The following is a 72,089-nucleotide window of genomic DNA, read 5'->3' as shown; positions in this document are numbered from 1 at the left end:
CATATATAAACACTTCAAATATTTGCACCTACCTTTATTCCAGTAAAGTTTTTTAACACATGTACGGTAGGTAAAATACAGCAGGAAATGTCATGTAAAACAATGCACAACCATGGAAGTCTGTTCTGTTCTGGTCTGGCGAGCCGTAAAATTATTTTCCCAGATCTTGCTCATGATTAATCGCTTAATCTAGGGAGTCTTGGCCTTTTTTTTTTTTTTTTTTTTAAACACAAAACCTGAACATTAAAGAAACTTCTTTTCTTCTTCTGCTTTCCTGCTGTCAGTTATATTTCCTTGATTAATTTCCTCAATTTGTCTTTTAATTTCCTACCCTGACTTCAAGCTTAAATGCATGACCCTGTTTCTTTGTTCTTATACCTTTATTGGGTCAAAAAAAGTAAATGAAAAAGTAGATTTCTTTGCCAGTGCAGCGTGTACCACATGGATCCTTCTGCACTTTAATGTTATGAGATGTGCAATGGAAACGGGCTCATTGATCCACTGATATTGTTAAAATGTTCATCTTTGTTACCAAAATTTGTTCGTTCAGTGCCAAAATCTAAATCTTACCAAGTGTACGGTATTTTTCTCATTTCTAGTCAAAATATCTCATCACACTTAAAATAAGACATAATCACCTAAAGGGTAACTTTTCAGTTAGATATAAGAACTTATTTTTAGACAATAGATCTTGAAAATCTTATTTCAAGAAATTTTCCCAAGATAATTTTCACTGGTTCCATTTACAGATTTTTTTATTTATTTATTTTTTGCATGAATTAAGCAAATAAATAAATAAAAAAAATCTTAAAACAAGCAAAAAAAATTTGCCAATGGAACAAGTGAAAATTATCTTGGGAAGATTTCTTGCAATAAAATTTTCAAGATCTATTGTCTAAAAATAAGTTCTTATATCTCACTGAAAAGTTACTCTTATGTCTTATTTTAAGTGTGATGAGATATTTATTTTTATTTATTTATTTATTTATTTATTTGCACATAATAAAAACAGCAATGGAAAAAAGCAACATTCAAACAAGTAACAAAAATTGTGCAGGAGAGGTTAGAAGCCAAAAAAAAAAAAAAAAAAAGGCTTATACCTCCCTCGAAATGAACAACACACAAAAAAAAGAATTAAAAACTACAGTATAACGGAAATAATAAACTAAAATAAAAACAATAAAAATGTAATCCACATTACAAATCATCAAATACAAATCAAGTGATATACAGCCTTACATTTTTTCATGAATTAAAGTCCTTTTCAGATGCTTTTTAAACAATGATAAAGTAGATGTTGATTGAAGTTCAAGTCATAGATTATTCCACAGATTTGGTCCACAATATTTCAGAGAATACTGACAGACTGAAGCTCGGCAGTAGGGAAGAGAAAATTTGCTTGAATATCGTGTTGAAAAGTTGTGAATAACAGAAGATAATATAAAGAAATCCTGAAAAACTTTAGGAAGAATATGAGTTAAGTGACCATATTTGTACATGAAGACACAGGTCTGGTAAACATTCACATCAAAAACTGAGAGAAGATTGAATTTTTTGAAAAGAGGAGCAGATGAGTTGAGTCTGTTAGAAAAGCTGATCATTCTTAAAAATTTCTCTTGAATTAGGAGAATCTTATTGAGATAAGTGGGACAGGTTGCCGCCCAAACAGCATTGTGATAAATAATGTAAGGATAAATTAAGCAATAATAAAAAGTTGAGAAACAGGAATGATTTATCAATGAACGAACTCTGTTCAAAATGCCAATTGACTTCATGATTTTTTTACAGACAAGATCAATATGAGATTTCCGATTCAATTTTTCATCTACAATAACACCCAAAAATTTAATGTAAGAAACCTGGGTTATTTCAAAGTTATCTATGAATATTTTGTTGTTTTCCTTGTTGTACTTCTTATTTTTGTTACAAAATATGATAAAATTAGATTTTTCGGTATTGAGAGACGGTTTATTCATCTGAAACCATCTAGAAACAGACGATAGTTCTTCATTTGCTTCTCTAATCAGTGTATTGAAATTTTTATGTGATATAACCAAACATGTGTCATAAGCAAACAAAAGAGGCAAGGCATTTTTACATACCATAGGGAGATCATTGATGTAAATCAAAAAAATTAAAATAAATAAATAAATAAATAAAATATTTTGACTAGAAATCAGAAAAATACACTTGAAAAGATTTTGATTTTTGCAATGTTGTTCTAAAAGAAAAGTAACTTTATTGTCATAGTTGTAAGATAATTGCACATTTCTAATTTTTATTTAGAAAAATATTGTCTCAGGGACAGTCTGGTTGAGTTTATTTATATTATTCAAGCAAAAATCTAAGTTATTTTTAATTTGAACAAAAAATTTTTCAAGGAACAGCAAAAAATATTGTTACAGTATTCATGTTTCTTTCAATAAAACTTATAATCGCACCACTGTTTATGTATTTAATCGGTATAACACTACAGAACTGAGCAGACCGGTTCATCCTCGTAACATTAATGCCGTATTACGTAACATCTTTCCAAAATCCATACACTGTAACAAACACAGGGTCTGCAAAGAAGCGGAGAATGAGCTGGATTGTTTATGTTGGAGTCCATATATAGACGTTATTGAAGCTGTCATTTCAACTTAAGTAAGAGCCCACAGAGTTGAACAAGCGTCTCTTTGTGGCAGTGTGTTTACCTGAATGGGTAAACAGAGACAGCGCTCTTGGACGGTGCGATTGTCTTTTCTAATAAACACACAGGCTGCAAATGTAGCCACGAAGCAGAGACTGGAATAACAGCCTTCTGTGCAGACATTAAGAGACAATAAGTGAGATTTAGATCATTCCCAGGCACCGGAGAAAATGTTCCTATATTGATCCACAGCGCAATAAAACGTAACTAAGGGAGAATTTATACAGTGTCATCTTCATTTCTGCATACACCAGTGTGAATTAATCCTGGTTATAAGAGGAATGTTAGTGTGAGTATATCAGTGTAATTACGATGATAATGCTGGGCTGTCAGGGCAGATTTTTCTCGCGTCGCTGCAGCTCTATTTGCGATGTAATTGAAAAGAGAAAAAAAATGTAGCGATTTAAAGATTTAAGATAACATTATATTCATAGAAGACAGTATTAAAAGCCCTATGTTTGGATTAAACCAGTGATATTTTGGTTTTTTAAATAGAATTATGCGCTTTAAAACATTTCCCTGTGGTCTACATAAACTGTAAATGTTCTAATTAATTCAACTCCACAGGTCCATCTTCAACCCTATTTCTGAGTAATGACACCAGAAAGGTCGTTTTGAATGCTGGCCCTTTAAATGCAAATGAGCCACTTCAGGCCCCGCCCCTTCCAGGTCATTGGCTGTGCTGCTCTGTCCTGTTCAACCACTTGTGTTTATTAATTCAACCAACAACTGAACATTTTAGGTAATCGGCTCAAAGTTTGGACATATTTTCAGTTTTTACTCCAACCGCTGCTGCTGATAAACAATTATGTTGTACTCCCGAGAAATATTTGTCAAAAGTCTTGACCTTATATGTGCAAATGTCATGATGTAACTAGTTATAAAACGTAACTAATTAAGCAGGAATTAAAACAGGTTGTAGAAATCCACTTGATTTTTGCCAGAATGAATATAAAGGTAGTCTTGCAGCACCTGGAGGGTTCAAATTCAAACTTTATGAACTGTTAGGGTCCAAATACACAAATAAATGAACCAAAGACTAATAAAAGTGGGTTTAGCAAAATATGACCCCTTTAAACTGTTGAGATTCCAAAGAAGTCTGAACGTATAAAACTATAAATTCTAGCTATTTGTGTTCACTTGTTAAAATATGGCTGGTTCAGCAAAAATGCTATATGTTCTTATGTTAGAGTGATTCATAGTTTCTTTGAGCCGATTTTTAGCTTACCGGCTGACAGACTGTAAGCTATTGTCGTCATGCGGCGTCCGTCGTCGTCGTCTGTCATTGTGCTGTCTCTAAGTTAAATTCATAATGTAACTGAGTTAAAAGTTAAAAAAGGGTTAAAAATGAATGTTTTAAAAATGTAAAGTACAGTCTACTCTCGTTATACCGCCAACTTCCATTCATGGCCAAATTGGCGGTATAGCGAAAATGGCGTTACAACGGGTTGCGTCCATAATGTGCATGTCTTTACTATATGATGTCTATGCTGCCCCCGTTAACCCATTCTAATTGCGTTTCTAAATAAATCTTGATTCTGTTATGTTGTAAGGGATCATTTAAAGTGGGGAAACATTTTAAGCATTATTATACCGTGTCGGGAAATGACACCCCATCATCTTGAGGCTTTGGCTTAATCCCACGTCCTCTTCCCGACGTCCTGACCTACTGAGTGTTCTGCGATAAATGAAGGGTGGCTGTTCCATAGACCTACTCGTAGCTTGTCGCGATCAGCATCTGACGCATTTGTTTCAGTGCATTGTTAAAATTTATGTGTACTCGATGGCAATCACGCTGGCGGTATAACGGTCGGGAAATCAATGGTATAAGTGTTGTTTGTGCATGGAACTGGGCTGGCGGATGGCGATAGGCGGAAATGGCGGTAGCTAATGGAATAATGCATTGGGGATTTTTGTGCAATGGTTTTGGTCGGCGTTGAGCGAAAATGGCGGTATAACGGCGGGTGGTTTAACGAGAGTAGACTGTAGTAGTTGCTTTGAGATAATTGATGTTCTGCTGCCACCTACTGGCCACAGTAATTATCCACGTAATTCCACAGTTTAGTCAAGCGCAGATGCACAGTATGAGACAGAGACTTCCTGATAGCGGTTGTTGCTGAATGCCATCTGATAGGCTTTGGCTTTGGAGAATATGTGTCTGTGAGTAATATGCAACGATAATCATTAAGGGTTCATACTTTATGTTTAGAGAAATGTCATGTTGTAGACCGCGGTGTGGTTTATCGATATGTGTTTCTGTTTAATGTTTCTGCTAGCTAACAATCGCTAACCGTTTTAGCTTGTAGCCGTTTTGAATAAGCTAGCACATGTGGCGTACAGTGTTACTCATGACCGCCAATTTTTGTGTTTGACAATTTCTACATCTGTACACTGATGTATGTTTGTATTTTTGTGTTACAGTTTTACAGTTAAGTGAAGTGAAGTGAAATGAAATGAAAAGCGAAATGAAACGAAATGGAGTGTAATGCAACACAAGAACCTTCAGTAAAAGACAAGAAAAGACAAGCCTTGTGTGCTTATTGGAGGACTTTTAACTGTTAACTAGCTGTCGAGCTTTGCACAAGTGAACGCATTGCAGGGGCAGCATAATCGTCGTCTGTTGTCGTCTGTCGTCGTCTGTTACAAAAATTTCAATCGCCTTCTTTTTTCGAAACTACAATTCCGATTGACTTCAAACTTGGTTTACAGCTTCTTTATGATGATGTCAACAAAAGTTAAGGAAATTATTTGGATCCGGATCTGATTCTGGATTTGGTGCCACTTTGAAAACTTTCCGCATTATAAGAGATAGGAAGTGGATCGATGCAATAACTCAGTAAATATAAATGATATCCAGTGTAAATTTCTACAGTCCAGCCCTGATGGGGAGATGACCAAAACATAATGTCATATGCTGATCAGGATCTTCTTCTGGATCCAGGAACTTACGGAAAATTTAACATGGGCTCTTATGGGGAAAAAATTTCAATCGTCTTCTTCTCCGAAACTCCAGTTCTGATTGACTTCAAACTTGGTATACAGCTTCTGTATGATGATGTCAACAAACGATAGTGAAATTATTTTGATCTGGATCTGATTCTGGATTTGGTGTGACTTTGAAAAGTTTTCCCATTATAACAGATAGGAAGTGGATTGATCCAATAAATCAGTATCAAGTTGGAATTTTAATTTTTTACAGATCTGATTGGAATATGACCAAAACATGGGCTATTTCCGTAATATAATAAATACACAGAACTGGGTGATAATAAATGGCATCTGGATACATTTCCCTAAGCTTTTAATTTGGCCGGTAAGCTACAGGGCCATTGGTCCTATTTTTAGTTTTTCTATTAAAATACTGGACAAACACTTTACTTGTGTAATATATATAATAGCATTGAACATAACCCTTAAAGTCATCTACGGATCTAAAATGTTTAAAGGTGGGGTATGAGATCTTAGAAAAATGGTTCGAGCACGCTACATTTTGAAAATACTCAATTCCAAAGTCCAAACCCCTTTCTTCAGACACCCCCCTGAAGCCATGACTCTAGAGTACTGACACGTGCAATGCTTGTTTCAGAGGGTTCATGAGCGCTGCACAGCAAGAATTCGCCCTGCTCTGGCGACTCTGGTGGCTGCAGCTCAGGCGCTGCAGTTTCAATCCATGCATACCTCATTCAGTCTCTCCCAACACGCCCACTCTTACAGAACAGCCCCAGTTCAGATCTATCTGGCTAATGTTACATTTCCTACTGATTTATGTTAGTGACAAAACAGTTTGCTGGTGAACTTTCCATCCTAATATAACTAATGTAACCAAGCTCTGGCTCTGGCTTCACTTCCTGTACAAGTGCTCCAAGCTTATGAGAATGCACGATTCATGCACAAAGAGGGGGGAGGGACAAATGGCAGTTGAGTTTGATAGAAATATCACCGTTCAATCATTTCGATCGGGTGCTCAAAATGATTGGATGGTGTTTTTTCAGTCTTGTCCGTTCCACAGGTGACAAAATTTTTATTTGTTGTGTTAGAGGATTTAATTACTTGGTTGTAATTGGGATGTGAAGGGGATTTTAAGCAATATAGTAAAAGATGCTCCAGAAAAACATCTCGCACCCCACCTTTAATGCCTGTTGATCCACTAATCCACAGGTATCAAACATGTGGCCCGGGGGCCAAATCCGGCCCGCCAAAGGGTCCAATCCAGTCCGTAGGATGAATTTGTGACATGCACAAAATGCACTGAAGATATTAACAATCAAGGATGTCAACATGATTTTAATTCAGATTCCAACCAGTAAAATATTATCATATTAAACCTATAAATAATGAAAACAGCAAATTTTCTCTTTGTTTTAGCATAAAAAAGTAAAATTACATGAAAATGTCTATATTAACAAACTGTTCCTTTACAAAAAATGTGAATAACCCGAAATGTCTTAAGACACGTAATTGCAATTTTACCAATACTCTGTCTGTTATTAAATGTTTTGTACATTTGTAATTGTAATGTAAGTTGTAAAGCACATGTGTAAAGGATAAGCTAATAATTACCTCCGCCAAGGAGGTTATGTTTTTGCCAGGGTTTGTTTGTTTGTCTGTTTGTTTGTTTGTTTGTTTGTTACCTCCGCCAAGGAGGTTATGTTTTTGCCAGGGTTTGTTTGTTTGTTTGTTTGTTTGTCTGTCCGTTAGTGTGCAACATAACTCAAAAAGTTATGGACAGATTTGGATGAAATTTTCTGGGTTTGTTGGAAATGGGATAAGGAAGAAATTATTAAATTTTGGTGGTGATCGGGGGTGGGGGGGCCCACGGGGGGGGGCACTGATCAGCCTTGGCGGAGGTCTGCGCTCTCCGAGTGCTTCTAGTTTGAGGTATAATATTGTTAAAATTGCACTTGTTTTTCTTAAGATGTTTCCAGTTGTTCATGTTATTTGGGTTTTTGTAGATGTAAACATTATCATCATTTATTTTATTTTTTTAACTGTTACTATTTTACTGGTCCGGCCCACCTCAGACCATACTGAGCTGAATGTGGCCCCTGAACTAAAATGACTTTGACAGCCCTGCACTAATTCTGTCAATCCATGTAAATAATTGGTGTAAAATGCAGTTTGTCATCTTTTCATGGTGATCAGATATGACCCATTTGGATGTTCAGAGGCTCTGTAGTTACCATGGAAACGCCATCATCTTCTACAACATTGATTCACCAGCAAAACCCATGGAGTTGGATCAGTGACAGTGGATGGATACTCTTGTTTTTATGTTCAGTTAATGATATATTTGCTGAAAACATCACTTTTTCTTTAGTTTTCTCTGTTTCCGATATAATAACCCTCAACTTTAATCTGAGCTTTTATCTACATCTATATGATCAGTGAATTGAATACAGGAAAATTCATGTTTCATGCCGAAAAAACACAAAAAAAGCAAAACAATATTACAATCAATAACTTAAGAAAGGTTAAATACAGAGAAAAATTCCTTTGGGAACTGCCACTAAAGTTTTTCTGGGTCTTTATGGGTTAATTTGACCATTAGTATAGTACTGTATGTAACTACATAAACATGCTTCAGAGGCATCTGTGCTTCTCCCCAACAAGGCTCTGTCTTTGTTAAGATTCTGCAGCATAAGCAGCTTAGGAGACCACATTGCTGAAATTTTAATTTATCCACCAGTAATATGATTAAAGATGGATGTGTGGATCTTAGCATCAAACAAGAGAAAATTGGGGTCCAGCTTTTTAAATATGTGGCAGTGGAGGTGAAATTAGAAAACATTTTCAGAAGAAATTAGATGCAGAAAGTGTTTTATGAAGATACTTCTCCTATATAAATGTTAATATTGATACTTGAGTAGAAAGAAAATGCACAATCCATCAAAAAATCCAGTGTAGAATTGATAGAAATGCATATTTAACTAATGTAATAGTGCAGGAGGATCCGGGCAGGGGAGGTTAATCCAGCTTGGATTCTGAGACACGATTTAGGAGAAAGGTTTAAAACTATGAGCGTCTGTTCTCGTCCCTCTATAAAATCAATTTATTTTTATTATAAGAGACTCTGCCTTTGTTGTGACTCTGCAAAATAAGTAGCTTAGGAGGCCACCTTGCTAAAATTTGAAATTATCTGCCGGTAAAATGATTAAAGAGAGGTGATGTGTGCAGGCCTGCCAAATGCACTCACTCACTGTAAGTGCTCTCGATTCAGTCCTCATTTCCTGACTGCTGCCAATCATCCCAGGAGAGAACAAGAGCTTTTGGCCCATCTTCACAGAGTCACCGCTTTGACAAAGACGGTCCGCGTGCAAGGACATTATTTATGGCGTACGCTGTAGTAATAACAGGCCTGCTTCGCTGGAAATGGGAAACAGAACACTTCAAAAGCACATTTGCATTCAGCAGTAATGTTATAAAACAGGAAATGCAGCTTTTTTCTGCACCAGAGGGAGTCAGATAATGACAGAAATGAGCAGAACTGTTGACTAAAATCAAAAAAAGTTTGTCAATCACTGTGCAAACTGTAGTTGTGGGAAGCATTTTCAGTTTGTTCATGGCACTTTTTATGCATTATTGTTATGGAACAGATAGTTACTTAACTCTAACCTAATGTGATCACTTTGCTTTGTGTGTTTGCCTGTTTGTTTGTTTTTGTTTGTTTGTTTGTTAGCCAGATAACTCAAAAAGTTATGGACAGATTTTCATGAAATTTTCAGGAAATGTTGATACTGACACAAGGAAGAAATGATTAAATGTTGGTGGTGATGGGGGGGGCAGAGGTCTGCGCTCTCCAAGTGCTTTTCTTGTTTACTTTTGTTTTTGATACGTGTATTATTGTTATGAAATGGACAGAGTTTATTTTTGTTTTTGATATGTGCACTATTACTACTACGAAAAGGACAGGTTTACTTTAATGTTTATAAATTAAACTTTGTCCCGCTCCTTTTTGAATGTTGGACTTTCTTTTTTATAATCCTTTTGTTGTTTGGTTTTAATGCTAATTCGAAATAAACAAACAAACAAACACCGGCTGACTGTAATAATCCCTTGTAAGTGAAAATGTGGAAAATTCACCTCAATATTCCACTGTTTTTGTAAAATCAGGTGCCAGGCACAACAAACCCCACCCCTCACACGAATCGCAGCTTATTTTGGTATGGATTCAGCTGATGTCATCATGTCGATGCGTGTACTGATGTCAGCATATCAGATGCCTCTATATATGTGCCAAGTTTGAAGGAAATTGAAACAAAATTGATGTTTTTATAGACATTTGAAATTTCACCCATTATAAGTAAATGGGAGAAGAAAAAAGATTTTAAAAATTCATAAAATCTTTGAACTTTGACCTACTTTTCCCAAAATGCAATTAGATTTATTCTGGGTCACTGGCAATCTATAAACCCAATTTGGTATGAATTCAACCAATAATTTTGCCGCTAGAGTGATAACAAACAAACAAACAAACAAACTGAACCAAATACAATACCCCTCACCTCCACTTCAGGGGGCGGGGCAATAAAGTGCTGCTCAACACTATTCACAAATGTATATAATACATGGTTACCCATGATCACTGATGCTCATGGATTAATTTCAACAACCTGTTTCGACCTTTGTTTTTTTTTTTTTTGATTTTTCACTGGAGCAACTGATTAATAGTAGCATCAATAAAACTAGAAAACCACTCGGAGAGTGCAGTCCTCCGCCAAAGCAGATCAGTCAACCCCCCACCCTCCCCACCCCACCCCAACACCATCAAAATGTAATCATTTGTTCCTTGTGCCAGTATCAACATTTCCTGAAAATTTCATCCAAATCCGTCCATAACTTTTTGAGTTATCTTGCTAAAAGACAAACAGACAAACCCCAATGAAAACATAACCTCCGCCGTTACACTTGGTGGAGGTAATAATCTACATATCTAAGGTTGGAAAATTTGTTATATTGCTATTATGACAATTATGCCTAATGTCACTAATTTGCATCATAACTATAGTGTATGCTAAAGTCAAATTAACAATTTCCACTTCGTGTTGCATCTGCTGGACAGCATTTTAAAAATAAATAAATAAATAAATAAATAAATATATATGAAACTAAATCAGAACAGAACTTTTTTTCTTTATATATAATTGTACATAAATTTAGGCAGTTTCTTTCTTTCTTTCTTTCTTTCTTTCTTTCGTTCGGGTAAACAGTGCCCCCTTAATTGAAAAGGTGGATAATGTTTTTTTCTTACAGTGGATAATTTTTTTGGGCTGTTCTCTTTTTTTCCTATAGTAGATAATTTTTTGGGCGAGTGGATAATTTTTTGGTCTATTGCACCTCTGGGCCACCGTTTCTTTCTTTCTTTCTTTCTTTCTTTCTTTCTTTCCTTTATTTAAGGATCCCCATTAGTCTCTACTCTCTACTAAAATAGACACTGTTCTTCTTGGGGTCCATTCCCAGTATAAAAGTATTCCAATTTATACATTTACAAAACACATAAACAGAAAAATACAACAACAAAAAGTTTAAGTAAAAGTAAAAAGCAGTAAGGGGTTAAATCAGTTTAACAAAAATGTCCACAGTATCATCACTCCCACCTGTTTTTACTTGTAGTTAGGTTAAAATATGATAATTGACCTAAAACCAACCCTCCTTCCATTTCCCTGCAGCTGTACATAAACACCATCAGCATGTGTTCTTTCTGCATGAGGATGTTCCCCTGAAAACCCCTGAGCCATCACTTTTGGCTTAACCAATGTCCTGTTCCATCTTGCTGTGATCTATCAGCAGATCTGAAGGATCCCGAATCACTCATCCATCGTAAAGTCATCAACATGCAGCCTTCTCCACGGGGAGGGGAGGTGATGTAGTTGCTGCGATGCTCTGATTTATTTATCTCAGTGTGTTTGATCGACTTTCGTGTACGCCCTGCGTCCTCCTGCCTGTCCGTCTCACCTGACCTGCCCCACCTCCACCATGATTAAGTATCCGGACGTGAGAGAGGGTGGGCCGGCAGCAGCTAAGATGTACACAGGAGGAGGGATACGGGTTTGTTGAAATCCAGAATTCTTCAGCGTTATGGCCTTGTGATCGATTCAGGCATCCAGCCAGAGCTCCATTAGTGAACAAGCTGAACTGAGATCTGCACCATGGGGCTTCAGCGGAGGACCACATATTGTTTCTCACTGGGACTCCACACACTTTTCCTCAAGTATCCTCATAATTCATAAAAATATACTCAGGTATTCAGGACAGTCTGTTTGTGATAAACTGTACAAATGTGTTGAATGGAAGCACAGACAGTTTAACCCTTTCATGCATGAATTATGAGGACCTTAGTCAATATATTTTTTCTTGAGTGTTTTAATTCCTCTTTAGGCATGACAAAAACAATGCAAAGGAATTTTTTTTATGAACCTATTTTTCGTGTAGTCACAAAAATGTCCACTCAGCTGGACACCATGCATTTAATTTTTGAAGCAAAGAAACATGTATTTAAAACTCATCATCAGAAAGTGATATACTGTATGAAAACTATGAAATAAAAACATTTTTAATGCCGCTAATTGCTACATCACTAATGTTTTCTCACATTTTTATCATTTTTATTACTCTAATATTAGTTATTAATCATTTCATGGAGATAATATCCTCCTGAGACCCAGGAATTTGACAGTTTTAGCTTTTTTACATTAAAAAATTGTCTTGATTGGAAACTGCATAATGCAACAGTTTTTTCAGATACATTTTAAAAATCATTTTTATTCATTGATTTTTTAATGGAATGTCCTTTGTAATGCACAGCTTTTTTAAGTAAAATTGTCAAACTTCTGTCCTCTACAGAGGACAAAATGCATTGCTGGGTCTCAGGAGGATATGCAAAAAAAAAAAAAAAAAGTTGTGTCAGAAAACTGTTAATTACAGTCTAATAACAATTATGTTTATGTTTATGTTAATGCATTTGGCAGACGCTTTTTTCAAAAGCGACTTACAGGGGAAAACCAATCAAATCACTCAATCAATCAAATTTTATTTATGTAGCGCCAGATCACAACAAAAAAGTTATCTCATAACACTTTATATATAGAGTTGGTCAAAACCATACTCTAAGCCAATTTACAGAAACCCAACAGAATCCTCCACAAATCCACAATTAGCAACTGATTTACACTTTAAACATGTTACTGCAGATCAGGTTTGTCATGAGCAGCAAAGTTGAAATAATTGGATGAACTGCAGTGTTTGGGAGGATGCATAAGTGTCCTCTGTGTTGGTTGATATAGAACTAAAACAATAAAACCCATGAATACACAAGAGAATAGCTGTAGAATATCTGTCCACTGAAGTGACCACGATGCATGAAAGGGTTAAAGGTGTGATAATATAAGTCTTGTGTTATTGTTTATTATACACTTTTAATAGCTGAACAGAAGCTGATATCGGCTAAAATTTACTTAGGGGGTCAAATGAGTGGCCATTTTTGTCAAAAAAAAAAAAAGTTGTCATAAATGCATAGAACTGTGTTGAAATAATGCTAATACATTTGTGCACAGACTACTGATATTATTTGACAGTGGAAGCTATATTTTCAGAAATATTGGATTTTGAATAGCACGTGTATGTGAAAACTTTTGCTGGTGGACGGACGTGACATTACCCATGATGCTCTGGTCAGTACCAGTACTTTATTAGTAATAAACTTATATACTTACTATTGCTAATTCTCCTCTTCTTCATAAATGTTAGTATTGTGGATCTAAAACAATAACAGCTGACACAAAAACACAAAATGTGGCAGTGGACGGATGTGACATGGTTGTTACAGATCCCATCATACTGATGCTCAGCAGCCATGTCACCGTTTCCACAAATGATCCCTGTGCAAAAACTAGGATCAGAATTATTTATTGTATAGTTTATCATACTACTACTACTACTAGGACTCCTGCGATGGGGCGGGTGTCCCGTCCCGGTGCGTTGAGCCGACCAGGTGAACCAGTGTTTTCTATCACTGGCGGTCTTGTGCCAGCTGCTCTGCATCCTCCATGGTAACTCCATGTTGTTGGAGGTCGCGGGCAATGACGTTGAGCCATCAACGTCATTGCGGGCGACGTCATCATTATCATCATACTAAAGAGTAAATAACAATATAGAATTGTTATTTCTTTATAAAAATGCTTATTATTAGAAAACTGTTGATTTAAAAAGTGACGTGTGACATTCGTAATATATGTATTGGCGTAACATAAGCAGGATGGATCAGCACCATACTCCATATTACAACCTGTAAAAATAAAATGTGATATGTAGGATGTAATCTTGTAAGAAAAACTGGGGAATCTAAAAGAATAGAATATTTGTTTTTCAGGTAAATTCAGTTAAAATATAACTTGGCCATTTGTGACATGAAAATATAGCATTAATTGAGATGAAATTGGACATTTTTGACCTGAAAACATAGTTCATATGACCATCAACATGTTGCAACAGAACTGAAATCCTGTCAATTTGCATAACTTGCATTTACCAACACAAAGCTCCTTTGGGGATTCACTTATATTGGTTTCTTATGCACAAAGACATAAATAAGACCTCTAAGCAAATTTTAGCTGATATGACCTTTTATTTGTTCAAAATATAAAAGGAAAGCCCTAAAAGAAGAAGATTTAACCACATTAATATAACACTCCATATAATTTAATGATTTTTCCCCCCTTTTCTGTATTTTTTGGCATAATAGTGATATTTACTGATATGGTTCTTGTTAAAGCAGGACACTCTGATGTGGACCCAAATGCTCGAGACACTCGAGATTCAATGGTTAAAGGATTTTATTTTAAAAAGAATTCAAAAATACAAAAACAGATGAACAAAGGGAGGAAGCACAACATGCTCAGTAAAAAACTAAATAATCTAATGAACAAAAGGAGGGAGCACAACGCACTCAATAAAAAACTAAAAACCTGATGTACAAAAAACACATGGAGCAAGGATCAAGATACTTAGTATAAGATGGTCTTCACGGGGTAACAGAAACGACGCACTGATGACAGACAAAGGGAGAGGGGAGAATATATAGGGAAGGCAGGGATCACAGACAGGTGTGGGTAGTTAGGCAATGAGGGAATCAGGGAAGACAAAGACAAGACTGACAAAGTGCAGACAAAAACAGGAAGGTGACCACCATCACCAAAATAAAAACAGGAAAAGACAAAACCAAAAGCCCAAAACCAAATCAACACAAATGTCGACGCATGACAGTTCTTTAATGGTTGAAGTTTTTCCACAATTCATATTTTATACAGGCCTTTTTACTCAGATTATATGCAAATCTTAATGTTGTGACCACATGCAAAGAAGAAATGTCAAAAGTTAAAAAGGGCATTTAACCCATGAAGACCCAGTGCTACTTTTGTGTCAGTCCCCAAATGAATTTTTCTCTTTATTTAACTTATGTGATTTATCACCATTTAATATAATATTATCCTCTTTATTTCATGTTTTTCCAGTGAAAATCAGGTACTTTCCTGTATTTAATTCACTGATCATATAGATGTTCATAAAAGTTCAGATTAAAGTTGAGAATTATTATATTAGAAATAGAGAAAACTGAAGAAAAAGTGAGTTTGTCAGCAAAGATATAAATAACTGAACATAAACCAAGTGTCTCCATTCACTGTCATTGATTAAACTCCATGGGTTTTACTGGTGAATCAATGTTGTAGAAGATGACAGTGTTTCCATGGTAACTACAGAGCCTCTGAACGTCCAAATGGGTCATATCTGATGACCATGAAAAGACGACAAACTGCATTTTACACCAATTATTTACATGTATTGATAGGATTAGTGGATCAACAGGTATTAAACAGTTTAGATCAGTTGATTGTTTTGGTTACCAGTGGATATTTGGGTCTGTAAGGGTTCATGTGTGATATTATAGAAAAATGTAATTCACAGTTGAGCAAAAAAGTCTTCTAATGAGCTGAGCAGACACTGACCTGGCCTAAAATAGAAGCAAAAGGCTAAAATACAGTCGCGGAAAAAATTATTAGACCACCCTTGTTTTCTTCAATTTGTTGTTCATTTGAATGCCCGGTACAACTAAAGGTACATTTGTTTGGACAAATATAATGATAACAACAAAAATAGCTCATAATAGTTTAATTTCAGAGCTGATATCTATCCATTTTTCATGGTTTTCTTGATAATAACCAAAATCACTTCAGTTCTTACATCAGTAGCTATGGCATTGTACTGACAAAACAGTGCTTTTAGACATTCCATGTTTTCTTTTCTGTCTGTTTTAGTCACATGACACACACAGGAGTTAGTACTTAATTGCATAACCATTGTTTCTGATGACTTTTTATGGTCTAATAATTTTGTCCTAATTATTATCCGTCATTAAAGATCTACATTTACATTTTTAACAATATAATTTCAGATCATTTGATGTTTCGACCAAACCTTTGAAATCACTGATATGGTTTTCTAACCTGACTCATGCAGAGCTCCTGGCTGCTGTTTCACTTTGTTTTCTTGAAAAAGATTTCAGTTTCACTGGAGGTTTTGTGTTTCAGCATACATCCTTGTTGTGACTGGAGGTGCCACGATACATAAAACATGATATGCTTCTTTCACAGCTCAACAGGATCCAGACCCAGGCTTATACACCAGGGTTTTCTGACCTCACTTTGAGAAAGTAAACACTCTTATTTCCCACATCTCTTGAGTATCTCATGGGCAGCGCCAGCTTATTCTGAAGTTTGCAACTTTACAGCACAACTTCTGCTCATGGTTTTATGTTTTGGGTTTCTAGAATATATCACTAAAAATCTATACTGCATATAATCTGTACAATATACCATACTGTGCAAATGTCACCTTTAGTTTTATTGTTTTTGCAAGCAGTATTTTAAAATAAGCATAAGTGTTTATTTTTCATTCTCTTTTCTTCAGATACAACAAGAAAATACAGGACATACATGCACAGCCTTAAAAGACACACAAAAAACGGAACTAAATGGGTTCTAAAAGTTAAAGTTACTCTTTAGTGTGACCTCTGACCCCATGACAAGAAGCAGCATGAACATTCAGAAACATCTGAGGTGTGTGGAATAAAACCTGGTATAAAACATCACAAAAGTAATGCAATAAATCTCATATTGTCTGAACATTAAATACTAACACTGCTTTATAGCAGTACATTTTATCCAAGTGCAATACGGGTTCTGAAGACATCGCAATGACAATACCTCAAATAAGGACATATATTTAACATATATCCATAGTGTCCAGCCAGGGTCAAAGTGCAATATATACTTATCTCTACTGTTTCTTGTCTGGTGACATGCCAGTTTTTATTCTGTATGTATATTTACACTTTTCTTCTTCTTTTAAACTGTTTTGCACTACGCACCATTAGAGAGTTGTCTCTTTTAATTTCATTGTACATATGTATAATGACAATAAAGGTATTCTATTCTATTCTATTCTGTTCTATTCTATTCTATTTATCAAGCTGTTTTTTCCTGAAACCTTAGTTTTTACTGCTGTAAATACTTCACATATATCCAGACTGAACCTAGTGTTAGTTTAACTTAAAAAGACCCAAACATCCCTTGTCGACCAAAAGCATCTACCAGTCTAAAATATTTAATATTGTATCCACTTATCTTATCAATCCATGTAAATAATTTGTGTAAAATACAGTTTGTCATCTTTTCATGGTCATCAGATATGATCCATTTGGACGATCAGAGGCTCCGTAGTGAAGAACTACAACACTGATTCCCCAGTAAAACCCATGGAGTTTGATAAATGACAGTGGATGGAGACATTTGTTTTATTGTTAGTTATTGATATCTTTTCTTAAAAAGTCAGTTTTTCTTCAGTTTTCTCTGTTTCGGACATAATAACCTTCAACTTGAACATTTACACGATCAGTAAATTACATATAAGAAAATATTTGATTTTCACTGACAATTTGCAAAATGCAGAGTATAATATTTTAATAAATGGTGATAAATCAATTAAGAAAGGTTAAATATAGAGAAAAATTCATTTGGAAACTACCACAAAAGTCACACTGGGTCTTTATGGGTTAAGAATTTTGCACAGCACTGTATAAACTCAGAGTGTGTTTTATTTTTATTAACAGGGAGTATTTGGACCACAGCGATTCACCATCTGACTCCCATAAAATCCTATTGTGATCCATAATTTAAAAAAGCAAGCAAGTAATAACAGACCATCTGTTATCCTGGAGAGCTCACAAAGTGACCAAACAAATAGTTTTTCTGTACTGCAATAGGTATTTTGGGCCAAGTAGATAAATACTCTCTTTGTCTTCACCTACACCAAGGAGATCACATGATCCTTTTTCTCTGTCTCTTTCAAACTTCCACCGTGAAACCGGATGGATGCATAGGGCATGGACCAAGGACAAACTCCTGAGATGAGTTTTCAGGGTGGGAGCCAACAGTAACAGTATCAGTTCTCCAACGTCACCCAGTAGAGCAAAGCTGATTCCTTATGATGGTGAAGGTTCATGACATGGTGAGTTTGGATATTTAGGTCAGTGGTTCTCAAATGGGGGTGTGCGTCAAGGTTATTATCGTTAATGACAACTATCGAAATGAAGAAAACTAGAATTGAAAAAACATTTTCGTTAACTGAAATAAATAAAAACTAGAATTAAAAGAAAAAAATGATAACTAACTGAAACTGTATTGTGTGCTTATAAAACTAACTAAAACGTGTAAAAATTCTGGATAAAATTCCCTTCATTTTCATCTTTGTCAATGTCGGATTGATACAAAAGCGATTTATTTCGCTCGAGCAATTTTAGCTGTTGGCACCATATGACACTTGACGGTCCGTCACTTCTCATCACTTGTGGTTTCCAGTCGTCTTCTGGTCCCCACTCTACCTGGAAACATGGAGACTAAAGTTGGGAGAAAGCAGCAGAGTCCTGTCTGGGATTTATTTGAATACGATGGAGAAGAAGAGAAAAGATACGACAAAACTAAAACTAAACTAAAACTAAGCATTTAGAAAATAACGAAAACTAATAAAAACTAGCAAACCTGCTGTAAAAACTAATTTAAACTAACTGAATTAGAGGAAAAAAAGTCAAAACTAAATAAAACTAAACTATAATGAAAAATCCAAAACTATTCTAACCTTGGTATGCATACCCCTGGGGGTACTTGAAGGCACTCAAGGAGGTATGTGAGATTTTAAAATAAATTTAAAAAGTAGCAACCATGCAAAAATCCTTTAAAAATAATTATTAAATTAATTAAATATTTCAGGAAAATATATAAGTTCATAAAATTAATTTTATATTCAGTTGGCTATTCTGTTTCATCATCCTAAAAACCCAAAGTCTCCCCCATACCAGAATGGTTCGACCTAACCTGTCATGTGCCACCTAGCATCACCTGTCAATCACTGGAAAACTCAAACAATGGAGTCGTGGTTGAAGCGTAATTCTTTTTGAGAACAGATCTTTACTGTGATCCCAAAGGAGGACACTTTATGTTGATAATTATTTTTATGAGCACAAATCTTTATTTATAATTAAGTTCATTATTTCTTTCTTTTTTTAGTCATATCTTTTTATTTCCAAATAGTTCAAGACAGACCACTACAAATGGAGTTCCAAAGTTGAATGAATCAGACACTGATGGCACAGCACTCTGTTTTAAGTCTTTTTTTTTTCAGCCAAAAATGCTTTGCGCTGGTTAGGGGTACTTGGCTGAAAAAAATATTTCACAGGGGGTACATCACTGAAAAAAGGTTGAGAACCACTGATTTAGGTTGTCATGATGTTAACCCTTTGTAGGACACTCATAGAAATACTCTGAATATTTAAAAAAAAAAATCAACCTTAGTGTGTTATTGGAGGATATAACAAGAATGTACTACTTTTATGAAATGTTTCAAATATTTTTATTGTTATGTAGAAAATCAAGGTCAGTGAAGTTACCATATTCGATTCCTTGCCTGTAAGTGGCAAAAAAATCAATAAATAAATAAATCAAAGAAGTAAATATAAAAAGTACAAGAACAACACATGCAAGGTGAAAAGAACATCACTTTTAGAACATTAGACTAACATAAGTGCTGATCCAGACCCCTGTCCACATCCACATTATCCTTTTGAACATCATTTCTTACATTAGTAACAAAGCATGTACACTCACTGTTCATGCAGAGGTGCAGAAAGGTGCATGTGTGGTCGGCTACATGAGGGACTGTAGAGCTGCTGTAAATATGTTTAAATAAATAAATAAATAAAATAAGTAAGTAAGTAAGTAAATAAGTAAGTAAGTAAGTAAATAAATAAATAAGTAAGTAAGTAAGTAAGCAAATAAGTACGGAAGCCGAGAACGGCCATGGCTAATACACAATTTAATGATCGTTATCTCGTGATAACGACTTAATTAACTCGTTATCTCGAGATAACAAAGTTCATTTTCTCGTGATAACGACTTGATTATCTCGTTATCACGAGATAACGAACTTTGTTATCTCGAGATAACGAGTTAATTAAGTCGTTATCTCGAGATAACAAAGTTTGTTTTCTCGTGATAACGACTTAATTATCTCGTTATCACGAGATAACGACCATAAAATTATGTATTAGCCATGGCCGTTCTCGGCTTCCGTAAATAAGTAAGTACGTAAGTAAGTAAGTAAATAAATAAATACATACATACATAAATACATAAGTAAGCAAGTAAATAAATAAATAAATAAGTACGTAAGTAAGTAAATAAGTAAGTAAGTAAGCAAATAAGTAAATAAGTAAGTAAGTAAATAAATAAATACATAAGTAAGCAAGTAAATAAAGAAATAAGTAAGTAAGCAAATAAGAAAGTACGTAAGTAAGTAAATAAATAAGTAAGTAAGTAAGTAAATAAATAAATAAGTAAATAAGTAAGTAAGTAAGCAAATAAGTAAATAAGTAAGTAAGTAAAATAAATAAATAAATAAATATGTAAGTAAGTAAATCAATAAATAAGTAAATAAGTAAGTATGTAAGTAAGTAAATAAGTAAGTAAGTAAATAAATAAATAAATAAACAAATAAGTAAATCAATCAATCAATCAATCTGCCTGTCACAAACACCTCCGGCTGTAACTTTGGCTGTAACAGTGGTGTTTTTAGATCTAACCCAGTGGAATAATACTGTAATTTGGTCCATGGATAACATGTTAAAGATCTTCACACAGTTACTGTACTTGTTAAGAATTACTCATGTAACTGAAACTCTTTTCCAATAGGACTATAGGACATTCATACAGACCAGACTCTGGTTTCAGTTTAAAGATGATCATGATAAACAGATCATCCAGGTCATGATCTGTTTACACATAATGATTAATATCTTACTGCATGAGTTGGACCATTTTTGCTTAGATTAACCAGCAGGTGTAGTGGCTTCTCCTTAGGATGTGCAGGGCATGACCTCCACTTAAACATACTTATAGAGAAGTTATTAGTTATTTGAGGCAAATAACTAATAAATAACTAGTACATTGACTGAAATTAACCCTTAAGGACCCAAACATCCACCATCAATCAAAATCATGAACTGATCTAAACTGTTTAATATCTGTTGATCCACTAATTCTATCAATACATGCAAATAATTGGTGTAAAATGGAGTTTATCTTTTCATGGTCATCAGATATGACCCATTCGGACGTTCAGAGGCTTCACAGTGAATGTGAAAACACCGTCATCTTCTACAACATGGATTCACCAGTAAAACCCATGGAGTTGGATCAATGACAGTGGATGGACACGCTGGGTTTATCTTCAGTTAATGAGAGATTTTGACTGAAAAAGTCACTTTTTCTTCAGTTTTCTCTATTTTTAATATAATAATCCTCAACTTTACTCTGAGCTTTTATGAACATCTACATGATCAGTGAATTAAATACAGGAAAATTCATGATTTATGCTGAAAAAAAAATGCAGGATAATATTACAATCAATGATGATAGATATAGAGAAAAGTTTGGAACTACCACAAATGTCACACTGGGTCCTTATGGATTAAAAAAAAATCTGTTTAAGTTATTATGTTGTTATTATTCTCGTCCCATCAAGGTTACTTTATTTGTACCCGTAGGTAGACTTGTTTTGCAGTCTAGGTGATTGCTTTGGTATTACAAGACATACATTGAACATGTAAGACAGGTACTTGATCAAGCTTACAGACAGAACAAAAAGACAGGACAAAAAGTGCTCAGTGTTCAGTGTCCCATGTCCTGAAGTTCATGTCAAAATGTACTGAAGTTGTTATAAACTGTTATTTATTTGACTTCTGTGTGAATGTGTTGAATTCCTGGTGAAAATTCACGTGGACATGGCTCTGAAAACTTTTGCCCAACAGGTGACATGAGGCTGTGTTTTCATAGGATTAAAGAATCACTTCAGTGTGCAAAATTTGCACTGATTAGTCCGTTTTTATTTTTGTTCTTATGTGATTGGATAATTTTCATTGGGTTGTCATGTGATCTTGAATTAGACTGTTAGAGTCATCAGAATGAGCACAAAGCAGATGTTTAACCTGCTCCAAATGTCACAGGGAGCAAAGTTTTCTCCTCTTCTGCCTCTGTTTAGTCTTCTCCACCTGGACTGCAGATTAATGGAGTATGACTACACACATTGATTTTTTTTTTTCACTTTCTTAAATGCAGGCACCAGCTGGACTACAGTAGTAAAAACTCAAAGGTTTATGATGTGTCAAAACAAGCATTAAAATGTGACCCAAACATCTAAAATCTCATTCATAACCTCTGTGCTCATAGTCTCCCACCTCAGTCATACTGAGTATCATGAGTCACAATTTGTGGTTTGTTTACAGACTATTGGCCTTGGTATTGGCCTCTTCAAGTCCACAAAGACAGTTCACTTCTTTAACCCATAAAGACCCTGTGCTACTTTTGTGCTACTTTCAACCTTTCTTTAATGATTTTTCACCATTTATTATATTATTATTGTCTGTATTGTGCATTTTTTTCAGTGAAAATCATGTATTTTCCTATATTTAATGTACTGATCATGTTCAGAAAAGCTCCAAACTAAAGAAAAAGTGACTTCATCAGCAAATCTATCATTAACTGAACATAAAAACAAGTGTCTCCATCCACTGTCATTGTTTAAACTCCATGGGTTTTACTGGTGAATCAATGCTGTAGAAGATGACGGTGTTTCCATGGTAACTACAGAGCCTCTGAACGTCTAAATGGGTCATATCTGATGACCATGAAAAGATGACAAACTGTATTTTACACCAATTATTTACATGTATTGATTGGATTAGTGGATCAATAGGTATTAAACAGTTTAGATCAGTAGATGGTTTTGGTCACCAGAGGCTGTTTGGGTCTTTATGGGTTAAAGATTGTTGGTTTAGTGAAGTTCTAATGACCACACACATGCATTCCTCAGTCTCTGTATTAACATACAATCTGGATCCCTGAAGTAAGCACAGCAGTTAAAACAAATGTTTCTGGCAAATTACAGCTCCTGTAAACCAAAGAGGTAGTATTTAGTGACCTTTAGCACTTAACATGTCTTTAACCCATTTGTTTAGACAATCTGAGATTTATTGCTTTAATTTTCTTTTGTTTCATACCAGGTTTCATTAAACACGTCAGATGTTTCCAAATGTTTGTGTTACTTCTTGTCATGGGGTCAGAGGTCACACTAAATAGTGACTTTAACCTTTAGAACCCATTTAGTTCAGTTTTTGGTGTACCTTTTAAGGACGTACACATATTTCCTGTGTTTCCTTGCTGTGTATTAAGAGAATGAGACATAAACATGTATTTTCATTTCAACCCTGCAAAAACAACAAAGCTAAGGGGACCTAAGACTGACCTAAGTCTAACTGACTGACCTAAGACTTTTGCATAGTACTATATCTGGAATATTCCATGATCCTCATCTACCACAAGGTTATAATAGTTTTGGATTTTTAATTATAGTTTAGTTTTAATTAGTTTTGACTTTTTTTTTCTCTTATTCAGTTAGTTTTAATTAGTTTTTAGAGCAGGTTTGTTAGTTTTTATTAGTTATCGTTTTTTTCTGAATGCTTAGTTTTAGTTTAGTTTAGTTTAGTTTAGTTTTAGTATTAGTTTTAGTTATTTCATATATTTTATCTTCCTCATCATCCTATTCAAAGAAATTAGTGAGGCGTGGATATGTGTTACCCTGGACACTTTATTTGGGGGTCGGGTTAGGGCAGCTTATGGACTGAGCAGAGACACAATGTACCGTACAATGTCTAAATTCCCTATAGCAGGTTGAGGTGGGGTGCAATCCATACACAACGTCACTTACGTGAAACAATGCGAAGATGTGCAAAGCATGAGAGGAGATGCACAAAGCAGCCAGCAGTTAAAGCAGATAGAAACATATATAAACCAGCTAACCAGCAGTTAAAACAGACAGAAACATATATAAACCAGCTAACCAGCAGTTAAAGCAGATAGAAACATATATAAACCAGCTAACCAGCAGTTAAAGCAGATAGAAACATATATAAACCAGCTAACCAGCAGTTAAAGCAGATAGGAACATATTATAAACCAGCTAATCAGCAGTTAAAGCAGATAGAAACATATATAAACCAGCTAACCAGCAGTTAAAGCAGATAGAAACATATATAAACCAGCTAACCAGCAGTTAAAGCAGATAGAAACATATATAAACCAGCTAACCAGCAGTTAAACCAGATAGGAACCTATTATAAACCAGCTAACCAGCAGTTAAAGCAGACAGAAACATATATAAACCACTTATAAACATATATAACCCAGTTCCTCATCAGTAAACCACTCCTTAGCAGATATCTCATCTCTTAATCATCTCCACTTCCATTATTAGCCAACTTTGCTTCAGTTCAGTTCAGCTAGCTGTAGCTAGTAACATCAAACGTTTTTTAACATTCTAACAGGTTCCATACCTCTGTAATTGGATTAGTTTTCATCCTCCTCTTTTCTCCTCTTCTAAACTGTGCAGTTCAGGGCTTGGAAGGCCTTTTCATGGTGATAAACTCTCCAGTTTTAACCTGGATGCTAGTTCAACACTGACTGTCCTTTAGCTCAGCTCTGTCTCTGTCACTCACGCACACACACGGTACGCCAAAAAAAAAAAAAAAAAACCCGACCCATGTATCACTACAGTAAACCCCAGACAGGACTGTGCTGCTTTGTCCCAGCTTTAGTCTGTATGTTCCAGGTAGAGTGGGGACCAGAAGACGACTGGAAACCACCAGTGACCAGACATGACAGACTGGGAAGTGTCGTATGGTGTCACCAGCTCAAACTGCTGAAGTGAAATAAATTAATTTCATATCAATCCGACATTGACAAAGACGAAAACGAAGGGAATTGTATCCATAATTTATATACGTTTTAGTTAGTTTTGTAAGCTCACAATACAGTTTCAGTTAGTTATCGTTTTTTTCTTTTAATTAGAGTTTTTATTTATTTCAGTTAACGAAAATGTTTTTTCAATTTTAGTTTTCGTCATTTCGTTCGTTTTCGTTAACGATAATAACCTTGATCTACCATTGCATTATATTCTTTAAATGAGGTTTTCTATCAGTTTTTTTTTGTTGCAATTCTTTTGGAACTACTGCAACCCTCTCAAAGACTAAGCAGTTCTGAAAATGTTTGTTATATTTAACCCTGTAAAGCCTGAACCATTAAATTATTGATACAAAATTCCAGTTCTTTGAAACTGGAGCTTTTATTGGTCCTTCAGAACAACCCCAAAAAATGTATTTTTCAAATATTAATTTCCATGTATGAGTTTCAATTTTGTATCATATTTGATACATCGGGTCTCAATGCTCAAATACTATTATTTTCAAACAAACAAACATAATATAACACAAACATGTCTAACAAATTGGTAATTCTTTTTCAAAATTGGCAAAGTTCTGCCTCCTTCCTCATTAATGACAATAGGCCCTTTCCCACCGCAGGAACTTTTGCAGGAACTTTCTGTATTACCCTGAACTTTCAAAGTTCCTGGTGTGTTTCCACCGAAAATTACCCTGGTAACTGACCCTCCCCCGAAAAATTTCCTGGTACAGAGGTAGTACTTTCCAGATTACCAGGAACTTTAAGGGGCGGAGCTGTGTGCTGGAGAAGGCTGACTGGTGGACTAGACTAGCAGCATTTCCGCATTCTGTTCACCGCCAAGATTTAATTAATTTAATTTCCACAAGCTTTGTATTTTGATAATTCGGAAAATGGACCAAAAGAGAAGCTACAAGTGGACAGACAACGAGGAAATTCAGATGGACTTTGAATCACCGACACGAAACGAGTGAAGTTCGAGTAAAAGCTGTTGGAGCCAAATATAAGACACAAACCTACAGAAATACGAGAAAAGAAGAAGAAATTTATGTAGGATTAAAAGAAACAGTAAAATGTTAAACCCAAACTGTCCACTTCAGTACTGTCATTTTATTGAACTAGAGGTTAGTTTGTGAACGTACATAAACTGGACTACAGGTTCTGTTACTGCTCCCTCATACATCATCAACCTGATTTGAATAAATTACCCTGAACTTTCGGGTGCGGTGGAAACGCAGTTACCAGGAACTTTTTTACCCCAAAAAGTTCCTGGTAAATAAGTTCCTGGTAATAAAGTTCCTGGGCCTTTTAATTAGAAAGGGCCTAATCTGATAGTGTCACTGGAAAGGCCTCTGGTGAATGAATTCCTCCTCCTGGTGGATTATCTGCGTATTGCATGTATCTAATTGTATACATCAGGTTTTTCAAGAAAAAAAATATCACACTGATCATGTAGAGGGCTTCAAAACTCATGCATCAAATATAATACATTTGGTGTTATAGGGTTAAGTATGCGTATTGGTATTTCCACAACTGGCCACTTTATTAGGTACACCTGTTACACCGTGCATTAACAGATATTTAACACCAATCCCATGGCAGCAGCTCAGTTAAGCATTTGGATACTTTCAAGACAATCTACTGAAGTCCAAAGTAAGCATCAGAATAGGGAAATACTGTGATTTAAGTGACTTTGAGTGTCATGTGGTTGTTGATGCATGAGGAGTGTTTCAGAAACTGCTGATCTACTGGCATTTTCACACATACTGATCTCTAGGGTTTACAGAGAACAGACAGAAAAAGAGGAAATATCTACTGAGTGGCAGTTTTCTGGTCCAAAATCCCTTGTTGATGTCAGAGGTGAGAGGGGAATGGACAGATAGGTTCGACCTGAGACAGAGGCTCAAATAAGCACTGGTTACAACCAGCGTATGCAGAAGATGACATGTTGGACCATGAAAGTTCATAGGCTACGACAGCAATTTTGTTGTTGATTTGACCATGTCCACCCCTCGTCTGATGACTATTTCTACCATAATGTCACATATCACAAAGCTGCATCATAAACGGCCTCCACACTCACAACACCTCAGTCTAATAGAGCATATTTGCAGCAACTGTGTGACACTATCATCTCAATATGAACCAAGACATCTGGGGAATATGTACAGAACCTTGTTGAATCTTTGTCACCAAGAATTTAAGACATTCTGAGGGTAAAAACTACAAACAAGCTGTACCTAATATAGTGGCCAGTGAGTGTATATTGGTTTTTGCTTCTAATCTTTGTCACTTACAGAACGCACACATGAACCTCTCACCAAAATATGTAAAAAAAAAAAAAAAAAAAAAAAAACATCAACGACAAACAAACAAACTAGCTAATAAACAAACAAACAAATAAATAAATAAATATGTGTTATGACTTTGCAAAAAACTTAAATTTCCCATCTTTTCCAATAAGCCGTTCTCAAAATGATCATTATTTAGTGCCACATATCTTTGTCATACTTAAACATAGAAACATTGCTGAATCTCTAAATTATTCACAGAACTTAAGGCTTTTATTGGGTTCAATTGGTTTGTCAATATCTAGTGTAGCTTTTGCAAAATTGCGGTTTATTTTTCGCTGATTTTGCACATAATATTCAGTCTTACAGAGGCTAATGTCATTGCTTGGAAACATTCAAACCTTTTCTATTAAAGCTGCTGTAGCTCCTAGATGCTTTGGCAACTTGTGCACTATATTTACTACAAACGTAGCCACATTTGTCCTTTTTCATTCAGTGTGACTCCCTAAGCCCAGTGATTTACACTACAATTTACAATGAGCCTAAAAACCGACAGGACTTCCATCCAACTTCCCCATTAAACCCACTACTAAATCAGAGCAGGCATTTCTGTTGAAATCAGGAAAAATAAACTGTTTAACCCTTTCATGCATGAATTATGAGAACCTTAATGGGTCAGAACGCAGCAATGTCCTGTCCTGTCAGAGAACAAACTTTAATTGTTTGCCATTCCAACATTTATTTCAATATAAAGTAGCTCCTTGTTTTGGATAATCCCTTATGGTCCAACTAAAGCAAAAATAATTTAAAAGTAAAAATGTGGGTCAAATTGTCTCTAAAATGTCCCGACAGAGAGATTTTGAATACCACTTTTTGACCCTAATCAAGTTATGTTTCCTGAGTGTTTTTATTCCTCTTTAGGCCTGAAAAAAACAATATGATCGAAAAAAATTTTTATGAACCTATTTTTGATGGAGTTGCAAAAATATTCACTCAGCTGGACACCATGCATTTAATTTTTGAAGCAAAGAAACATGCATTTACTGATATACTGTGTGAAATCTATGAAATAAATTTTTTAATGCCGCTAATCTGATGTTTTGTCACATTTTAACATACTCTAATATTAGTTATTACTCACTTTATGGAGATAATATGCAAAAAAAAAAAAAAAAAAAACTTTTTGTTTAAGAAAAATAGTTAATTACAGTCTATTAACAATAACAAGCAGTTGATTTACACTCAAACATGTAATTGTGGATCAGATTTATCAAGAACAGCAAAGTGACAGTAACAGTATGAATAATGTACACTCTCAAAAATAGAGGTACGAGATCAGAACATTTATGTACCTATAAGGACATTTTTTAAGAATGTTCTCTCAAAAGTACAATATTGGTCTTTAGGAGGCCAGAATTGCACCTTTAGACTATGAAAAAGGGTCTAAAGTTATGTAAAGTCCAAATTTGTACTATAAGGAACCCTGCAGCATTAAAAAATGTGTTACTCTATATTATATTTGATAATAATTTGTGTTTTAATTTAATAGCCCAATTAGCTCAATGACAATAGCCTAATAATTTATTTATCTTATTAGAACCTCTGATTATTGCCATAATCTCTGTTTTATCAAGTTTTCATTCACACCTCCATGTCTTGATGTCGTAGCTTGCCTATGCTGTTTTTTTGTTTTGTTTTTTTTTTCCCAATTAGGCCACCGGTTCAAACTTTAAACATCATGGCATTATCAACTATATGAGAGTTTTCTTTCTATGTAAAGTACTTAAGGTACAAAAATGGACCATTTCGAAAGGGTACACAGTAAATTTGCCAGTGTAAAAAATGCAGTGTCAAAGTATTTTAATTCTTTCGGAGTTATTCCAACAATGGACAGAGTAAAATTTGACCAGATAATTTCCAGTGTTGGTGAAAATAATTGGAGTTAAAAGAGGTTTTGCACTGTCAGTGTCATATATTCAGTGTTAAAATAAATTGACTCTCTCAAATTTAATTCAACACCAATAAGAACAAGATACCTTTCAGTGTTAAAAAATAATGACTCCACCAACCTCACATTATTATTATTATTATTATTATTATTATTATTATTATTATTATTATTAAGTGAGCAGGACATTACAAAACATGTGAAGGACATGACAACAAATAAGACATGACAAAAACAGATGCTAACTAGAGGCACTGGGAGAGCGCAGACCTCCGGCAAGACAGCTCACTGCCCTGGATTTGGGTGAAAATTTCAGGAAATGTTGATACTAGCACAAGGAACAAATGATTCAATTTTGGTGGTGATCGGGGGTGGGGGGGGCACTGATCTGCCTTGGCAGAGGTCTGCGCTCTACGAGTGCTTTTCTAGAAAAGACAGTGCAGACCTCATTTGTTCCTTGTGCCAGAATCAACATTTCCTGAAATTTTCATCCAAATCCGGGGCAGTGATCTGTCTTGCCGGAGGTCTGCGCTCTCCAAGTGCTTCTAGTTAGCATCTGTTTTTGTCTTGTCTTTGTTGTCATGTCCTTCACATGTTTTGTTATGTACTGCTCACACAATAATAATAATAATAATAATAATAATAATAATAATAATAATAATAATAATAATAAAAATAATAGTAATACATTTTTAAAAACAACTTCCTTTTTAATCCATTACTTTACTGTTTTCCTCTCGGTACCTCCACATAACCTCGTATTTTATTGTCTCTCAGCCTGTTTCGATACTACACTACAAAAGGTATGGTTTCCTCTTGTTGCAGCTGACAGCAGAGAATAATATCCATATTCAAAAACAAGGTAAGAGTATATCTATCTGTAAGAAATATGTTTCATTAAAACAAGCTCAGGAGCAGATCTCACAGAACATGGCGGTGTCAGTCACCGGCTCCTCGTATTTCTGAGGCAGCCCCACCGCGCTGTGGATGAATGGGCAGCAGCAAAGGCCTATTTACATAAACGTGAGAGAGTAACTCTGCTGACTTCAGCTAAAATGCTGACAGATGGATTTAATTCCATTAAGTGAGCTCATGAGTAAAGACAGAGTAGCTGCAGATCTACAGCGGAGTGCAGCGCTTCTCTGTGTTCACTGCTTCGGATGGGGCTGTAAAAGGCTTCAGAGCTGTGGATAAAGGTGACAAACTGATAACCAATCAAAGTGAGGGGTGTTACAGGTCAGTAGGTCAGGCCGACAGATTACATCTCTCAAGGCCATTGACAGCACATTGAAACTGAGCTGAGTGGTGAGTCAGTTATATGACTGCTATAGTCATTACATCAAGTGATTTTGCACCAGTATCAAGGACAGCTGGATGTAAGCAACACTGGAGGGATTATATGAACAGTGAAGGCATCAGAAGGCCTTCACAGGAAGACAAAGACAAGCACATTCACTCCATGACTAAAGTTATTATTATATTATTCAGTTTGCTTTTTGACTTCAGTTCAGTTTTAGTTTTAAGAGTGCATTAGTAGTAAGGAATTTTAGTTTGTTTTAAGAAATTGACAATATTTAGTTTTAGGTAGTTTTTATTTAACCTTAGTGTTAGTTCTTGTTCTTCACACTTGAGGGAAAGATAAGATAAGATAAGATAAGACAAGACAAGATAAGAAAGATAAGAAAAGATAAGAAAGATAAGCTAAGATAAGATATGACAAGATAAGATAGGAAAGATAAGTTAAGATAAGAAAAGATAAGATAAGACAAGATAAGAAAAGATAAGATAAGAAAGACAAGATGAGATAAGATAAGAAAGATAAGATAAGACAAGACAAAATAAGAAAGATAAGACAAGACAAAATAAGAAAGATAAGACAAGATAAGATAAGATACAGTCACGGAAAAAATTATTAGACCACCCTTGTTTTCTTCAATTTCTTGTTCATTTTAATGCCTGGTACAACTAAAGGTACATTTGTTTGGACAAATATAATGATAACAACAAAAATAGCTCATGCGAGTTTAATTTCAGAGTTGATATCTATCCTAATTAAGTTCATACTGTCCACTAGAACTTATACAGATTTTCTTTTCTTATTTGTCAGACAGATGGAAAAAAGTTAATTTTTTTTTAACGTTGACATGTTTTGGCTACAACCTGTAGCCTTCCTCAGGAGGGTCACTTGTTCTTGTGACATGTCATTGTTAGCTGTTTTATCCTGGTTAACCTGGTTTTTCCATCTGTCTGACAAATAAGAAAAGGAAATCTGATATCTATCCATTTTCCATGGTTTTCTTGATAATAACCAAAATCACTTCAGTTCTTACATCAATATCTATGGCATTGTACTGACAAAAACAGTGCTTTAAGGCATTCCATGTTTTCTTTTCTGTCTGTTTTAGTCACATGATACACACAGGAGTTAGAACTTAATTGCATAACCATTGTTTTTGATGACTTTTAATGGTCTAATAATTTTTTTCCGTGACTGTAGTTTGGGATCTAAGATGGAAAGGATGATTTTTGTAAGCTTTTGTAAGTTTGGGAGTATTTTGCAGATTAGGACCTCAGTGCAGGACAATAAATAGTGCATAAATAAATAAATAAATAAATAAATAAATAAGTAAATAAATAAATGTAGAGTATAACAAAATCACTTTATCAAATAAATAAATAAATATAAAAAGGACCTGTCTGGCTCTCCTTAAAATTTGGGTTATTTCCAGTATCAGAAAGTCAGAGATGAATGTACTGGTAACTGATATATTTATTTATTTTATTACTTTTGTGTGTGTATTTTCTGTCAGTGCTGTGGACTGTGTCGGTGTACTTACTGCAAGTGTGACATTGACCTGCAGAATCACAGGTCGCACCCAGAAAATGAAAAAGTTTTATAGCTGAGTGGCTGAACATAAATAATCTTAATGTACATTTCTGCTTTGCATCAGATTTAACCTCAGCCCTGCATGAGAGGAACCATCGATCTTCTCATTTGTCTTCCAGACATTTAGTGTCATTGATCCAGCATTTTGCCCTTGTCTCCATCGCTCCACACCAATCTGTCTCCTAATGTCTTCATCTTCTCCCCTATCCCTAACCTCTTTTACTGGGTCTATGTAGCTGGTTTCTAATGGGGTCTTATTACCAGGATCTGATGCAGGATGTGAACCCTCGCAGCCTCAATATAAGCTGAGGGGCAACAAGAGACCCTCTGAGGAGCAGGGCAGCATCGGCTCCACGTCACCGCAAACAACAAATCCATGATGTCGATATAGCACGTCAACAATGAGTAATTGTACTGACATGTCGACTGACAGCCACCTATCTGTGGTATTTAATTAAAAAAAAAAAAAAACAGATTAGTTAGCGTATTTTAATCACACTGACATGTATAAGGGGAATCAAAGCCCACAGAAATTAAATTATTTAAAGTTTGAACTATGTTTCGCTGTTAATGATTGAACACTTTCCAACAATTCAATAGTTCATTGTCTTTGTATAAAAAAAACTAGTGCTGTCAAATGATTAAAATTTTTAATCAGATGAATCACAGGGTTGCTATGGATTGATTTCAATTAATCATGATTAAATATCATTGATTTTTAATCTGTATTAATCGCGTTTCATTTTGCACGGGCAAAAAGACTCAAGAAACATATTCCAACTGAAAAAGGTGTATAAAGACAGAACAATGAGATTATATGAACAGTTATAAGTTTTTACATTTTGTTTCCTATTTGTTTTGCATCTTGTGACACATTTATTTACTTATTTTGGTCTGGTATTGTAACTGTTTTGCATCATTTCATCAGGTATACGTTTACCTGTGTATTGTTTGCTTTATACTTTCTGGATATGGAGTTTTGCACTTGGTTTTGTATTCATTTTGTATTATCTTTGGAAGTATTTTGTTTGGTTTGCCTAACTTTATACAGTACGACTTTATAGCTAGTTGTTAATCAGTTAATCAGTCTATGTATCATTTGAATTATTTGCATTTCATTTTATGTCCTATAGTTGCACAGCTTTAACAGAACGACAGTAATTAACTAAGCTTTGAATAATGAACTGCTTTACCTCATATACGTATCCTCACATTTACTGACACATTGCTTAGTCTGTTACTGAACAACTATTCAGTTAAATACAGATGGACTTGTATTTATACTAGGTCTGTCTACCTTTATGATACTCAAAGGCTTTTACACTGTGTCACGTTCACCCATTCACATCAGAGACACAGCCACTGAGGGATTTGATTCAGTGTGCTGCTCAGGGACACTTTGATATGTGGACAAAGGTCAAAGGTCAAACCACTAACCATGTTTGTGTTTATGGCGTCTGTGAACTGAGCCACAGACACAACAAACACATCTGACACTCAGATCTATGCATGTGATAGTTCCATTATTATTCAGTACACAGTGTTAAGGAAGGAAGAAGAAAGAAAGAAAGAAAGAAAGAAAGAAAGAAAGAAAGAAAGAAAGAAAGAAAGAAAGAAAGAAAGAAAGAAAGAAAGAACAAAAGAACAAAACAAAGAAGAAAGACAAAGAAAGAATGAACGAAAGAAAGAAAGAAAAAGAAAGAAAGAAAGAAAGAAAGAAAGAAAGAAAGAAAGAAAGAAAGAAAGAAAGAAAGAAAGAAAGAAAGAAAGAAAGAAAGAAAAAGTAAGAGCAAACAAAAGAAAGAAAGAAAAAGAAAGAATGAACAAAACAAAGAAAGGACAAAAGGAAGAAAAATCTAAAGAAAGAAAGAAAGAACGAACAAAACAAAGAAAAAAAGAAAGGACAAAAGAAAGAAAAATCTAAAGACAAAGAAAGAAAGAAAGAAAGAAAGAAAGAAAAAGAACGAATAAAAGAAAGAAAGAAAAAGAAAAAAATGAACAAAACAAAGAAAGAAAGAAAGAAAGAATGAACAAAACAAAGAAAGAAAAAGAAAGGACAAAAGAAAGAATGAAACAAAGAACGAAACAAAAAAGAAAGACCGAAAGAACGAAAAACTAAGAACAAACAAAACAAAGAAAGGACAAAAGAAAGAAAAATCTAAAGAAAGAAAGAAAGAAAGACCCATAAAAGTGTGTTAAATAAAGTTCAGTTGTATGCACTGTCTGTGGATCTGTTTAGATGTACTTTTAAAGGTGGCACCCACTGATATAATAAGGTCCAAAATTGTATTTTAATGTAAATGTTTTTCATTAAGTCTCTCTTGTTCTTATCTTGTCTTAACCCGTGAAGATCCAAGAATCCACCATCGACCAAAACCATCTACTGACCTAAACTGTTGAATACCTGTTGATCCACTCATCCTATTAATCTATATCATTAATTGGTGTAAAATGCAGTTATTCATCTTTTCCTGGTCATCAGATATGACCCATTTGGACGTTCAGAGGCTCCGTAGTTACCGCGGAAACACCGTCATCTTCTACAACATTGGTTCACCAGCAAAACCCATGGAGTTGGATCAATAACAGTGGATGGACAAGCTGGGTTTATGTTCAGTTAATGAGAGATTTGACTGAAAAAGACACTTTTGTAGTTTTCTCTATTATTGACATAATAACCCTCAACTTCACTCTGAGCTTTTATGAACATCTGCTTCAGGGCTGTCAAACTCATTTTGGTTCAGTTCCATATTTAGCCCAATTTGATCTGCAGCGGGCCAGACCGATAAAATAAAGACTTCATAACCTATACATAATGACAAATCCAAGTTTTTCATTGTGTTTTAGTACAAAAAAAAAAACAATTAAATTATGAAAATATTTACATTTTACAAAAAATATGTGAATAACCTGAAAAAAACAGAAATTTCATTTGAAAAATTAGTGCAATTTTAACAATATTATGCCTCGACTTATTTAATTATACATGTACATTACGCACAGTGTTCCATAAACATTTGGTAACATGCAGAATATTGTGAAAATTTTGGAGTTTGGAACTAAAATTTGAACAGTTTCTACAATATTACATCTCTTATTATTATTAACACAACTCCAGATCACAGTGGATCCATAAATGCACCAAACATTTAGTAACAGGCAGAATATTGTTCAAATTGCACATTTGGGGTTGTTCATCTTTGTTTTTATTTCTGTATTTATTTGCATGTTATTATGAAAGAATAGCACTGAGTTACAAAAAAATGTTTTTTGCAAGTTGTCTAGGTTTTTTCAACTGAATTAGGACCATTTTGCACGGCTAAATCCAAAAATGACATGGGTTTTTCTCAATCAGGTCAGGTGTTTTTGCTAATTTGATTTTGAAAAATTTGATCTGCTCACAAAATTGATTACATTTTTGTGACTTTATTAGTTGATTTTTTTATATAGTTCTCACCCAAAATAGGTTTTAAGAGAAAAAAAATCATTTTCTAACAGGATTCCTGTTAGGAATAATGGTGTATTCACCGCAGATGTAGCAGAATACGTCAGGCTTATTTTTGCAAGATCTTCTAGTCGAAGCCATTTCATTCACCTGTAATATTAAAAAAAACATTAATCATAAATTGGCAAAAGTAAAATCTTCAGAACTCATTTATTGCAAGAAATATGAAAGAATTTTGTATCATATGATGTGAAAATGCCCATAAATGTAAGCAAAAATGTTAAAAAGCCAATATGTAGCATAGTTCAGAAAGTTGACCTGATTGAGCAAAATTAATGTGATTTTTGGATTCAGCACACCAAAATTATCCTAAATCAGCTCAAAAAACTTAAACAATACATTTGTTGTTGACCAGTATCGTTTTGTAAATGTAAATATTTTCACAGTGTACCGTACTTTCCGGACTATAAGCCGCTACTTTTTTCTCGTTTTGAACCCTGCGGCTTATACAGCGATGCAGCTCGAGTATAGATTTATACAGGCTAATGACCACCAGGGGGCGCTCTAGCAGGAAGCGCAAAAGTGAGACAGACGGGTGGAAGAGGTGATGAAGAAGAGAAGTTTTAATCTTAACTTTTAACAATCATTTTCAATGATTTTCATGCACAAACCCTCATCATGGAAAACACGAAGAAATGCATATTTTGCAGCTTTTAAGTTAAAAGTAATCGATGTGTCTGTCCAAGAAGGAAATAGAGCTGCAGCACGGAAGTGCCATTGAGCAACAACGGAGGAGAGACTGAGAAGGAGTGTGATGGAGAATTTGAGGCTGTTCAACTCCAACACTGAAGAAGACAACTGCAGTGGTTTAATGAGCAGAAGGAAGATGAAGATACAGATCAATGACTTTTCTGGGTTTTTGAACCAGCCGTGTTCCTGCCGTTTTACTGCCGTGTTACAGGCACTGTTTGGAAAAAAGCAGTTCATGTATGGAAATAAATATTTAAATAATCTTTCTGTTTACCATCTTTCTGTGTAAATATCTCTTGTCACAACGTGGACACCTGCGGCTTATATTCCGGTGCGCCTTATAGCCCAGAAAGTACGGTAATGTTATTTTTTTCACTTAAATTTTTTCCACATAATTTTTCACAAAGAAAATTTGTCTTTGTCATTATTTATGGGTTATTGTGTTGTTATTTTTACTGTAGATCACATTGGTCTGTATGTGGAACCTGAACCAAAATGATTTGGACAACCTGGACTGTTCAGGTTCATTTTTGCACTTTCATCCCGCGGGCTGGAATGGAACCTTTGGCGAGCCAGATTTGGCCCCTGGACCACATGTTTGACACCTGTGATCTACATGATTAGTAAATTAAATAATGAAAACACCTGATTTTCACGGAAAAAAAAAAAAAAAAAAACGCAAAATACAGAAGATAACATTACAATGAATGGTGACAAATCACTTGAGAAAAGTTAATAAACGTCATTTTGGAAGTGCCACAAATGTCCCAGTGGAGCCAGTGGAAGCACACACAGATAGTTCAGTTCATTTCTGCAGCAGCGGGACGTTAAATGAGAGCAGTGTCAGTGTGAAGCTCATCCAGTGATGAGTGGGAGGCCCAGACGCTGACACTTTGTCCTCTGTGATCTCAGGGCGATACTACTCTGCTCTACGCTGAGCTCGCTCTTTAATGGATGAGTTATGCTCCTGCTGGTCAATGCCAAATTCCACCACACCCCCCAGTATAAAGATGAGGGGATGAAGATGACGTCTTCACAGCCGTTAACATGAGACTGATGGTGATGACGGTGGAGCCTGTTTGACAAAATGGTTCAGACTTATGAACAGGATTGGATGCACATTTTATTAGGGGAAAGCTTTTGTGCTTATTGGATCATCTATTTGTCTCTAATTAGAATAATTACAGGGTATTTTTAAGCATTTTTTGCTCAACATAAACATAAAGTAACCTAAGAAATATGAACAGTTTAACCCTTTCATTCATAGTGGTCACTCCAGTGGACAGCTGTTCTACAGCAGTTCTCTTGTATATTCATGGGTTTGTTGTTTCAGTTCCACATTAGCCAACACAATGGACCAGGGGTGTCAAACTCATGTTAGTTCAGAGGCCAAATTCAGCCAAATTTGGTCTGAAGTGGGTCTGACCAGTGAAATAATAACATAATTATATATAAATAATGTCAACTCCAAATTTTCCTTACATGATGAAAAAGTTTACATCTATAAACTGATCTTTAAAACAATGTGAATAACATGAACACCCTAAAATTTAAGTAAATAAGTGCAATTTTAACAATATTCTGCCTCAGTTTATCATTGACGTCATGTTTATTACAACTGACAGATCACAGTGGATCTACAAATACACTAAATATTCAGTAACAGGCAGAATATTACCAAAATTACACTTACGACTCTTCAGACATTTCAGGTTTTTCATATTTGTTCAGGATATTTACGTTTTCTGTGAAATTATAGTTTGTTTTAGTGTAAATACAGAAAAATTACATGAAAATATTTACATTTACAAAAAGAAAAAACTGGAGTTGTAAGAATTTATAGGTTAATATGATAATATTTTTCCTGGTCTATATGTGGAGCCAGAACCAAATTCTCTGTGATCATCTTAGGTGTAATTTTTGCATTTCACAAATTCATCCTGCGGGCCGGATTGGAACCTTTGGCGGGCCGCATGTTTGACACCCCTGCAATGGACGCTTCTGCATCATCCCATACACTGCAGTTCGTACCAGTACTGTAACTTTCCTGTTCTTAATAAACCTGATCTGCAGTAACATATTTGAGTGTACATTAATTGCTAATTGTTATTAGACTGTAATTAACAGGGTTTTTAAATAAAAAAAAGTTGTTTTTTTGTTGCATAATATCTGAGTGAGTAATAACTAGTATTATTGTATGTTAAAATGTGAGAATACATCAATTAGCAACATTAAAAATGTTTTTATGTCATAGTTTTCACACAGTATGACAGTAAATTGATGTTTCTTTGCTTCAAAAAAAATTTTTTTTTAATCTGTTCTGTTATTTGTACGTATAACCTGTGCTGCAACTCATTCTGTTTGGGTGCTGCCTCTTGGCCAGGTCATTATTGTAAATGAGAATCAGTTCTCAACTAACTTACGTGGTTAAATAAAGGTTAAATTAAAAAAAATTAAAATGGACAGTGTCCAGCTGAGTGGACATTTTTGTAACTCCATGAAAAATAGGTTCATTAAAAAAAAAAGTTTTCAATCACAGTGTTTTTTCATGCCTAAAGAAGAATAAAAACACTCAATAAAAACAATCTTGATTAAAATTCTCATAATTCATGCATGAAAGGGTTAATCTAATAGTAATCTTCTAATACAATTTTTTTCTGCCCAGATGTTTGCCGGAAAGCAATGCCCTGTTCCATACTGACACACTGCCTCCACCTGCTGGACCAACATTGCCTTCACACCCTCGCCATAAAAAAAAGAAAAAAAAAAAGACAAGATTTTCATTGTTCAAAACAGTAGAGATTTTAATAAACTTTTCAATTCACAATTAATATTGCAGTTGACATGATTAGTTTTTATATTACCATAATCATTGCAAAATGCTGTATCATAAATATATGGCAATTTTATATATACTTTTTTTGTACAATTTCATTTAAAAGGTCCCTTTGTTGTAAAAATAAGTTCACAACCAACCTAAAAATCAGATCGAAATCTGAAAAATTCAACACAGTATATCCTAAGGTTTTAAATACAATCTCTTTTTGTATCTTTATCAAGAAGGGCTGCTACTACAAAGGAAAAGATTTGATCTTTTTTTGCTAAAAAAAAACATCCTGATTACCTAAAATATCAAATAACCATTACAAGTCCAAAGAGTGGAAATGTAGAATATTTTGACATATATTCAATTAAATAAAGAATATAAAAAGTGATATTGGCAAAAGCAGAAGCATACAGTATAAGTGCCTTTACAAAAAAATAAACTTCCTCTGAATATTCAAAAGGTACAAATGCGTGTAAAAGTGGAGTGTGTTTTCCTGGCTGATTTTTGTAAAGCTAGATCGAAGAGTTCAAAAAGAGCAGCCAGGAAATTAACGTGAAGGATCAACAAGAAAACGACAAAGTTATTTTCTTGTGCTTTGCTCCGTTCTCTTCTCATCCCTCTGCCTTTTATCTGATCGTCGGTCCATCTCCTCATTGATTTGTCCTCGGTTTTTTCGTGCCTCATTGCCAGTCCTCATCGTCATCATCATCACCCTCGGATGATTCGTCCTGGCCGCTCATCTCACCCTGGTCTGTCTCTCCGTTCCCTCTTCGATGAGCCGCCGCCGCCGCCGCCGCCGCCGCCGCCTTCCTGGCTCGAGCTTCGGCTGCTGCCTGCTCTTCCTCCTCTTTCTGCTTCAGCGCTGCAGCCTTCTTCTCCTGCTCGGCGTGACTCTTCATGTGAGCGCTTCGGCTCTTCACTTTGTAAAACACCCTGCATACATAGGAAAACAACAATTATACATCGTATTAACCCTTTCATGTATGAATTATGATAGCCTTAATAAAGATTTTTTTTCTCCTGACTGTTTTTATTGCTCTAGGCATTAAAATAACAATGTGATTGACATTTTTTTAACCTATTTTTCATGGAGTTGCAAAAATTGTCCATTAAGCTGGACACCATGCATTTAATTTTTGAAGCGAAGAAACGTCTTTACTGATATGCTGTGTGAAAACTATGAAATAAAAACTTTTAAAAATGCAGCTAATCTGATGTTTTCTCACATTTTAACATACTCTAATACTTGTCATTACTCACGCTGTGGAGATAATATGCAAAAAAAGAAAGCTTTTTGTTTAACCCATAAAAACCCAGTGCTATTTTTGTCATCATTTTGTTTAAAAAAAACTGTTAATTACAGTCTAACAACAACAACAACAAGCAACTGATTTACATTCAAACATGTTAGTGCAGATCAAGTTTATGAAGAACAGCAAAGTTACAGTAATTATATGAACTGCAATGTATGGGATGATGCATGAGCGTCCACTGCGTTGGCAGATATGGAACTAAAATAACAAAATCCATGAATAGAGCAGCTGTAAAATAGCTGTCCACTGTAGTGACCACTGTGCATGAAAGGGTTAAGGTGAACTGGCAAAATATATTCGTCATTCCATGTCGACTCACCCAGAATTTAAAACTTTCCCCAGTTCTTGTCACAGAAAATCCTTCAGCTCAACTCTCAAACAGGTAAAGTATTCATTTACTCATGAAGAAGTAGAGATATTTTTGTGAAAAATATGGTAAAAGTAGTACGGATTCAACTTCTTTACGTAAATAAAAGCACAAATGTATAACAAGCCCTAAAATACCAGAGAGTAAAATTATTGTTATTGTCTGTATCTGTGCAAAGATAACAGAATCTTACATGTCTGTATTAGTTTGCCCGACCTTGAAAATAACTTTACATAGAACTCTCCTGTATCCATTATGTCTTGTTATTAGGGCTGCATGGTATTGGAAAAAACTGACATTGCGATTTTTTTTAACCCTGTGATATATGTTGTGATATGAAAAAATACTCAGGAGGATATAATACAGTGTTTTTCAACCTTGGGTCGGGACCCCATGTGGGATCGCCTGGAATTCAAATGGGGTCACTTGAAATTTCTAGTAATTGATAAAAAAAAAAAGAAAAAAAAAAATTACTAATAAAAAATATATGGTGAGTTGACAGAGACAATCACAATCCATAAAAGATATGACGAACTCTGAAGCTGAAACTGAAGCACTGTGGTTCTGTTTTTCTGTCAAATGTTCATTGTGGTCGGTTTCAGATGCTGCAGCTCTTTCATAATTCATACTTTGAGTTCTTGTTTGTTCAGTATTAATTGTCAGCCTTGTAAATCCAAGCTGGACTGACTGTACATATCCTGACCAAGGAAAATAAAATTCTCACTTTGTGCAGTAATCTACACCTGGATTTACTGCCTCCGTCCATAATAATATATATTATATAGACTAAATGTCGTCTAAAATTAATGTTTATTTGCAACATAGTATAGCAAACTATTACATGATCAAAAACAAATACATTTTAGCAAAAAAAAAAAAGTCTCAGTTTTGAATGTCGAGGATCACCAGAAATTTGTCATGTTAAAATGGGGTCATGAGCCAAAAAAGGTTGGGAACCACTGATATACTAGCTGTGTGGTGCCGATGTAAATGGTCAAGCAAATTAATTGTGTTTCCTCTTGTGGCAACACAGAACACGTGCTTCAGTACCATCCTTGTAGCTGAAATAATTCCAGAAAAGTGATGTTGCTTTTCTTTTTGGCACCAAGTCTTTGTTTTCAGTGATTTTCTCTTGTTCGTTGATCATTTTTCAATATTGTTATCAGCGACTCACTCCATGCGCAGGGGCGTGGTCTGCTTCGGCAAACTGATTAACCCTTTCATGCACTGTCCACTCCAGTGGACAGTTCTTCTCCAGCTGTTCTCTTGTGTATTAATGGGTTTTGTTGTTTTAGTTCCATATCAGCCAGCACAGTGGAGGCTTATGCACCATCCCATACACTGGAATTCAGATCATTACTGTAACTTTACTGTTCTTGATAAACCTGATCTGCAGTAACATGTCTGAGTGTAAATCAATTGTTATTTGTTAGACAAGAAGGGTTTTTTTTGCATATTATCTCCATGAGGTGAGTAATTACTAGCATTAGAATATGTTAAAATATGAGAAGACATCAGATTAGCAGCATTAAAAATGTTTTTATTTCATTGTTTTAATATCACTTTCTGATATTGGGTTTTAAACATGTTTCTTTACTTCAAAAATTAAATGCATGGATATTTTTGTGACTCCATAGAAAAAAAAACCTCAATCGCATTGTTTTTTTCATGGCTAAACACTGAAGAAAAAAATCTTGACTAAGGTTCTCATAATTCGTGCATGAAAGGGTTAAGAATGCTTGTGACTGGTGGATCGCTGTGCGTAGTGTGTGTCAGGTACCCAGGATGAAATTAGATGAGACATGTTGAGTTCATTTGCCTCTTACACTGCAGGACCTGCAATGTGACTATTGCACATGATGTATTGTGCAGCACTACTTGTTATGTCTTTTACATCACTATTTTTATGTCATGCGTGATATGTACAGCTCTATACACAAAGGGGTTTTCTTTTTTTTCTTTTTTTTTATTGTTCTGTCAATGTTGGTTGAAATCAGTCTTGATGATGGAAACATGACCTATGGCAGCAAATTAACCCTTTCATGCATAGTGGTCACTACAGTGGACAGATATTCTCCAGCTGTTCTCTTGTATTTTCATGGGTTTTGTTGTTTTAGTTCCATATCAGCAAACACAGTGGACGCTTATGCACCATCCCATACACTGTAATTGATACCATTACTGTAACTTTGCTGTTCTTGATAAACCTGATCTGCACTAACGTGGTTGAGTATTTTTTTTTGTATAATCTCCATGAAGTGAGTAATAGCTAGTATTAGAGTAGGACCCCTAAGGCCTAAAATGAGACAAAACATCAAATTACCTGCATTAAAAATGTTTTTGTTTAATAGTTTTCACACAGCATATCACTTTCTGATATTGTATTTAAATACATGTTTCTTTGCTTCAAAAATTAAAAACATGGTGTCCGGCTAAGTCAGGGGTGTCAAACTCATTTTAGTTCAGGGGCCACATTCAGCTAAATTTGATCTGAAGTGGGCCAAACCAGTAAAAAAATAATATATAAATAATGTCAACTCCAAAATTTTCTCTATGTTTTAGAGTGAAAAAAGTAAAATTAAACAATGAAAATGTTTACATCTACAAACTATCCTTTCAAAACATGTGAATAACATGAACAAACTGAAAAAATCAGTGTTATTTTAACAATATTCTGCCTCAGTTTATCATTTCCACATGTTCATTATAACTTACAGATCACAGTGGATCTACAAATACACAAAACATTTAATAACAGGCAGAATATTGTTAAAATTGTACTTACTTCTCTTAAGACATTTCAGGTTGTTCATATTTGTTCAGGTTATTCACATTTTTGGTGAAATTATACTTTGTTTTAGTGTAAAGACATGACAATGTTTACATTTGCAAAAAGAGAAATTTGGAGTTGTGAGTATTTATATGTTATTATGATCGTATTTTACTGGTCCTGTCCACTTGAGATTGAATTGGTCTAAATGTGGAACCTGAACTAAAATGTTTAATATCTTAGTGTAAATTTTGCATTTCACTACTTCATCCCAAGGACCAGACTGGACCCTTTGGCGGGCCGGATTTGGCCCCCGGGCCGCATGTTTGACACCTGTGGGCTAAGCAGACATTTTTGTAACTATAAAAAATAGCTTTGTTAAAAAAAATTCAATTGCATTGTTTTTTTCAGGCCTACAGAGGAATCAAAACACTCAGGAAAAAAATTGTGACTAAGGTTCTCATAATTCATGCATGAAAGGGTTAAAATCAATGGCAATCAAATGGCTTAAAGACAAAGTAAAAAGGGCTGAAAAAAATGTAAGGAGTAGAAAGTGCAAATATCTGCATCAAAATGTAGTGAGTAAAAGCAACAAATAATAAATTATTTGTACTTGATTACTTTCCTCTGCTTGTAAAGTGGCGGCCTCTATTGGTGATAAGTGGTAACTGCAGGTTAGTTCCTGAACTACACTTGAGGTAGTTCAGATGAGGACAGATTCCATTTCTTTTTACTGCTCTTTAAAGAAATGGAAACATCACTTCCAGCATCATCAGCTGATAGTTGGAGTTAGATTATATCTAAGATGGCACGTCCATTCTGTCAGCACTAGAAGGGTGTCGTCTATTATTCATACTATTTCAAATATGAAGCAGCATTTCCTACACAACAAGATAGTACAACATAGGGATGGTTCATGCATCTTAACCAGAGGTGTCATCAAAAGTATTCGCATTCATTACTCAGGTAGAAGTTTAGATACTAGGGTTTAAAAATACTTCTGTAGTTTTGTTTTTTTTTGTCACCTAATTTTTTATTGAAATTCTTCACACAGTTTTAACAAAACAACAAAAAACGAAAAAAGAACAAACCAACATTAGTGTGATGGTTGCGTACAAACCAATAGGGTGTCGGAATAGTATATGTTTATATTTCTTTAATATGTGTGTGTTTTTATTTTTATTTTATTTTATTTTATTTTGATTTTATGTGTTGTTTTCTTACTCGCTGTTTTTAATCACCTTTTATATGTTTCTTTTATAATGTTTTAAATGTGTTTCTTTTTGTTTCTTTTATTTCAATGTCCTGTGTGAAGCACCTTGAATTGCCTTGTTGCTGAAATGTGCTATACAAATAAACTTGCCTTGCCTTGCCTTGCCTTCTCATCCAACCACAATCAAATTCACTATTTCTGGATGGATTTATCTGGATATTTTTTTTTATTTGAACAATGACAACCCAAAATGAAATAGGAGTAACAAGGCTATTTTTAACCCTTGTGTGAGGTTCATATTTTTGTTATTCAGCCAGTGTTTATGGATGTGGTGGTCCCACTGCTTTTGTGGGTTTTTAGTTCAACATAATCAAACAATTTTATATTAAAATACTCAACAGATGTTTACTTCATCCCAATTACAAACAACATAAAAAAACATTTATGTTTAATATTTGCCTTTTGCCTTTGCTAGATCACATTTATGAATTAAAGTGCAACTCGTTTTTATTTATTTATTTTTTAATGCAATTTAATATAATCAAAATATGTACAAAAGAGGAATAGGGCCTCTGGAAAAAAAAAAATTAAGGTCCAATATATATTTTTATATTATTATTATGGAAAAAAAGTCTGAATTCTGACTTTTTTCTCAGAATTTTGACTATTTTCTCAGAACAATAATAGAAAAAAAATATTTAAAACAGTCAGAATTCTGGGAAAAAAGTCAGAATTCTAATTAAAAAAGTATATTAGACCTTAATTTAAAAAAAAAATTTCCAGGGGCCCTAATCCTCTTCAGTAAGATATGAGAGGAAAAAATTCATTAAAAAATAATTACTCGTCATTTTTCTTTTAATAAAAAATGAAAACGGGTCCCACAGACCCAAACACCATACAAGGGTTAAAATGTAAGGAGTAGACAGTACAGATAACGGCCTGAAAATGTAAGGGGTAGAAGTAAAAAGTCAGCTAAAAAATAATTACTCCAGTAAAGTACAGATAACCAAAATTTCTACTTAAGTAAGGTAATGAAGTATTTGTACTTTGTTACTTGACACCTCTGATCCTAACATAGGGTGGACTTAACACAACACCAAGAGTTAGTGTCTGTTGGCGTAAAAAGACAATAACTACTTTTACATTTTGAGGATGATAGAATAACACCAGTGTTCTGTCAAACTGCCTGTTGATTTAACCCTCCGGTATCCCGTCCAGCGAGGCCCTTACTAAGCACCAATAGTGGAATAATGTCAAAAAAAAATTTCATACAGTTTGTTTTTAATTCTTTTACACTTTTTTCTATTTCACCAACTTGAGTCGTAAATAAAAATACCAAATACTCAATAATTGTCACATTTTTTTAACCCTTTAAATGCCGTGTTTGTAATGTAAACAAACCTTTTTTTTTTGATGCAAAAAACACAAAAAATTAATTTTTTTCAATATACTACATAAAAAGTGGATCACATATTATTTGATTTTTTCATCCTGGCATATGTCAGTGATTAACTCCAACATTGGTTAATTTGCATTATTATTTTTGGCGCTAGGTCAAATGTTCAAAAATACTAGCATCTGTCACCAAGTGTGCCAAAAATGCACACCTAGAAATCAAACTATTAAATATTATATATTGACTAATTTTTCTGCTCTAATTGTATTTTATTTTTGTAAATCAAGGTCAGCCCTCATCATACATATCAAATAATCATTCATTTTACATTTTTTTAACCCTTTAAATGATCTCTTTTCATCATGATGTCACTACATTTTCTGATGCAAAAAACACAGATTTTTTTTTTTTCAATATACTACATAAAAATTGGATTCCATATTATTTGATTTTTGCAGCCTGGCATATGTCAATGATTAACAGCAACATTAACAACGTTAATAAATTAATTTAGTCCCTCACCTCTCAAATGAAGCCCAGATATCAGTAAAAGCAGGATTTATGCCTTAATGGCTTTTGGATCAAAAACAGTGGTTAGAATGGAAGAAATAGTGCGTTTTAGGCACACTTGGGAGACAGACGCTAGTCTTGTAATTTTCTTTTGTTTACAATGTGCAAATTTTAGTTGGTGGCCAGAATTTTAAAGATCACACACAAATGAACAACTTTTGAATTCTAACCTTATTTAAATTGTGAAAAATAATATGAAGTTTTTAACACAAAGTGCAAAGTGTGCCTAAAAAGCGCACCTGGATACTGGAGGGTTAATGACATTCTTGTGGTTCAAACACGTTCTATACATGAAATCACCTGGTATTACAAAAACATCGTCATTAAAATCAAGTTACAATTAAACTGACACTTTGGCAGTATTGTCATAGAACTGGCTCCGCCCCTCTCTCTCCTGCTAATGAGGGGACAGACCAGGTGGAGCACAGGTGGAATTAATCTCCTGATTAGTGTCCTGCCCACAGTTTGCAGTCAGTGTGGACAGACAACAGCAGCGTTCACCTCATAGCTTCAGCAGAGGAGAAGTTTTCCTCAGGATTTGTGACTGAACTGTGACATAACTCTTTACAACTTCAGACAGACAGCTGGTAAGTGCCTAGCAAAAATGACTGTCTGTCTGAGACCTCTGTTGTTTTCTTGATGCATTCAAAAGCTCCTGGGAGATTTGGACTTTGATTAACATTATAGCTAAAATTAGCTTAGAGGTCTTATTTCTGTCTTTGTGCATAAGAAATCAATATAAGTGAATCCCCAAAGGAACTTTGTGTTGGTAAATGCAAGTTATGCAACTTTACAGGATTTCAGTTCTGTTGCAACATGTTGATGGTCATATGAACTGTGTTTTCAGGTCAAAAATGTCCAATTTCATCACAATTAATGCTATATTTTCATGTCACAAATGGCCAAGTTATATTTTAACTGAATTTAGCTGAAAAACAAATATTCTATTCTTTTAGATTCCCCAATTTTTCTTATAAGATTCTATACTACATCTCACATATTTTATTTTTACAGGTTCAATATGGAGTATGGTGCTGATCCATCCTGCTTATGTTACGCACATACATACATTAAGAATGTCACATGTCACTTTTTAAATCAACAATTTTCTGATAATAAGCATTTTTATAAAGAAATAACAATTCTATATTGTTATTTCCTCTTTAGTATGATGATAAACTATACAATAAATAATTCTGATCCTAGTTTTTGCACAGGGATCATTAGTGTAAACGGTGACATGGCTGCTGAGCATCAGTATGATGGGATCTGTAACAACCATGTCACATCCGTCCACTGCCACATTTTGTGTTTTTGTGTCAGCTGTTATTGTTTTAGATCCACAATACTTACATTTATGAATAAGAGTAGAATTAGCAATAGTAAGTATATAAGTTTATTACTAATAAAGTACTGGTACTGACCAGAGCATCATGGGTAATGTCACGTCCGTCCACCAGCAAAAGTTTTCACATACACGTGCTATTCAAAATCCAATATTTCAGAAAATAGAGCTTCCACTGTCAAATAATATCAGTATTCTGTGCACAAATGTATTAGCATTATTTCAACACAGTTCTATGCATTTCTTACAACTTTTTTTTTTTTTTTGACAAAAACGGTCACTCATTTGACCCCCTAAGTAAATTTTAGCTGATTAAAGTTTAATGTGCTTTTTGTTTGTGCAGAAATTGCAAAGTGGTTTATTGTTCAACAGCCTTTTAAGCAGTGTAATAATTCATTGATTTTGATGGATGTATTTAATTTGAAGATTTACTAAAAATTTATTTTTCAAACACTAAGTTAATTGGTTAAAACGAGTTGATATGAAATATAAATTACTTAATATATAAATGAGTAAAAATAGAATGGTTAAAAGCATTTGGTTAAATTAATTGAAGTGCTGTATATTGTTTTAAAAATACCTTGGTTTGAAATGTACTAACACGTTAAGCCAGTGTTTTTCAACCTTGGAGTCACCTGAAATTCCTAGTAATTGATTTAAAAAAAAAAAAATGTACTAATAAAAAATATATGGTGAGTTGACAGAGACAATCACAATCCATAAAAGACGTGATAAACTGTGAAGCTGAAACTGAAGCACTGTGGTACTGTTTATCTGTCAAATGTTCATTGTGGTCGGTTTCAGATGCTGCAGCTTTCATAATTCGTAGTTTGAGTTATTGTTTGTTCAGGTTTAATTGTCAGCCTTGTAAACATAGTATAGCAAACTATTACATGATCAAAAACTAATTAATTTTAGCAAAAAAAAAAAAAAAGTCTCCATTTTGAATGTCTGGAATCGCCAGAAATTTGTGATGTTAAAACCAAACCAAAAAAGGTTGGGAACCACTGAGTTTAGTATTTACTATTTAAAATGTGATTTTGTTGGTTAAAAATTGTTAAAATATTTAAAAATCTGTTGGTTAAAAAGTGACAAAGACAAATATATTAGAAGTGATTGTTTTTTTTTGTTTGTTTTTTTTAAATATAATTCATTTCTAAGAAAAGTAATTTACCTTTAAAAAATATAACTTTTGTAACAGGTCAAAGTGCTGTTCAAAGATGTTTAATTTGTTTGTCCAATTGTATTTGTGTGTTTTTGTTCTGAGGTTTTTCACCTAAAGACAGTAGAGACACCAAAGGAAGAGCTAAAGATGTAAAATCCACCTGCTACTTCACTAAAAAGTAAAAGGACTGTTGATTGACTGGTTCTTTGCGTTAGGTCCAGGGAAAACATCCACTAAAGAGAAGTTCTTTCAAGTCAAGAACATTGCTAAAAATTAGAAGAGACTTAACAACCATCTTTTATGGCAGGGGTGTCAAACTCATTTTAGTTCAGGGGCCACATTCAGCTAAATTTGATCTGCAGTGGGCCGAACCAGTAAAATAATAATGTAATAATATATAAATAATGTCAACTCCAAACTTTTCTCTGTTTCAGAGCAAAAAAAGTTAATTTACATTATGAAACATCTACAAACTATCCTTTCAAAAGATGTGAATAACATGAACTGAAAAAATAAGTATAATTTTAACAATATTCTGCCTCAGTTTATCATTTACGCATGTATATTATAACTTACAGATTACAGTGGATCTATAAATACACAAAACATTTAATAACAGACAGACAGTTGGTAAAATAACTGTAAAGAAGCTCCTGAAGACCCATCTCTTCCGAGAGCACCTCCTATCCTAGCACTTTCAAACATTCCATTTTAAATATTCTAATAAGGTTTTTCCCAGGATAACCACAGATTCTTTCACGATTATCTCTGGACCTGCTGCGGTGGTCCGGCCTCTTCCCTGCCCTCATCATCACCACTCACTTATCCTCAACCGCCTCCATGTGTCTCCCCCTACTCCCCCCTTCTCCCCCTCTCCCCCAGTCTCTATTTCTATCGCTCTCTCTTTTTCCCCTTCTCTACTCTCTCTCTTTAACCCCAACTGGTCAAGGCAGACGGCCATCCTCCAGGAGTCTGGGTCTGCTCGAGGTTTCTGCCTGTTAAAGGGAAGTTTTTCCTCGCCACTGTCACCGGTCACAAGTGTTTGCTCCTGGAGGATTCTGTTGGGTTTCTGTAAATTGACTTAGAGTCTGGTTTTGACCAACTCTATATATAAAATGTCAAGAGATAACTTTTTTTGTGATCTGGCGCTATATAAATAAAATTTGATTGATTGAGTGATTTAATTGGTTTTCCCCTGTAAGTCGCTTTGGAAAAAAGCGTCTGCCAAATGCATAAACATAAACATAAAATTGTACTTCTCTGAAGACATTTCAGGTTATTCACATTTTTTTCAAAATTATACTGTGTTTCAGTGTAAATACATGAAAATATTTACATTTACAAAGAGAAACATTTGAAGTTGACATCATTTTTATGTTCTTATGATGGTATTTTACTGGTCCTGCCCACTTGAGATTGAATTGGTCTGAGTGTGGAACCTGAACTAAAAGGACTGTTCATATTTTAGTGTAATTTTTGCATTTCACAAAATTCATCCCACGGGCCGCACTGGACCCTTTGGCAGGCTGGATTTGGCCCCCGGGCCGCATGTTTGACACCTGTGTTCTATGGGTATAGTTTGATGTAAGATATATTCATGTAAAAGCGTAAGCATATAGTGAGTCAACACGGTAACAAAAGCCACACGTGTTTTTTTTCTGTTTCCGTTTCGTGTATTTAAGTTACAATGTGTGACTGACTCATAGTTTAACCAGTTGAATCAGATGCAACAGAGTTATGGGTTATATAAATAGATAACTTGGGGGATTTTAAAAAGAATACAAACGCACATAATGCATCCAGCGCAGTCATGAAAGGCTCTACTCTCTGCACTCTATTGCCATTAAACGTTTGCTACAGAAGATGCATCTATTCAGCCTGAACTCACCTTAAAACAGTGGAAAGAGAGAAAACCTGTTCACAGATGATTTTTTTATTTTTTATTTTTTTTTGCAGAAATGTCACCACAAACACCCACATCCTAAAACTGTGAGTATGAGCACTTTCATATAATATTGTGAGTAGGTCATAAGATTTAACTCATTTGCATATAGAGAATCACTTCTAGGACATCTACTTGAATGAAAATGCCTAATTTATTAAACTCTATTATACTTATTTCTGTCATTGACAATTAGTAGTAATAAAAAAATTATTCTGTCCAGACACACACATCACAGATACTGTACGTCCTCTTGTAACTAACTAATCAATACATCAAGCCATTACAAGCTGTAAATTGTCAATAAAAGTCAATAAAAAACAATGCTCAATAGGTTTCTTACACAGATAGAAATCTCAAATACCTAGAAATAGTCTCTGAATGCAATATCACAACCAGAGATAAGTATCTTCTGCAGAAATCTTAATTCATGAAGTTAAATAATATCTTTAAAACTGTTTAAAGGAGATTGAAATGGTAATTATTTAGGGGAAAATGTCAGTTTATTAGCTCTCAAGTAAAAAATGATCTGTAGCAGTTGAGTTTTTACACAGGGTCACATGACTTCTAGATATGATATAACTAAATAAATACAAGAAAAGTGAATGCAGGGTTCCTACAGGTTTGTACAGGTTAAATTTAAGACATTTTAAGACTACTAAAACAGAATTGAATGCCCGTTTCATTGCCTTTTACACAGCCATACTGGCAAAAATTTGTGACTCCTATAACTTAATTCCCGCCGTTCTGAGTCATTTCTTACTGGGGGCTGCAAAGTTAGCGCTAATTGGTTCCTAATTTCAATATAAATTTTCAGGTTGGAACTGAGAAGACTCACGTTCCTTCTGTTGCAGCTTGGACATTTAACAGACACATTTAAATACAATACAGCCAACAAGTTTATGGCAACATAACTTAAGAACTACCATACCAAATTTAATACCTTTTAAAGACTTTTTTTAAGGTATTAAACGCAGATATGTAAATTCAAGACTTTTAAGACCCCGCGGGAACCCAGTGAATGAAAATCAGTGGAGATTATTTGTTTGGGACACTTAATTTATTTTTATGGGCTTTATTTCACCATAATAAACCCCATAAAAATATGTAACTGACATAAACTGGGCTTCCAAACTAGACAAAATCTTACAGGCAAAAAAAAAAACTATTTTACAACTTAAGTACGAACTTGTGGGGAAAAAAATAATAAATTGGGCTTTCTTGGATGTTTGATACAAATGCAAACCCACTCGACTGAGAAATAACCAACAAGTGAATGTGAAATTTGAAGTATTAAGATGCTAAACTTAGAGCTTCATAGAATTATATTAAAGAAAATCCATGACATGAACTGGGAGGTCTTAGTTTTTTTTTTAATGAAGTGACTCCTATGGAAGTAATCCTGCATATTTGTTCCAGTTTTTCCAGTCAAACCACAAAAAGATGTCATAATTATGTGTTTTATCTGATCTATGTGTCCTGTATCGTCTTGTGTCTGCGATGATTTCATCATACCTGCCACACTTTTTGCACGGAAATACTGCATCAGGATCTTGCGGAGGTTTCGTCGGTGCTCTGGTCTTCTTCGCTGCAGGCTCAGGTCGCGTCCTGGGAGGAGCCGAAGACTGCAGGGCCTCTCTGATCACATGTTCTGGTTCTTTAAGCACCAGCACCCTTACTGCCTACATCGCCAAAATGCATATAAACACGTGTCAGTTTGCTACGTAAAAGTCCGCACGTCCCTTATTGTACCAACACACATCCATGAAAATATTAGAATTAAAGCCAAACACCCACCAAATGTGTTCGATGTGTGTTTAAGGTGCAGTGTGAGCTGTCCTGCAGGGACCAGAATAAATGTAAGGTAATGGTGAAATACATACATAGTCATGTGCCTGTAGTGACTGAGCAACCCTTGCCTGATGGCTGCTTTCCTGACTCTGGTCACGAGAAACCTCCTTCTTGTCACCTTCAACCTCCTCTCCTTGAGTTACGTTTGGCTGCTGTGAACTCTGGGTAATGACACACAACAATTAAAACAAAATTACGAAGGCCAAAAAACAAAACCTCCTATCTGCAAATTTTTAGATTTTGAGTTTTCACATTAAATGGTGAGAACAAGGATGACTCCACATTTTCAGTCTATCTGCAAGATAATCCTGCCCTTTCTTATGACATGAAGGTCACCTGACAACAACAACAAAGACCATACTATAATAAAACTAAACTATCAATCAATCCATCAAATTTTATTTATATAGCGCCAAATCATAACAAAAGTTATCTCATGACACTTAACATATAGAGTTGGTCAAAACCAGACTCTAAGCCAATTTATAGAAACCCAACAGAATCCTCCAGGATCTGAGTTTTTTTTTCGTTTCCTGAAAAAAGGGATTTTTTTCAGATAGGAGGTTTTGTTTTTTGGCCATCGAAAAACCAAACAGTAGATTCAACAAAGGATCAGGGTTTCCTCTTTGTTTTCCAATAGCGTAGGTTCTATTTTGGGTTCCTGAGGGTTGAAATTAATCAAAAAAGGTTTTATTTGGTCATTTTTGACTATTAGCCAAATCAAATTTACATGATAAGACACATCTACAGGGTGTCCCAAAAAAACTGACATAATTTGAGATCTCCATGGTCAGGAGAAATTATACTTAAGATTTATTTTGGACATAAAATGTTTCATTCTACAAATTTCAAACAAAAATCCTGGGGGATGGAAATTTTCTAATGTTCCAAAGTTATTAGAAATGTTGCACATTCACATTTGACTGAGTTTGGGCGTACTTCAATACACAGAACACCTTTTCTGTTGCAGTAAACTGCATGTCTATTCCTGAAAGCAGAACAATAACAATGATTACACTATCTTGAGCAAAAAGAGCAAACAAATTTTAAACAAATTACTAGGTGATGAAATTATGTAAACATTTTTTGGGACACCCTGTATATTGATGTAAACAGGCCAGTTTGCAAAATGTGGCAGAACAGCACAATGTAAGCAGATGCAAGTTTCAACTCGTATCACTGTCAACAAGTGGCGCCAGGCACAACAAACCCCGCCCCTCGCACATATCGTATCCTATTTTGGCATCGATCCAGCTGATGTCAGCATATCTATTGCCTCTATATGTGCCAAGTAAATTTAAACAAAATTGATGTTTTAATAAACATGTGAGATCTTGCCCATTATAAGTAAATGGGAGAAAAAAAAGATGTAAAAAATTCATACAAAATTTGAACTTTGACCTACTTTTCCCAAAATGTAGTTGCATCTATTCTAGGTCACTGGCAATCTATAAACCAAATTTGGTATGAATTCAACCAAGAGTTTTGCTGCTACAGACGTTTGAAAATTTGCCCATTATAAGTAAATGGGGGGAAAAAATATTTTAAAAATTCATAAAAATTTTTGACTTTGACCTACTTTTCCCAAAATGTAATAAGATCTATTTTGGGTCACTGGCAATCTATAAACCCAGTTTGGTATGAATTAAACAAATAATTTTGCTGCTAGAATGTTAACAATGAAACAAAGAAACAAACCGAACCAAAAACAATCCCCCTTGACTCTCCTTCGAGGGGTGGAGTCATACATGTTCTAAACGGAGCATAAAATTGGGTGAATTTGACCTCCACCTTTACATCCACTACGACCTCGGTGTGTTTCTCCACCGGTGAATCTGGAGGGCCGAAGGTCAAAATCCCATTGCGACCGACCTTCACCTGTTTCTTGTAGGTGTAGTAGAACTCAACACACTGAGCCACCGTCTTAGTCTGCACCTTTAAAAACACACACAAAAACACATGTTACACAAAATGGAAACAGTCTACACATACACTAGTGTTTATAATGGTCTGTCTGTTCATTTTATTTATTATCCTTGTTAATTGTGAGTCTCTTGCAAGGATATTATCATTAAAGAAAACTAACGAAATGACGAAAACTAGAATTGAAAAAACATTTTCGTTAACTGAAATAAATTAAAACTATAATTAAAAGAAAAAAATGACAACTAACTGAAACTGTATTGTGTGCTTACAAAACTAAAAAAACTAAAAAAAATTATGGATAAAATTCCCTTCGTTTTCATCTTTCTCAATGATGGATTGATATGAAATCGATTTATTTAGCTCTAGCAATTTTCTCTGCTGTCACCATACGACACTTGACGGTCCGTCATTTGTGGTTTCCAGTCGTCTTCTGGTCCCCACTCTACCTGGAAACATGGAGACTAAAGTTGGGAGAAAGCAGCAGAGTCCTGTCTGGGATTTATTTGAATACGACGGAGAAGAAGAGAGAAGATACGACAAAAGTACAATTAAACTAAAAACTAAGCATTTAGAGAAAAACAAAAACTAATAAAAACTAGCAAACCTGCTCTAAAAATGAATTAAAACTAACTGAATTAGAGGGAAAAAAAGGCAAAATTAAATAAAACTAAAATAGAAGGAAAAATCCAAAACTCTTAGAACCTTGGGCTCTTGTGATGGTGATGGTAATACAGGGTTTTGATTTCAAGAAGACAGTGACAAATATAGCAAAATGGTAAAAACGGTTTGCATTTAAGGGTTCCCTATGTTTAAAAAAAAAAAAAAAAAAAAAAAAATCTTTCAGTCATATCTGTACAGAACAGGGTACCATAGTCTGAACTACACTCCATTTTGCAACTTTACACCCAATTTTAGGAGTCTGTACCCCAACATAGTTTCCCTCCTTGCACTAATTCAGCAAAACCTCTGTAGTGTAGTCAGACATTCAGTGTTTAATCACCAGATCAATTTCTTCTCAAACTGAGCATTTATTGTAAAATATGCAGCCGCTGACAGAACACGAACAGTTAACTGGTGCTCGACATCTTGCATGTAAAGGTTTTTTTTGTCAACACAATCTGAACATACACTACAAACAAAAAGTTAAGGATATTTTTAATTTTTGGGCTATTTTTTTTCAGTTGGGATTCTTGCACTGCGCTATTTTCTTTTTTGTGTGTGAATTGAATTGAAACACTTTTTTTTTTTTTTAATGACCATACAGTTTTATTTACAAATGGCAAAATGACAAAAAAAAAGACAAATAAATAAATAAATATCCTTTTTGTTTATAGTGCACTTCCTGTTTCGACACACTTCAAAATAAACGCACTTCCATGAAAAACCGTTTTCTCTTAATTATCAGCTTTGTTATGACTCTCTTTTACTGTTAACAATAAACTGAAATGTCTATAAATAAGACAAATAATGTATCCTTTTAATATAAACTCAAACCAACATGAACTGTCTGTTTTCTGTCAACTAAAATAAACTGATCACAACACTGCCCTGCCCATAAAGTAGGAATGTTCAAGTTAAATTGACTTTTTTTTTTTTTTTTTACACATCTGGTTAATAAATGTCTATTATTCTATCAGGAAATGACAAACAATTAAAAAAAAAAAAGTATTTAAATTGCAAAATGGAGTTGAGTTAACCTTTTGATGCCCCCAATTTACAAAAGCTACTGAAAAATCCCTTTTATTTAACAGGAAACACCTGAGATGCATACCTTCTTTAATATGCATGTTGCTATATTTCTCACTTAAATCTAACTAGACTGCACTACTTCCTGCAATTCAGCATTTTCCGAGTAATGCGTCAGCAGATGCACTAACACAATCTGCTTGTATATAGACATTGTAATTGCAATAAAAGTCAGGACAAACTGCGCAAAACGTTCGCATCAACTATATTTAATTTACTTTTATTGCTATAGAAAAGCTGTAAGTCGTCGTGACCTGTGAAAAACACCCGTCGGCCTATTTTTATGAAGCTGAATCTCAACATACCTGAGATATTTGACAAATACTCAATGACATTCTACACATTGCTGCTGCTGTTATTTTCAGCTACATAAAAACCTAATTTCCAATCAATCCAGTAACTTCCTGTCACAAAAGGATGTGGCTTTCTGTTGATTTTTTTTTTTTTTTTCTTTTTTCTTTTGCTGCTTTTAGAAATTTTAACCCATTTGCCCTGCAAGAAGAGCAGCTTCTTCCTGTTTGTGATCCAGCAGATTTTCTTTCACATTTAGATCTAGAATGCAGAGGTTAAATGACAACATGCATCTGATATGAAGACTTAAAAGAACAATGGTTCACATTACGGGGTAAGAATAATACACATACCAGTTTCTGCACCATAAAGAAGTCCTTCCTGTAAGCAGCGATGCCTTTGTTGAAGTAGCGCTTCTCTTCTGCAGTCCAGCTGTCAGAGCCTGCGAGTAAATCAGAAACCACAATCTAATCTGATAACAAAGTAAACCCAGTGAAAAACAAAGAGCTCATAAGAAAGTGTGAGAGATGATTTTGTTATTTATATCAAGTAAAACTGCTGTCACATCAACACTCACCTGAGTAGTGATAATCTGCCAGGTGATGGCCTTTGGGGATAACTGGGTCCTGGAGCATCAAACGTCCCAGCGCCGCCTTAAAATCAACATTATTCACCAGAATGGGTTAATCCTCACACAGGCCCCCCCCCCTTTTTTTTTTTTACTATAGTGCACAGGTGTCAAACATGCATCCCTGGGGCCAAATCCGGCTCGCCAAAGGGTCCAGTCCGGCCCTTGGGATCAAGTTGTGAAATGCAAAAATTACACTAAGATATTGACAGTTCTTTTAGTTCAGGTTCCACATTCAGACTAATTCCATCTCAAGTGGGCAGGACCAGTCAAATACTATCATAATAACATATAAATAATGACAACTCCAAATTTTTTCTCTTAGTAAATGTAAATATATTCATGTATTTACACTAAAACAAAGTATAATTTCACAAAAAAATGTAAATAACCTGAACAAATATGAAAAACCTGAAATGTCTTAAGGGAGGTAAGTACAATGTTAACAATATTCTGCCTGATTTTTGTGAATGTTTTGTGTATTTGTAGACCTGCTGTGATCTGTAAGTTATAATGATAAACTGAAGCATAATATTGTTAAAATTGCACTTATTTTTTCAGTTTATGTTATTCACATTGCTCGAAAGGATAGTTTGTAGATGTAAACATTTTCATTGTTTAATTTTACTTTTTTCCACTCCAAAACATTGAGAAAATTTTGGAGTTGACATTATTTATATATTATTATGTTATTATTTTACTGGTTCGGCCCACTTCAGGTCAAATTTAGCTGAATGTGGCCCCTGAACTAAAATGAGTTTGACACCCCTGCTGTAGTGCATCTAATGATATCACTATTATACAGTCGTGGAAAAAAATTATTAGACCACCCTTATTTTCTTCAATTTCTTGTTCATTTTAATGCCTGGTACATTTAAAAGTACATTTGTTCGGACAAATATCATAACTAGAAAAGCACTCGGAGAACGCAGACCTCCGCCAAGGCTGATCAGTGGCCCCCCCACACCAAGGAGGTTATGTTTTTGCCAGGGTTTGTTTGTTTGTTTGTTTGTTTGTTTGTTTGTTTGTCTGTTTGTCTGTCCGTTAGTGTGCAACATAACTCAAAAAGTTATGTACAGATTTTGATGAAATTTTCAGAGTTTGTTGGAAATGGGGCCCCCCCGTGGGCCCCCCCACCCCCGATCACCACCAAAATTTAATCATTTCTTCCTTATCCCATTTCCAACAAACCCTGAAAATTTCATCAAAATCTGTCCATAACTTTTTGAGTTATGTTGCACACTAACGGACAGACAAACAGACAGACAAACAAACAAACAAACAAACCCTGGCAAAAACATAACCTCCTTGGCGGAGGTAACAACAAAAATAGCTCGTAGTAGTTTAATTTCAGAGCTGATATTTATCCATTTTCCATGTTTTCTTGATAATAACCAAAATCACTTCAGTTCTTACATCAATATCTATGGCATTGTACTGACAAAAACAGTGCTTTTAGGCATTCCATGTTTTCTTTTGTCTGTTTTAGTCACATGATACACACAGGAGTTAGTACCTGATTGCATAACTACTGATGTTGATGACTTTTGATGGTCTAATAATTTTTTTCCGCGACTGTATTTGTAGATTTAACAACACACATCAGTGAGAATTTTCAGTATTTTCTCCAGTTTGTAATGTTTTTACATGATGATAGTGTTCTGTAAACAGGAGTCCTACTCTTTCTGCTGTGCCCCATGGGATTTTATTTGGGTAAAATTAATGGCAAGTATCTACAGTCATGGTCAAAAGTCTTAGCAGTGACACAAATTGTGTTTTTGCAAGCTTTGGTGCTCAGTTGTTTCTTTAGAATTTTTTCCATGTATTGAGGCACACACCAAAGAACAATTATGAGCATTGTCTACGTTACAAAGACTCTTCAGTTTTTCCATCACTATATTAGGGGGGCACATCGTCCCCCCTCTTACTCACTGCTCTAATTGGCAAATGAATAACATGTATGTAAAAAGTCAGTTTGTGTCACTGCTAAGACTTTTGGACCTGACTGTACATGCATAATCTTGTTTTAAATTTTTTACAAGTCAACAAAGTCACTGTTTATAGTAAAAATCTGTTAAAAAAAACAAAACAAACATCTATATTTGATTGAAAGAGCTCAGTGGACTGACTCTACTGTCAAATGTGATACATGTCACTACAAAAAATGTTTTTTACCTTGGTATAATGCACCCCGCTCTTCGATAGTAAAATGAAAAAGCATCAGAAACAGTGAAAATCACTACATGTCTGTCCATGTGGAAGCTACAGACACATCTTTAATGTGGCCATAAAAAGGTACACATCTGTGCTGTCATTTTCCCACCTAAATTCACTGTCTGATGTTTCACTTTTCCAACGCTGTGACTTTACTGGCCTGTAAAATTATCATTTAAACTGACAAACATTGTGTATATATAAATAATGGCATCTCTCATCATTTGTCTCACACCATTGGCTGTAATATAATTTTTTCTTATACAACTGCAAGGGCACTTCACCTTTCTATTCCCATGATAAACTAACTATAATGACTTTATTTGATCATGCTTTTTTTAAGTCTATTTCATCTTTCTAAAAGGCTCAGCTTTGAAACAGTTAAAAAAAGAGAAATCCTCCAACTCCAGTTGTTAAATAGTCCAACAGGCTGAAGCAGCATCCCTGTGGATTAACCAGCTCGATAGTAAATGACAACTCCCATCCTTTAAAAAGGTGAATTTCAGCTACTCCTTTGTGCATGGATTCACGAGGGAAAAAATAGTAGTGAAACAGTTTTGTCCCAGCAACCATCAATCAAATAAGTACACAAGACATACTTTTGTTATTCACTCTATTCAGTTACTAAAAAATCTTTAAAAAGCCTTGTAAACTTTGACCATTTTTTTGTCATTTGTTGTGATTACTTGTAAAACGCCTTGTCCAAAACTACTAAAGGTTGACTGATAGGCCAATATAATAAGTTGACAGGACAGTTGTTCTTACCTAAAAACAGTGGAATTTATTCTGCACAAATGACAGACAGGGCAGATTCAGACTGGGTTAAAATCAAAGACTATCACAAATTGTTAAATTTAACTCGGTTTCCCATTCTCCTCTTAAAACTGAAGAAAACCAATTTTGATTATTTAAAAATGTATTTTATAGGGCGGAAATTATTCCCTTAAGTGATTGGGGACGTTCTAAAATTGAGTCACATGGATTTCTTCCTGGAGCATTAGGAAACTGAGGCGTCATTTTGGACATAAAGTCACAAATCTGTAAATAGCACAAAAAGTCTCAGTTTTGGATTTGATATTTATCAATAAGATTGGTGAAAGACATGAATATGCCATTGTCATAGAGATCAGCAAATGTCTTAATCCCTCTGTCCTCCCTATCAGAATAGGCTTTAACCAATAGAGATGGTTTGATTGGATAGAGAAATTGATGTTCAATTAAAATGCTTGAACTGAATCCAAATTTTAACAGTACATTCCACAATAATGTTCTTAGTATAATTAGCTGGAGGAACTGTATTTGAAAAACTAGAGCTGAAAAAGAGGATGGGCAACGAGATGCTGCCTCCAGTTGTAACCATGACGGCGCATCAGCTCCTGGATCTTCATAAAGCCAGTGGACAATTAGTTGAATATTCGTAGCCCTATAGGTTAACTGATAGGCCGATATAATAAAAATAAGTTCACAGGACATCTGTTTTCACCTAAAAACAGTGGAATTTATACTGCACAAATGACAGACAGGGCAGATTCACACTGGATTAAAATCAGAAGTTACATTAGGCCTTACTGCAAACTAGCAGATTTCCACGAGTAATACTATCCCCATGTGAAAATGGTGAAAGTCCAAGTATAAAAGTACAAATATCTAGGTAACAAGGAGTTAGTTTTGAGCTCTTACATTCCCTTAAGTCAGCAATTCCATCGTGAGAAGTCTAATATAAGCCAATGGCCACCATCAGAGCCAAGTTCTGTCTATACTGATAGGTTGAAAAACCTCTTATCTTTATTTGTAGAATCTACCCACGGGTACAAACAAAGTAACCTGAACCTTTACAGAACTTAAACTGTGCTGCCAAATGTTGAAAGCTATCCTGTTAATACAACCGCGCCAACTGAGTGTCAGTTATTTAGGTGAGTGACGATACTGTACTTACAATAAAATCACCTCCACATTCATGTAAACAGTGCAAAACCAGCTCCTGATTGGTCCCTCCACCGCTGAGAACGCTGGAACAGGCCATGTTCATCAAAACCTCCACTAAGCACAGAAAGAAGAACAGGGAAAAAAAGAAAAAAAAAACTTAGAGAACTGAAACAGAACATCTGTCGGTGATCGAAGTGTAAAGCGAGATACTGACTCCTCTCCTGGTGACCATGTTTCAGCTTGGAGTTGTCGATAGGAAGCCAAACCAAATCAGCCTTATGGAGGTCGAACTGGGAGGAAGATCGATCTTGTAACTCTGGGATGTCAGCCTGGTACTTATGCCCGATGTTGATACGTCTGAATTAAAAACAGGATATAAATACAAAAGGTTAAGTGGATGCAAGTAAACCTTTCTAATCTTTCCTTCTTGTATGGACACTTACGGCTCAAAGCTAACAGGCGTTGCATCAGTAATTAAAGGCAGGTCCGGAGGTGTGATCTCTGAACTTGCTGGAAAAACAAAAAAAAAAAAACACAAGAAGTTACGGACAGATTTTCATGAAATTCTCAGGAAATGTTGATACTGGCACAAGGAAGAAATGATTAAATTTTGGTGGTGATCGGGGGGTTGTGCAGATCTGTCTTGGCGGAGGTCTGTGCTCTCTGAGTGTTTTTCTTGTTACAAGGAGGTATTATGATCGCTTTGTTTTGTGTGTTTGTTTGTTAGCAAGATAACTCAAAAAGCTATGGACGGATTTTCATGAAATTTTCAGGAAATGTTGATACTGGCACAAGGAAGAAATGATAAAATTTTGGTGGTGATCCGTGGGGGGGGGCCGGCACAGATCTGTCTTGGTGGAGGTCTGCGCTCTGAGTACTTTTCTTGTTAACATTGCGCTTATCTAAAAAGATTTCAGCTTGTTCGGCTTAGTCATATTTCTTGTAAAAAGGATAGTTTGTAAATGCTAATATTTTCATAATTTAATTATACTTTTCACTAAAACAAAAAGAAAAATTTGGAGTTGCCATTATTTATATGTTGTTATGATAGTATTTTACTGGTCTGTATGTCCTGAACTAAAATGATTTTAACACCCTTGTTAATATCTTTAGTATAATTTTTGCATTTCATCCTATGGGCTGGATTGGACCCTTTGGCAGGCTGGTTTTGGTCCCCAGGCATATGTTTGACACCCCTGCTCTAAATAAACACCCTTCTACAGACAGAATAGAATAGAATAGAATAAATTGAACCGAATAAATTCAATAGAATAGAATATTTGGAATTGTCATTATTTAGATGTTTTTATGCTATTATTTTACTGGTCCAGCCCTCTTGAGCTCAAAACTGGGCTCTATGTGATCCCTGAACTAAGATGAGTTTGAGACACCTGGTCTAAAGGAAAAAAAAAAAAAAAAACAGCTCACACTTACATGACCGTAAGAGACTAAGTGATGCAGATTTGGGTGTAGCCGGCGGTGGGAGGATTTGGTTGCTCGCGGCGATGTTAGTCAAGAAGGTGGAGAAATAGAGTCCTGATCCCCCTCGTACAGGAGACAGGATGGGTGGAGGGGTGTAAGGAGGAAGGCTGAGGGGGTTTTCCGGTATGCGAACTGGGGAGCGCAGGTTGCTCTGGTAGGAGGTGATGCTGGAGTAGACGGATGGAGGGATGAACGTGGATGGTTTGGGAGGAGGGATGATGAGCGGATCAGGACGCGGTCTGCGCTTAAATTTGGATTTTCCATCTTCGTCCTGGCCTGAGTCATTTTCTCCATCCTACACAGAAAATGACAAAGGAGCATTCTAGTGAGCACATATAGTTATTTAGTTTAGTCAGGGTTCCGACAAGTTACATTTAAGACTTTTTAAGACTACTTAGAACAGAATTTAATGCCCATTTCACAGCCATACGGGCAAAAATTTGTGACTCCTAAAATTCAGGAAAATGTATTTATTTATTCCCACTGTTCTGAGTCATTTCCCATCAGGGGCTGCAAAGTTAACGATAACTGGTTCCTAATTTCAGTATAAATTGTCAGGTTGGGATGGGTGGAACTAAGTAGACTAACGTTACTTTCTTTGCAGCTTGGACATTTAAACACAACACAGCCAACAGGTTTATGACAACATAACTTAACCCTATAACACCGAATGTATCATATTTGATATATGAGTTTTGAAGCCCTCTACATGATCAGTGTGATATTTTTTTTCTTGAAAAACCTGATGTATACAATTAGATACATGCAATAGATGGATAATCCACCAGGGGGAAGAATTCGTTCACCAGAGGCCTTTCCAGTGACACAAGATTGTCATTAACCCTTTCATGCATGAATTATGATTACTGAAGTCAATGATTTTTTTTCCTGAATGTTTTTATTCCACTTCAGACATGAAAAAGTAATGTGATTTGAAGTTTTTTTGTAAAACTATTTTTCATGGAGTTACAAAAATGTCCCCTCAGCTGGACACCATGCATTTAATTTCTGAAGTAAAAAAACATGTATTTACTGACATACTGTGTGAAAACTATGAAATAAGATCCTTTTTAATGCTGTGAATCTGATGTTTCCTCACATTTTAACATACTATAATAATAGTTATTACTCGCTCAGGTAATATGCAACCAAAAAAAACAACTTTTTGTTTTAAAATAAATTTAAATTACAGTCTAATAACAATTAGCAACTGATTTAGACTCAAATATGTTACTGCAGATCAGGTTTAGCAAGAACAGGAACAGTAATGGTATGAATTGTAATGTATGGGGTGTTACATAAGCGTTCACTGTGTTGGCTGATGTGAAAGTAAAACAACAAAATCCATGAATATACAAGAGAACAGCTTTAAATAGCTGTGCACTGTAGTGACCACTATGCATGAAAGGGTTAATGAGGAAGGAGGCAGAACTTTTTCCAACTTTGAAAAGGAATTACCAATTTGTTAGACATGTTTGTGTTATATTATGTTTTTGTTTGTTCAAAAATAATAATATTTGAGCATTGAGACCTGATACAAAATTTAAACTTATGCATGGAAATTGATATTTGAAAAATATTTTTTTTGGTTGTTCAGAAGGACCAATAATGTTTCCAGTTTCACAGAACTGGAATTGTCTGTCAGTTATTTAATGGTTCAAGCTTTACAGGGTTAAGACCTACCATATCAAATTTAATATCTTTTAAAGACTTTAAGATATTAAATGCAGATTTGTTAATTCAAGACTTTTAAAACTTTTTAAGACCCCGCAGGAACCCTGTTAGTCCAAATCTAGGTCATACTATCTATCAATGACAAGTTGCAGCTGAGCTGTTTACAGCTGACTGTGCATTTGCTATCTATACTTCCCCAAAATCATTTGACTTCTGTCTTCATGTTCAATAACCTCATTAAAAACCCACACGTCCTCTCACCTACTATGGGTTAAGACTCAGTTAAGGCAAACAAAATGAACATTTAGCCACATTAGCAATTTAAAGAAAAACAGTCCTGAGAATAGAAACTTGGTGAAACATATCTAACTTCCCTCGAGAAAAATCACTCCCGGTTCAACTGAAATACACAGATCTGCAGCTCTAAGGAGGACTTCCACATCCAAACAAAAGGACTTGCTGTTTTTTTCCATCTTCTTCACCACTGCATGTTTATTAGCCTCATAAACTAAGACCACACATGTCCTTTCACTTACTATGATTTAGAGAGATTTAATGGGAGACTTAGAAAGAGTTATTATACTTTGTGGAAAAGTCATAAAACTAGACAAAAGACTAAACAATGCCCCTCTGCACCTGATTGGTCGGAAGGCCCTTTGCATGTGTCACTGGTATTTTTTTCTAAAAGTTTCAAGAATTTTCAACAATTTCCACTATTACTACATCATGAATGGCCAGTCGTGGACTAGAGATGTGAGGCAACACATATTTGATGTAACACTAAATTTATTATTGCACCAAAAAAAGAGCAATATGACTAATAAGGAGGATGCTAAGAGAACAGACAGAACCAAATGTTGAAATTTAAGGGTTTAGCTGATTGTAAATGTTATTAGTCATATGTAAAGCAAAAGCACTAAGAACGGAAGTGTACTAAGAAAAAAACAAACTGAAACATTATGAACTTTTAGATCTATGTTCAAGGGATTTATCATTGTATCTGAGTATGTATGTACTGTTGGTTTTAAATGCGATCTTTGAAAAGAAAAAAATATGCATAAAAAAGGAAACAATTATACACTGAAATAAAATGAGCAGAATAAGCTGCATCTGGATTGTAAATCTGCACACCCAGCTGCTTCTGTACTTTAACGTTTGGGAGATGTTTATGAGTCACATTATCATACATTTCAGACATGAGACTCCTCAGTGGATATTTTCTTGGCTGAACTCTTGACGTTTGTCTTCTGTAAGCCAACTCATCATGAAAACTCTGAGGTTTTTCGTGCAACTACATGGGATTATGTTATTACTAAAAGTTCCGACATTTTGGTTTTTTGCAGGGTTTACTGCTACGGGTGCATAAACATGTACAAATATGACATTCGTTCTTCTTTGAGTAATATGTGAATCCTAGTTTCAGTCCAAGAGAATACCAGTATTTTAATTCAGCATAAACCACTGAAAGCAGCGTAACGGAAACACATTATGAACAAACCAAAAAAGACCATTTCAGTGATGCAGATCCATCTCTTGTGCAGGACTGACCTGGCCCAAACTCTCAGTCATGGGGTTTCTGAGCGATCGCCGCCGAGCCACAATGACAGAGGGTTTATGGTCCGACTGCCCTGCAGCGCGCTCCCCCGGACCGGGTCGGCCCTGAGCCCAGGCGCCCTGAGGATCCGCATGACTCCTATGCACCGGTACAGACACCGGGATCACCAGGGGCACCATGTTAGCCTGCCTGCCCGAGGGACCGTCCTCCTGTTGAGCCAAAGAAACATACGCCAGAGATGGAAGAATGACAGGAGGGGGGAAAATTGGGGAAGTAGATGGGAAAGAGATTTAGATATATTAAAAGATGATGTTTTAAGTGGTTGTTCAAGGCAAAAAAAAAAGTTAAGTGATTAATTTTCTCCTTTTCAAATAAATGTTTACAATGCATTTGAAAGTAAATGAAACAGCAGCACTATGTGAGTCAATTATGGCACAAAAATTCAACACTTTTGTTTTATTTCCACATTTTCCTGTCCTCGTTCGGTAGAATAAACAGGCCTCACTGGTATTTCAAGTCAAGCTGATACATTTTCATCGTAATGAATCAAGTTTATGATGTGAACTTAGGGCAAATTTAGGAACGTCAACCTTTGAATTTTTTCCTGAAGCTCTTAAAAGTGTTGTCTCTTAACTAGAGTGGATCCGCTTTACTTTGTCAACAGTATTATTAAACCTGTTCTGCGTCTCTGGGGGAGTACAGGAGTGTTACCGTGCAGGTTGACAGCTCGGCCCCTCCCTAGCTCTGCTGAATGACTGGGAAAGAGCCTGAGGAATGTGGAGGTGTGCAGACATGCAGCTGCTCAAACTGCACATGCAGCATGCACACTTTGGACACAGATCTGCGACAGGCCGACACCCCCGACGGCAGAGCGTTACATGTCCCAGTGCTGGCAGAAACTGAAAAAAACAGCTCCATAATTTATCTACCTTGCATGTTTAAAGCTTGTAAAGAGAAAATAAATCGTCCAGTTCCAGTGGGTGTGTCTGCTTTGCATGTACGCAGTATAAATCCTGAATAACAAGGCTAACTGTATCACCTTTCTAACAGCAATACAACAGGATTCATCTTTCAAATCAAAAAGGAGGAATCTTCAGTAATAGCCGTCTTTCAGGTTGCACCAGAATCCAACGACATATAGTATGACTGCGAACAGTTGGAAACAGCCTGCGATAACTCATATTCAACAGCTGTAGGGGTCGCATAAACAGGCCCAAGAAAAAGATTTTGTAAACTATAGGGAAGTTCTGCATAGAAACAGGGCTCTTCCTCTTTGTACAGCCATGTACCAACTTTGCCACATAAAACAACTGACTGCCACGCATAAGTCAGTTATTGTTGTCCATTTAAGTAAACTGGGTCCAATGCATCCATTTTAACTGGGGTTTTTGGGAAAATTGCCCACTGTATGTAAGTGACTCATTTAAACTGCTACTGATTTATAAACGCTGATCTGAAAAAGCAGTTTAATCAGCTGATCTCAAGTCAGAATAATACAAATCTCACTAAATATATCACCCCAAGAAATGAAATATTACATCTGGAAGTGGAAAAATCCTACATGGGAGCATCGTTTTAAATCTAATATTTTCCTTTAAAATTATTTCTTCAAGTAGAAAAGCATCATATGAGCTCTTGCCCACTTCTGTACCCAGGTTCTGCTGATACTAGTGGTTTGTAAAAAGTCCTATTAGTACCAATTTTTTTTTTTTTTTATTAGACCTCTATTTAACCAGACTGAATCCCATTGAGATTGAGGTCTCTTTAAAAGGGTGACCTGGCCAAGAGGTCAGCAGTACACGCCATGAAAAAAACCAGGTTTTACAGACAGGTAGTTCCTATAAATTAAAATAAACAGTAATAATATTGTAATTGTATGTATTGTATTAGTACCAATTGGTGATTTTAGCTCTGACTGACTACAGCACCACTGAATGAAAAAAAGATTCTTTAACCTTGATGATTTTCGCCGGCAGGGACTCCCTTTGTGACGCCTGGTTGGCTAAAGTCTCCAGGTTGATCTCCTTTGAGGCCCTCCTTCTCCTTCTCGTGCTCTGGATGACCCCTCCTGTTGTCACTTCTCCTCCTCTGGTGGCCTGAGCGCCTGTTACTCCATTCTGGGACAGCGGAGGCTCTCTGGAGGCCTGAGACCAGATGTTTGTCGGAGGAGGACCCAGAGGGGATTGTCCATCTTTCGAAAGGCGCCGTGATCTTCGAGGGGGAGCTGCCCCTGAATCTGAGGGTTCTGCAGGATTTGGGGCGGCCTTTTCAGGGCAGGGGTCTAGAGCAGCAGACACGGCAGGGGCCTGGACCTCTGATTTCTGCAGCTGCTCCATAGATGGAACATCTTCCTTTTTAGGCACGATGTCAGGTTGACAAGGCTCAGGAGGCTGAAAACTCATGAAGTTTTGACTTTGTGGCTGTTTTGGCTGCAGTTGTAGTTGTGTTGCTTCTTGCTGTGGCACATTTTGTTGTATTTGCTGCTGCGGTTGTTGCTGTATTTGTTGAATTTGTTGCTGGCGCCCCTGTAGCTTTTGCTGGTGGTACTGCTGCTGCATTTGCTGCAACTGTTGCTGTTGCATTTGATGCTGTTGGATTTGGTGCTGCTGTTGCAAATGCTGTTGCAGTTGAAGGTGATGCTGGTGATGTTGCTGCTGCTGCTGCTGTTGTTGCTGCTGCTGCTGCTGCTGATGGTGATGATGCATCGGTTGCTGTTGCATCTGGTGCAGCAGTGGTTGCTGAGCGTTTGGCTGCTCGCCATAAGCTAGACCTGGCATTGCCTTGTTTCCCGGGAAACCAGAGTAATACCCAGATGAAAACTGCTGCTTGCTGGGCCTGAATGTCTGGAAAGGCTGCAGCATGGACGCCTGCAGGGTGTGAGATGAGGTGTGAGGCTGGCCCTGGAGTTCTACACCTTTGTGCCCATGTTGATAGGCCTGTAACTGAGCCTGGTGCATTGCAGCTGCTGCGTGCTGTTCCCACTCCAGCCCCCTTCCCTGAGCCTGGGGGGCATCTCTATAAACATCAACAGAACCCGCCAACTGATTCTCTCCCCCCATCGGCAGAGCTACACCTTCATGAACCCCTTTGTGGAATGGCATTTGACCTCTGATGTTTACTCCACCCATATACGATCCAAAATTCTGCCCCCATGTTGGCACGGGGGCCTCCTGGGACCACCCGGGGCCCTGTAAGGAGTCCTGGTGCACCCACTTTACTGGAGCCTGCTGATAGTGCTGCAGATTTTGGGGCCCTTTCTCTGGGTTATAAACCCCAGAACTGCTTGCAGCATCACTGTGGCTTGACTCTAAAGTCGGAGGTCCCATCCCATAATAGACTTCACCTGGATGCTGCACAGGCTCTTTCATGGCTGCAGCTCGAAGCTTGCCGCTCTTGTCAGTATTAACTTGAGGAGGAAGACTCATAGTAAGACTCTAAGTACAGAAATGTTGGGAGTCAAAGTTCTAAATCTTGCTTTCTGAGCATGGAAAATGGGGGTTTTGCTGTGGTAGTGTGTGCTCACTGTCTGTGGCTGAATTGTGTAGAAGGAAGTATCTGGGAGGAAAGAGAAATCCCTAAGGAAAGTGCAGGGTTAGGAGCTTTAAAATCCTCCTTCCAGAATCAAATCTGACAGTGGTTGTCCATTCTTCTCATCCTTTTTTTTTTTTTTTAGGGCCCTGGACCCTATGAGAGAAAGCAGAGGTTAGACACTTTGTTTTTCTCTCAGGACAGTCATACAAAGTTTACTCTCGTCGTTCATTCGCCTGCACCAAAGAGGAAACTGAGGCCTACATAAGCCAACTGCCCAGTCAGTCTAGTGAAAAGCAGCTACAACGCATTTATGTCATAGCAGGAACAGAGCAGAACGCGTATTTCGATGTGTACAACCAGGTGGGCGCACAGGAGAAGGTTTAAGCTGTATTTGTAGAGCTTCAGCCAACAGCAACGAGGAGGCGCTTACAGTGGGGCTGCCATTTGGCATAACAAGAAATACAGGAAACGAAGGGGCTCATGCAATCACCCGAGCGATAGCCAGTGATGTTATGTGTAAAATGTGCAATAAGGAAGCGTCTGTAGAGTTGAGTGCGTTTAGACAAACCAGCACATAAGTGAGTATATACCTGATCAGTGACGCACGGAGCTCTCCATGACCAGCTCCATGGAGTCACTTTGGTTGCGATCAAAGTCGACTGCATGCAGCTCCATGAAGGGATTGTGCGCAGCAAATGTCATAACTCTGACAACTTTCTCTCGAGTTTCACGGCGCACAATATGGCGAAGAGGCGACTTTACTGTGTGGCGGAAAAAAATCCTCCCAAGTCTGAACAGAGAGGAAAGGCTGCTGAAAGGCTGGAGTTACAGTGTTGCACAGGGTATCCGTAAAACCGTGCACTTCCAGGAAAACATGTCCACAACTTTCTCCCCGCATCAACGAGTAAACCACACGCGACACGGTGAAAGTGTGAAAACTGCGCCGCGTTGCAGACTGCGCCTCTGTTTCCGCAGATCTATAAAACGCGCACTACGACCGACGCGCGCGCGCAGAGACGCACCATCACCATCCGGATGACGTGGGGAGTAGTGAAACTGCGCAAACACGCAGAAAGTTGTGCAGCCCTAAACGCACCGCCTCACCCCAAAACAGCTCAACTCACATCCTGTTGTCCAATCCGATTGTCTGGCCACTCCTATTGCCATATCCGTGTGCGTTTGTTTTACGCATAGTGTGTGCCGGAGTGCGGAGCTTCCCACATGTACATAGTGAAACCAAGGCTGCACAGGAGGCTTTACACTAGTGGTGTCAAAGTCATTTTAGGTCAGGGGCCACGTTCAGCTACATTTGATGTGAAATGGGTCGAACCAGTAAAATAATAACATAATAATATATAAATAATGTCAACTCCAAACTTTCCTCTATGTTTTAGAGCGAAAAAAGTGAAATTATCTGATGAAAATGTTTCCATCTACCAACTATCCTTTAAAACATGCGTGTCAAACTCATTTTAGTTCAGAGGCCAAATTCTGCCAAATTTGGTCTGAAGTGGGTCTGACCAGTGAAATAATAACATAGTTATATATAAATAATGTCAACTCCAAACTTTCTTCTATGTTTTAGGGCGAAAAAAGTGAAATTATCTGATGAAAATGTTTACATCTACCAACTATCCTTTAAAACATGGGTGTCAAACTCATTTTAGTTCAGGGGCCACGTTCAGCTAAATTTGATGTGAAGTGGGCCGAACCAGTAAATTAATAACATAATAATATATAAATAAGGTCAACTCCAAATTTCCTCTCTATTTTATAGTGAAAAAAATTAAATTATGCAATGAAAATGTTTCCATCTACCAACTATCCTTTAAAACATGGGTGTCAAACTCATTTTAGTTCAGAGGCCAAATTCTGCCAAATTTGGTCTGAAGTGGGTCTGACCAGTGAAATAATAACATAATAATATATAAATAATGTCAACTCCAAACT

General features: G+C 35.7%; 1 protein-coding gene across 2 annotated transcripts; it reads right to left on the bottom strand.

Moving 5' to 3' along the window:
- Positions 1-39,193: 39,193 nt before the first annotated feature.
- On the bottom strand, positions 39,194-71,116 carry mideasa (mitotic deacetylase associated SANT domain protein a). Of its 2 annotated transcripts, XM_030128171.1 has the most exons (14): positions 70,730-71,116; positions 68,564-70,292; positions 66,602-66,817; positions 63,332-63,674; positions 62,341-62,407; positions 62,112-62,254; positions 61,908-62,011; positions 57,707-57,782; positions 57,483-57,571; positions 54,958-55,101; positions 53,235-53,327; positions 53,113-53,154; positions 52,831-52,997; positions 39,194-40,167 (listed from the first exon to the last, which is right to left on the bottom strand). In XM_030128171.1, exons 2-14 carry the CDS (start codon positions 70,031-70,033, stop codon positions 39,915-39,917), a joined length of 3,207 nt encoding a protein of 1,068 aa, XP_029984031.1. In that variant the 5' UTR covers positions 70,034-70,292; positions 70,730-71,116; the 3' UTR covers positions 39,194-39,914. The 2 variants fall into 2 exon arrangements, with proteins under 2 accessions (XP_029984031.1, XP_029984032.1); XM_030128172.1 differs by lacking the exon at positions 53,113-53,154 and having other exon boundaries at positions 53,199-53,327.
- Positions 71,117-72,089: the final 973 nt, after the last annotated feature.

Source organism: Sphaeramia orbicularis, chromosome 24 (genome assembly GCF_902148855.1).
Source record: "Sphaeramia orbicularis chromosome 24, fSphaOr1.1, whole genome shotgun sequence".
In the NCBI taxonomy this organism is placed as follows: domain Eukaryota; kingdom Metazoa; phylum Chordata; class Actinopteri; order Kurtiformes; family Apogonidae; genus Sphaeramia; species Sphaeramia orbicularis.
This window is presented reverse-complemented; position numbering and strand designations above follow the sequence as displayed.

Coding starts and splice junctions, on each gene's coding strand:
- mideasa (XM_030128171.1), bottom strand. CDS start 70,033: ATGAGTCTTCCTCCTCAAGTTAATACTGACAAGAGCGGCAAGCTTCGA. Junction 62,255..62,340: donor ACGCCTGTTAGCTTTGAGCC/GTAAGTGTCCAT, acceptor TTTTTAATTCAG/ACGTATCAACATCGGGCATA. Junction 52,998..53,112: donor ACACACATCGAACACATTTG/GTGGGTGTTTGG, acceptor TTGGCGATGTAG/GCAGTAAGGGTGCTGGTGCT.